The sequence below is a fragment of the Ochotona princeps genome, chromosome 22 (assembly GCF_030435755.1).
Source record: "Ochotona princeps isolate mOchPri1 chromosome 22, mOchPri1.hap1, whole genome shotgun sequence".
Classification (NCBI taxonomy): domain Eukaryota; kingdom Metazoa; phylum Chordata; class Mammalia; order Lagomorpha; family Ochotonidae; genus Ochotona; species Ochotona princeps.
Genome location: NC_080853.1, coordinates 18225299 through 18286609, shown reverse-complemented (window position 1 = coordinate 18286609; position 61311 = coordinate 18225299). Strand labels below are relative to the sequence as shown.

The window sequence follows — 61311 nt, the reverse complement described above, 5'->3', positions numbered from 1 at the left end:
TCGTCATTGCATAGTTGCCCACGAGGAAGCACAGAAAACAGAACTGGGTGCCTGAGTCACATAGGTTGTTAGCCAGGGCTGGGACTCGGGCATCCTGAATCATTCATCCCGAGAAGCCTGCCTTGGCCAATCTGAAGTATCTCCTGCCCAATCACTCTCCAGTTTCCTAACCTGTTTTGTTTGTTCACCACTCTTGACATTTTTAAATGTTTTTTTTAAATTTAGCTGTTATTTATTGTAAAGTTACATAGAGAGAAGGAGAGACAAAGACCTTTCGTCTGGTTCACACCCCAAGTGGCTGCAAATCAGAGTTTAGTCAATCCACAGCCACTAGCTTCTTCCAGGTCTCCCACTCAGGTGCAAGGTCCCAAGGCTTTGGGCCGTCCTGGATGGAAAGTGGGGCTGCCGGGATTAGAATCAGTGCCCGTATGGGATTCCAGCATGTGCAAGGTGAGGACTGTAGCCTAGGTTACTAGGTTACTGCACCAGCCACCCCCACCCTTGACATTTTATTAGAGACATTTCTTTATTGCTTTTTTGCTTCCCTTACAAACAAAAGGTCCTCAAACAGGTCTGTAACTATAGTGCCTGCTGCCTAGGGATTGTCAGGCAATATTTGTTGACCACAGGAACAGCAGAAGCATTTGGAGAGAGGAGCAAGACCTACTTGACCTGACTCCCCTTCTACTCCAGCAAGGCCAAGGGTAAGTCTTCCCCTGTAAGAATCCATCATGGAGGCTGAGAAATGGCTGGCCCAGGGTCTTGGGCAGCAGCGCCTGATCTGAGATAGAGATCAGAGACTATCTGGGACAAGTGATGGGGCGGTGGCCTGGAGGTCTCAGTTGGCAGAGCAGGTGTCCTTGTGACCCAGCAGAGCAGGTTGGACTAGTTTTGTTTGCTCCAGGAAGGCAGCAGCTGCTGCAGGTACTCCCAACCACCAAAGCTGCTAGTGACACCCACCTTTTACCCTCCCACACTCACCCCCACCCCCTTCCCCGTGATTTGTGAGGCCTGAAGGGTGGCCATCCTGGAGCCTAGCAGGGTGACTGTGACCTGCTGTTTGCCCAGGGTGCCTGGTACAGAATTCTGAGCATGGAGGCCGAGGCACAACCCCGTGACGTGGGGCCCCAAATACAGTCATGAAAAACAAGCCGAGGACCAGGGAGGAAACGGGTTTTATTTGATGTCTCATGATGACAAAGAACTGCCACCTCAGTTCTTTGATTTATCCACTCAGTCATAGTTGACAATACTTTGAGCAGAGCTGTGATCTCCAGAGGTCTCTTGTGGAGGAGACAGAAGATAAACTACCCACACGGTGCAAAAGTGAGTTATGCAGAACAGGTTAGAAGTTTAGAGTAATAGGGAGTGCAGGGAACCTGGGTGTGTCTGAGAAACTGCAGAGAGGTCTGGAGGGCTGAAGGGAGACACTGCAAGGGACCAGTGAAGGGAGAGGCAGGAGGCCCAGGACACAGCCTGCAGGGACGTGAAGGACCCTCAAAGGGCTTAGTTCTTCTCTGGGGGGATACAGAGAGCCACAGGAGGGTTGTGAGCAGTGCAGTCACTGCTTCTGATGGAGAGTTGTTTTCACCGTTTATTTACGTTCATTTGAAAGAGTGACAGGAAGTGACTACTTGTTGGCCCAGTCCTCAAATGCTTGCAGCAGTTGGGGCTGAGTCAGACTAAAGCCCCAAGTGGGTGACTTAGACTCCAGTAGTTGAGCCGTCACCTCTGGCTCCCGGGGTATATATTAACTAGAAGCTGGGTTAGAAGTGGAATAGCTGGGACTCCAATTGGCACTACACTGTGGGAATCACAAATACCAGCTTAAACCGCTGCACTACAACACTGGCCCCAGGAACAGGCATCTGTTAAAGGCTGCCTCCAGTTGCCAGGCAGAAAATGAACTACAGGGCAGGGAGTTAAGGATGGTTGACAGAAAGGCCAGAGGCTAGGTTCCTATAGCTGCCACAACAAATTGTCATAAACTTAATGGCTTAAAACCACCCATATGTTATCACGTCACAATACTGAAGGTCACTGAGTGTGATTCTCTCATTTGACCCAAATCCAGCGCTCAGCAAGAACACATGCCTTCTGGAGGCTCACGGAAGAATCCCTTTACCGGCCTTTTCCGGTTTCCAGGAGCCATTTGCACACCTTGGCTCACAGTGTCTTTGTCCCTCTTCCAAGCTGAGAGGATAGTGTCTTGTCATCTCCCTGATGCAGACCCCCGCTTCCTTCTTGTGATCACACTGGCCCAACCAGGTAATCCCAGATAATCTTCCCATTTCCAAATCCTCTCCTCAACAGTCCTGTGAAATGCCTTTTACACGAAAGATGATATTCCGCGGATTAGGATTTGGGTTTCCCTGGGGGGCTGTCCTTCTGCCTACCATAGCCATCCAAGCCAAGCATGATGGTGACAGACCAGGGGGACAGCAGTGGGGATGGTTAAAAATGGTGGGATTTTGGATCTTGAACTATATCCAACAAGAGATTCCAAGGGAATGGATGTGTTTCTTCCTTTAGGAGGGAGCCTTCTGGTCTACCTCTGTCTTGCCCCTGGGCCTGAGTTAGTGGTTTTGGAGTGAGGTCCAGGAAGTTGTAAACCATTTCCTGGAGCCTGTCCACACAGGACTCTGTGCCTGCTGCATGTCTGCATGTGCTCAGAGAGTGGATAGGGTAGACCTGTTACTGCCCCCTCCCTTTAATTCAAACGCAGGGCTCCCTCCAAACCACATCACCCTGCTACTCCTCACTTATCTGTCTCAGGTTTTTGTTCCACCCCCATTGCTAACTTTGCCCACTGTAATCACTTTGTTATATGTTTGTTTGTCAGTGTCCATTCCTTCATTTGTAGGCAAAATAGCATAGTGGCTAGACTGGTTGTGTTTAAAGAATCCCAGTTCTGGGCCCAGCGCAATGGCCTAATGACTAAAGTCCTCGCCTTGAAAGCACCGGGATCCCATATGGGCGCTGGTTCTTGTCCTCACGGCCCCACTTCCCATCCAGCTCTCCGCTTGTGGCCTGGGAAAGCAGTCAAGGATGGCCTAAAGTCCTGGCACCCTGCACCCATCTGGGAGACCTGGAGGAAGTTCTTGGCTCCTGATCAGCACAGCACTGGCTGTTGCAGTCAGTTGGGAAGTGAATCATCGGATGGAAGATCTTCCTTTATGTATATCTGACTTTGTAATAAAAATAAAATAAATCTTAAAAAAAAAAATCCCAGTTCTGTGCCCCCTGCAAGCTGTATGACTGGGCAAACTGTTTTCTCCCTGTTTCTCCAACATCTGCTTCTCCAATACCACATATAAAAAATGGTTAATGATAATAATAAAAAACATGGTGACAGGTCCTGGTGTGGTAGCCTAGTAGCTAAAGTCTTCGCTTTGCATAATCTGGGATCCTATATGGGTGCTGATTTGTACCCTGGCTGCCCCACTTCCCATTCAGCTCCCCTGCTTGTGGCCTAGAAATGCAGGAAAGGGTGTCCCAAAGCCTTGGAACTCTGCTCCCACATGGGAAACCCAGAAGAAGCTCCTGGCACCTGGTTTTGGGGAGTGAACCAGAGGATGGAAGGTCTTTCTCTCTATATCTCCTTCTCCCTGTAAATCTGCCTTTCCAATAAAAATAAATACTTTTTTGAAAAAAAAAATGGGGCATATCAGAATGCCCACCTTCTGTGGTAGTTGTGTGGGCTAATGCACATATTGAGGTCATGGGTCCACAGCCCCATGAATCTAGCATAAGATCAAGTGCAGGGCCCTGTTCAACCCACAACCCCCACCCCTAATCTCTACTCTCAGGTCCTACATAAGGCAATCCGTATAGAATAATCAGCTCAACAACCTGGCTTAGCAGCAAGTGCCCAGTAAATGTTTCCTATTTTGTTTTGTGCAATTTTACCTTCCTTACTATTTATTATTGGGTTCATGTGAAAAGATCCACTTTGTTTATAAAGCACAAAGCTAGCTAAGTGTTATAAAGGCTAAATATGTTTGCTGTGTGTGGCACATTCCAACCCTTGAGACCTTGATTGAGCATATTTGGCACACGTTGAAGAGAATTCCAGTGGTTCAGGCAAAAGGGTACAGACAAGGCTTCCCACAAAACAAAGTTTTAGGAAAAAAAGTAATGCTACATGGAAAACTTCCACTTACATTCACTGATAAATTAATGCTTCTATTCTCTCTCTCTAAGATTTACTTGAAAGGCAGAGCTACTGAGAGAGAAGGATGAAGAGACGGGGATTGATCTTCCATCCACTGTTCACTTCCCCAAGGACTGCAGCAATCCAAGAGGGGGAGACCAAAGCCAGAAGCCGGCAGTTTCTTCCATGTTTCCATGGGAATGTCAGGGGCCCTTGGGTCATCTTTCACTGCTTCCTCAGGCGCTTTAGCAGGGAGCTGGATAGGAAGTGGAGTAGCTGGGATTTGAACGGGTGCACATATGGGATGCTGGCATTGCAGGCGACGGTTTTATGTGCTACACACAGCGCCAGCCCCCGTGACCACTCTTCTGACTCCTACCATGGAGGATGAATTTTCGCTTGCTTTTGCATTTTGTACTTGGGGAATCACCTAGGGTTTTTTTTGCCCCTGGTTTCCTCCATGAAGTGTGACAGCTGTGACTCATCCAGTATATTGCGTGTACTGATGACTCATTCTTTTCCACGCAGGCTGAAGTTTGCAATACCAATGGCTCAAGTTTGCAAAGGCTTTCTCAGAATCCCAAGATAAGAAAGCCAGGGAAAGCCCAGGGATCTCCATTGTTGATCCACTCTGCCCTGTGCATTTCTATCAAGCCTGTTGAGTCCTGGGTTATGATGGCAGGCATCCTGCCCAGGTGAGATGCAGGTGTCACCATGTCTACCCCACACAGACATCACGAACTACGCTTGGCCACATATCCCATCTCCCGCAGATTTCTTTATAAGGAATCCTCATGCAGCCTCAACATTCTTCGCAGCCCCATAGTCCGGGTAGCCAACATTGATGAAAGCTGTAGGCTGTCACATTCCCACGATGCTTTGGGGGGTGCTTCTGGAGGGGCGGTAGTGATTTTCACAGTTTTCCCTGTCACAGGAAGAGATGGGCAACAGTTAGGTCCACATTACCTGCCTAGTCATGTATTCTTTGGGCAGTGGTGCAAGTATGTGGCTACTTGGTATTGCCTGACTTAGACAAGAGATTGCTTGGAAGTAGAGAGGCTGCTGTATCTGGGATGGCTCAAAGGAAGGACCCTTGTTTTTTTTTGTTTTTTTTGTTTTTGTTTTTTTTTGCTTTGATACAAACACTGTCAACGCTCTAGCATGTCTCTCACATTTGAAATTTTCCTTCCGATTTGGAAAGTTCAGTGAGATGAACTCAACCAGCCCCTGGAAATGGCTACCTGTGCACACACAGGTTGGGGCTTTAGTGGATTAAAACAAAACAACAAAAACAACATCCAGGTATGACTTTCATATATGTCAAATAATAGAAATCCAAGTGAGCTCTTGTTGGTATCCTATGTAGGTGCCAGTTCAAGTCAAAGCTGCTCTACTTCTCCCATCCAAGTACTAACCAGGCCCGACCCTGTTTAGCTTCCGAGATCAGACGAGATCGGGTACGTTCAGGGTGGTGTGGCTGTAGACTGCTGCTCTGCTTCTAATCCAGCTCCCTACTAGTGTGCCTGGGAAAGCAGCAGAAGATGGTCCAAGGTCTTGGGCCCCTGTATCCAGGCAGAAGACCCAGTTGGAGTGCCAGCTTGTCCATTTTGGGATTGAACCAGTGGATGGAAAAGCTCTCTCCCTGTCTTTGTAACTCTGCCTTTAAAATAAATAAATAATTTACATTTATCTGTTTTCATTGGAAAGATGTTGCATCCAACCTGAGTCTCTCAAGAAGTGCAGCCCAGACAGCTGTGCAAAACGAAGTTTATTGAGGAGGCAGGTAAACAGACCAAACGGCTGGTGTGAGCTCTCTTTTCCTTCAGAGAGTGACCCCGACGTGACGGCTGCATGGGTTTTTATAGAAAGACTGATTTATGCAGCTGTGGGAACCAGGTGATCTGGGCAGCCATGGGAGGCAGCCATGAGAACAATGGGTGAGGCAAATCTTACCATATTAATTCACGAAACTGAGGGTTACTGGCAGGACGTGTTACACCTTGTGCTTTGGCCCAAAAAGCAGGAAGCTGGCAAAACATTTTGTACAGAAGCATAAAGAGAAGGTTAGTAAACTTATGCAGTCCTGAACCAAAGTGACTCCATTTTGTGACCGGATTTCACAAAAGCAGATATACACAGAGAAGGAGAGACATAGAGAAAGATCTTCTACCCTCTGGTTCATTCCCAGACAGCTGCAATGGCTGGAGCTGAGCTGATCTGAAGCCAAGGACCAGCAGCTTCTTCTGGGTCTGTCATGTGGGTACAGGGGTCCAAGGACTTGGCTATCCTCTTCTGCTTTCACAGGCCATAAGCAGGGAGCTGAACGGGAAGTGGAACAGCTGGGACACGAAACGAGGTCCATGTGGGATGCCAGTACCACAGGTGGAAACTTAGACTACTAGGCTACCATGCTGCCCTCTCTACCAGGTGGCCGGTATTAATAAATGAAGCAATTCTTGATATAAAGATAAGTGAGAAGAATGAAATGTGCCCCACATCAGCTGGGCCTGTTGGCTGCTGGGGGAAAAAGAAAATAACTCCTTGACACTTAAGAGTCCATGGTGTCCCCTGGTATAATTATTGTTGCCTTAATGATGGTGCATGATAGCCAGGAATAAGACAATTTTGAGTTCGTGCACTTTCCATGTCCTATCTTATCTAAGTTTCTGGATGGCTCCCTTATCACCATCAGTTGCCAGAAGGGAGGGCAGAGTAACGGAAATAACTTAAGAAACTGGTCCAGGCAGGTTTCAAGCCTTTGAATCCAGTGCCACTGGTGGTAGTCCCTGGTACAGTTCAGAGAAGCTGCTGAGTGAATAAAGGGTAGAAAGACATCCCAAGAGGAAGGCACAGCATTTGCACAAAGGAACAGCCAGGGCCCGGTGCGGTAGCTTAGTGACTAATGTCCTTGCCTTGCACACTCTGGGATCCCATATGGGCGTACGTTCGTATCCTGGTGGCCCTGCTTCCCATCCAGCTCCCTGCTTGAGGCCTGGGAAAGCAGTAGAGGACGGCCCAAAGCTTTGGGACCCTGCAACTGCGTGGGAGACCCGGAAGAGGCTCCTGGCTCCTGGCTTGGGATTTGCTCAGCTCCTTCCGTTGTGGCCACTTGGGGAGTGAATCAGCAGATGAAAGATTTTCCTTTCTGTCTCTCCCTCTCTCTGTATATCTGACTTTGCAATAAAAATGTTTTAAAGGGCTCGGCAGTGTGGCCTAGTGGCTAAGGTCCTCGCCTTGATCCCATATGGCCGCTGGTTCTAATCCCGGCAGCTCCACTTCCTCTCTATCTCTCCTCCTCTCAGTATATCTGACTTTGTAATAAAAATAAAATAAATCTTTAAAAAAAAATGTTTTAAAAACAAGTTATGCTACTCTGTTGCTCAATTTTTCTGAGTCTTGGTTTACTCACCTCTAAAATAGGGGTAGTATTATTTGTAGCAGGCTCCTTGCGTCAATTCAGTGGAATCATATATGGGAAGCCCTGTTCAGAATGTCTGGGTCACATGAAGAGCACAATGCTAATCGTTATTAATTTTTGATGGCTCTTTGCAGTTCTTCCAGCTTTCCAGAACACGTTCCAAGGAGACTACATTTCCCAGCCTGCCCTCTTTGCCCTTTGAACTCAGCAATATCAAAAAGACGCGCCGCCAAGCGCCTCCAGCCGGAAGACTATAGCCTCCCGGCATGCAGCGCGCCCCTTTCCATTAGACTTGAGGCGCGACCGGCGCTTTGCCCGCTGGGAGTTGTAGTCAGCGGCGCGTTGCCCTGACGCCGGCCTGGCCGGGCGTGGGGGCCTGTGGGAGGTGGTGCGGCCAGGCCCAGCTGCAGGGCGGAGGCGGAGGAGAGGCCTGCGGCGGCAGGAGCGGCCGGGCCGGGAGCGGGCGCCGGATCCGAGCCGAGCCGGAGCGGGCGGCCAAGGCCGGCGCGGCGAGCAACAACCATGTCGGTGTTTGGGAAGCTGTTCGGGGCTGGCGGGGGAAAGGCCGGCAAGGGCGGCCCGACCCCCCAGGAGGCCATCCAGCGGCTGCGGGACACTGAGGAGATGCTAAGTAAGAAGCAGGAGTTCCTGGAGAAGAAAATCGAACAGGAGCTGACGGCCGCCAAGAAGCACGGCACCAAAAACAAGCGCGGTGAGGCAACCCTGTCCCTTCAGACTCCACAGGCTCCCCGCCCCCCTCCACCCCCACCGAGGACCGGACTTCACTTTAGTCCGACTCGCTTCGGGGGTCTGCGGAGACCCTGGAGACCCTGGAACCCTCCCTCCCCGGGGGTGGGACCCTCTTCAGGGTCTCCCGGAGCCCTGGACTCTGAAAACCACCGAGTGCCCCCCACACTCCGCCAAGGCCCTTGCAGGACCCCCCCCGCCCGGATCGCACGGCCGTCGTCCCCTCCGCCCTGTTTTCTTCTCTCTTCCGCCTTTTCGTCCTGCCTTGGGCCTCACCCACTCGCCAGCGCCGGCTTAGCTCTCACTTCTGCCTGCCGACCTAACCTGTGTGTGGTCCCACCCCTGTCTTTCCCCGGCCCCTTGGCGGAGTCCTGTGAGCTACTCTGACCTCTTCTTCATCTCCCCGAATTCTCCTTGAAAAGCTTCCTGGATGGGAGAGAAAAGGGGACTTGCCAGAGGAGGGGGGCCCCGGCTCCTGCGCTATGTGAACTTGAGCAAGTTGCTTCTGTCTAGGGGCCTGATTCTCCCCACTTCCTCCCCCGTCCACCAGCTCCCCAATCACCCAGAATTTGCCTTCTGGGATTTGCTTTGGGTTGCTTCACGTCCTGGCCTTGTCAGTTTCCCGTGGGCACAAGCCTTCACCTGGTGACTCACCGCTTCACCAACCGACATGGGACTCCCTGCCCACCTCGCTGGGCCAGATTCCTCCCCCACCACCACTCCTAGGGTTCAGGGTCAGGCACCCTGACCTCACTTGCTGCGGTGTAGTTTTCTGGGCAAGGGAGAGGAATGTGAAAATGCCCTGGTAACTGTAAGACAGGGCTTTAGGAATGCTTGTTTTTTTTTTTTTTTTTGTTGCATGCAGCTGGTCGATCACAGGGTCAGCTGTGTCCCCTGAGAGTGGGGCGGATACAACAGGGACACAGGAGTTACCCAAAATAAGGAATGGACTCAGAAGTCCGTTAATGACTAGCTGTGTGACCTTGAGCTAGTGAATGGGCCTTTCTGGAAGGAACAGCATTTATAGGTTCCAGCCTGTAGAGTAGGGGTTTCGTGAATGCTCTTTCTAACAGAAGAATAAAGCAGTTTGGCCTGAGGATGCCCCTCAGGGAATTCTCTGGGTGCTTGCTTCGAGGAGTGTGTTTGCAGGAATGAACCAAACAGCACTTCCACCTTCACAGGGTAGAAGTCACAAGCAAACCATGACAAGTGGTAATAAGTTCTAAAGAAGAGGAGGGCGTTGGGCTAGCCAGCGATGGGGTGTGAGGAGTGCCAGTGGGAGAGGCAGCTTGGGAAAGCTCAAGTTGGAACTTCCTTCTTGAAATAGAATGTGTGCTCTGGAAAAATGTGGGAAAGGTGCCTTGCAGGCCCAGCAGAGGAAAGTCTCCAGAGGCTGGCTGGCTTTAAGAAATAGGAAGAGGACTTTTGTGCATAGCATGTACAAAGAAGTAAAGGTGGTGCGGATGGACCTTGACTGTATGCTAACTGCTGAGTTTTAAACACGTCATCTGGCTGCTCTTTGGAGAGTGGGAGGGAGGGAGGGAGGGAGGGGTGGAGAGCCCTGGGAGGAGTGTCCTTGTCTGGTGGTTGCCTGTGCCCTGGAGACCCAGAGGACTGCTGTGTTTTGCCATCTCGGGCTGTTTTTCTGTGCCTGGAGTGTCTTGTTTTCAGCAACAGTAATTAGGGCTGTTTGGACCAGTCTGTGTTTTGGCACGTCCCCCCTTCCCCTTAAACAGTGGAGGAGGGTGGCAGCTTACCTCCTCTTCCACCGGGAGGGCAGCTCTGTGGGCCCCTGGGCTGGACCCCGCTGAACCCCTACAGTTTCAGGGGTGCTTGGATTGGCTCTGAAGAGGCTCTCAAGAGGCTGCCTGCAGATTCAGAGGAGCACCAGCCTGTGTTTTTTTTTTTTTTTTTTAGGATTTCATTATTATTCAAAAGGTGGAATTACAGAGACAGGAGAGACAGATTTCCTATCTGCTGGCTCATTTCACAAATGGCTGTAAAGCTGGGTCAGTCTGAAGCCAGGGGTTTCCTCTGGATCCCCCCCGGGAGTGCAGGGGACTGAGCACTTGGGCCATCCTCCACTGCTTTTCCAGACACGTTAGCAGGCAGCAGGACTGGAAGTGGAGCAGCCAGGATTTGAATCAGCACCATATGGGGTGCTGGCAGTATAGGCAGAGGCTTAGCTTTCTACACCACGTTGCTGGGCTAACCTGTGTTCTTGAGTTTGCCTGAGCAGGCAGGAGCACCTGGAACTTAATCTTCCTTTAAAATTTTTTTTTTGAATGTATTTAAAAGGCAGAGAGAGAACAAGGGAGTCAGAGATTGAGACCAACAGAGCTGTCGTCTAGGTCGCAATGTTCTCAACAGCTGGAATTGAGCAAGGCCAAATCTAGGAGTCTGGAACTCAATCCAGGTGGCTCCCACATGGGTGCAGGGACCCAAGTACTTGAGCCATTGCCTGCTGCCCCTCCCAGGGTGCACGTTAACAGCAAGCTGGACCTGGAAGTGGAGCCAGGCGTGGCTGTCGGGCTCTCCAGTGTGACACAGGTGTCCCAAGCAGAGGCTCAGAGCCTGCCTCCCTCCTTTCTTTTGTGGTGCTTCGGTGTGAGGTGACTGTCGCTGTATACCATTGTCTTGTTCTGCCTGTTGATTTACCACTGTGCCAAGACCCTGAAAATCAGACATCAAAGTACACTGTGCCTCCTCTAGGAATTTTAGGTTTTAGATATGGAAGTGTGTGCTGGGGAGAGGGGGACAGTGGAGAAAGAATCCTGCAGTCAGTGCTGAAACCTGATGCTGTGCAGGGGCCTGAGGCACGGATGTGTAGTGGGGGGAGGTGTCTGTGGAGCCTAAGGGTAAGGGAGGCTGTAAGAGAATGGGAAATGGGTTAGCAAGGTCTTTGGTGTGTTGGGAGCAGTGAGATACCTCCTGGTTAGTATCTGTGGGTAGGACAGGAGAGAGAGAACCCTGGAGGGTGGCCTTACAACCTTTGGACTTTGACTTGGAGATGGTCAGGAGCCAATGACTGTCTTAAAGCAGAATCATGGGGCTGGTACTGTGGTGTGGTGTGCCACGCTGTAATGGCCAGCATAGCAGCCCACTCATATGGGTACTGGTCTGAGTCCCAGCACTCCACTTCTGATCCAGCTTCCTGTTAATCGCCTGGGAAAGCAATGGAGGTCAGCCTGAGTACTTGGCTTCTGCACGCATGGGGGAGACACAGAAAAAGCTCTTGGCTTTGGTCTGATCCTGCCTTGCTGTGGGACCGTTTGGGGAGTGAACCAGCAGGTGGAAGAAGAGTCAGTCTCTCTCTTCCTCTCTTCTCTGTATAACTTGGCCTTTCATATCAATCAATAACTCTTAAAGAACACGAACAACAACAACAAAGTCATATCTGCTTGGGTTTTTGAAAGAGTGTTTCAACAAAAATGGACGAGTACAGTTTTTTCATTTATTTGAAAACAAAGAGACGGGAGAGAGTGCTGTTTTCCTTTTTGTTTTTTTAAGATTTGTATATTTTTATTGGAAAGTCAGATATACAGAGAAGAGGAGAGACAGAGGAAGATCTTCTGTCTGATGGTTCACTCCCCAAGCAGCAGAAATGGCCTGAGCTGAGCCTATCCAAAGCCAGGAGCCCAGAGCCTGCTCCGGGTCTCCCACGCAGGTGCAGAGTACCTAGGCTTTGGGCTGTCCTGGACTGCTTTCCCAGACCACAAGCAGGGAACTGGGTGGGAAACAGGGCCACTGGGATACGTACCAGCGCCCATATGGGATCTCAGCGCATGCAAGGCGAGGACTTTAGCCACTAGACCACCATGCCAGGACCAAGTGCCATCTTTTGCTACTTCAGTTCTCAAGTGCCTGGAACAACCAGGACTGGTTCAGTTTTCAATCTGGGAACCTGGGATTCCCTCTGGGTCTTCTACATGGGTTGCAGTGACCCAAGTACTTGAGTCATCACTTGCTGCCTTCTAGGGTGCACATTGGCAGGAAGCTGGCTTGGAAGCCAAATCAGGACTCAGTCAGGCATTATGATGTTGGGATGTGTGTATCCTAAGTGATGCCTTAACCAGTGTGCTACATGCATGTGCAAAGGCCATAAGGGATAAGGCTGGGTTTAAACTGTGGCTACATTACTCACTGGCTGTGTGCATGGATCACGTTACCTTGTCTTTTGATTCCTTCTGTACAAATCAGATGGTCTCTCTCTTTTTTTTTTTAATTCATTGATTACATTGTATTATGTGATACAGTTTCGTTGGAACTGGGAATCAGCCCACCCCTCCCCCCCGCCCTCCCCCCATGTGGAATGTTCCACCTTGTTGCATATCCACTGATCAAGTACAGTTGAGAGTCCCTCTTTGCAAGCATAAACTAAACATAGAGTCTAACATCTTATAGTCCAATCTAGTTCCTCAGCTTCCTGGGGAGACCCTGTCTGGTCCGAGGGCCGAACCATCAGATTATCAACCCGATCAATTAAAGGCTCCAACATACCCTCAGCAACAATTAACTTCGTTGTGTAACTAATAGTTATAGTATTGAGTAACCAGTATGTTAAAAACAATTGCAATTTCTTAACCATCTTCTGTGATCACCTCATTGTTAATTCAGTTTTAGTTTATACACAACATATAACATAATATACATAAAATAACATGTTTTATATAACATCATATCCTCTTAAATTAACGCAAACATGTGGTATCTGACCTTTTGGGATTGGCTCATTTCCCTTAGCATTATGGTTTCCAGTTTGGCCCATTTGGCCACAAAGAACTGCATTTTGTTTTTTTTAATAGCTGAGTAATATTCCATGGAGTAGATGAACCATAGCTTTCTTATCCAGTCTTCTGCTGATGGGCATTTCGGTTGCTTCCATGTTTTTGCAATTACTGATTGTGCTGCTATGAGCATAGGGGTGCGTGTTGGCTTCTCATAAAACAGGTGTTTTGGGTATATTCCTACGAGTGCTATTGCTGGATCATACGGTATGTCAATTTTGAGTTGTTTGAATGTTCTCCATACTGATTTCCATAGAGGCTGTACCAGCCTGCAGCCCCACCAGCAGTGGAGTAGGGTTCCCTTTTCCCCACAACCTCGCCAACAAGTGTTGTTGGTGCTTTTATTCATGTGGGCCAGTCTTACTGGCGTTAGGTGGTACCTCATTGATGTTTTAATTTGGATTTCCCTTATTGCCAGGGAACTTGGATGCTCTCTCTTTATAGGATTAAAGTATGTTATGCATGAAAGCTCTTAGCACAGTATTGACCATATGGTAAGTGATCAATAAATGTTTGCCATTATGATTACAGGTTGGCACTAAGGGCCTGGAATAGGAATGCAGAGGACTGGAGGAGAAATAATGCTTGTCAGAGAGTTTCAGAGGACAATCAGAAGACACACAATGACTGCAGTTGTGGGAGTGGCAGCATGAAGGGGAGAGTTGAGGATGTTTGTAGCTTGGGAAACTGAGTGGCTGGTGATGCCAGTAACTTTGAGAAACAAAGAGAAGGGGTAATACGTCGTCATTGTGCACTCTTTTGAAGTTGGCACAACTCCTTTGTCGTGTCAGTCTCAGCATGCACTGTGAGCTCCATGAGGCTAGATAGTGGTTGTGTTCACTGCTGGGTCCCCAGCACCTACTGTGGTACGTGGTACATGTTTAATGCTCAGCAAGTATTTGTTGAATGACTGCAAATCATTCTGTGGGTATACTCTCACTCCTGTCTTACAGAGAAGACAACAGGGATCGAGAGGGGCTGTAACTCAGAGACCGGGTAGAAGTGGACATCTGTGTTCTGATTACTCCTGTTATGGTCGCAGGTGTCATCCTGGCCTTTGTCATCACTTAGCTCACTAAATGCCTACCTGTGCCAGTTATGGTGCTGCCGGCAGAGGGGAAGGAAGACCAGGCTTTGCTATCTTTACAGCACAGGGCATGGCAAAGATGATTAATTGCTCTTTGAAACTAACCTTGGAACCTCGAAGAGATTGTTGTGGTGTGTAGGTGAGTCCCAGACAATGGTTTCGGTTAGAGGGCTTGAGTACAAATTTCATTGCATATATACTTGTTAATGTATTTTCTTTCCCTTTATTTGTGCATTCATTCTATCTTTTTTTTTAAAAGATTTATTTATTTTTATTACAAAGTCAGATATACGAAGAGGAGGAGAGATAGAGAGGAAGATCTTCCATCTGCTGATTCACTCTCCAAGTGAGCGCAACGGCTGGTGCTGTGCCGATCTGAAGCCAGGAGCCAGGAACCTCTTCCAGGTCTCCCACACGGGTGCAGGGTCCCAAGGCTTTGGGCTGTCCTGGACTGCTTTCCCAGGCCACAAGCAGGGAGCTGGATGGGAAGTGGAGCTGCCGGAATTAGAACCGGCGCCCATATGGGATCCAAGCGCGTTCAAGGTGAGGACTTTAGCTGTTAGGCCATGCTGCCAGGCCCATTCCATCTATTTTTATTGGGAAAACAGATTTAAAGAGAGGAGAGATAGATCTTCCATTTGCTGGTTCACTCCCCAAGCTAGCCAATCCAAAGTCAGGAACTTCTTCCGGCTCTCCCACATGGGTGCAGGGTCCCACGGCTTTGGGCTGTCCGCTACTGCTTTTGTAAGCCACAAGCAGGGAGCTGGATGCAAAGCAGAGCAGCCAGGACATGAACTGGCACCCATGCAGAACGGCAGGACTTGCAAGTAGGAGGAGTAGCCAATATAAACATCATGCTGGTCATGCGTGTATTTTTTTTTTTTTTCAAGTTTTTGGTGGCCCACCTTTATTTCTCATACCAAAGACTAAAACAATAGACTTTTTTTTTTTTTCCAGTTTTGTGTGTATTCCTTCTTAAGCATGCAATAGACTCTTCCATGTCCTAGGTTCTGTGATTGGTGCCGAGAAGATAGAGAGGTATCAGTTGTGGTCTGTTTCACCTAAGGAACTTAAATATCAACCGCAGGGCCCAGCAGGATGGTCTAGTGGCTAAATCTTCACCTTGCATGCCTGACATTCTGTATGGATGCTGGTTCAAGTCCCAGCTACTCCACTTCCCATTTAGCTTCCAGCTTGTGAGCTGGGACAGCAGTAGAGGACGGCCCAAAGCCTTGGGACCCTGCATCTGCGTGGGAGACCTGGAGGGGGCTCCTGGCTGCTGACTTTGGATTGGATCAGCTTAGCTGCAACTATTGTGGCCGCTTGGGGAGTGAACCAGCAGACGGAGGAGTTTTCTTTCTTTCCTTCTCTCTGTAGATTTGCCTTTCCAACAAAAATAATAAATATTTTTTAAAAATCAACCATAATGAAATAATACTGCTTTCACATGGCTGTGGTGAAGATTAGCTAAGATTTGTAGCAAAGAATGTGACTCATTGTGGATCCTGTTTCTTTTCTAACAAAGTTATTGTTGATCAGACTTTGGTTTAATTATCAAGCTAGATGAGAACCAGGATTTCATGCTATGTGAACTGTCAAGAATCATCCTAACTTAGGTTTTTTTGGTTCCTTTCCAGACACTACTTTTTTCCCTAAGAAAACCAAATATCAAAGATTTTAAACATAAACATATATTTATTTATATAAAAGTTAGGATGATAGAGGGAAAGAGGGAGAATCAAGAAAAGAATGAGAGATTTTCCACTCATTGATTCACTTTCCAAATGGTAACAACAACCACGGCTGGACTGAAGGCAGAAACCCAGCAGCACTCCATTCAGATCGTCCAATGGGTGGTCTGTCCTCTGCTGCCTCCCAGGCTCATTGGCAGGAAGCTGGGTCTGTAGTGGAGGTGGGACTCTAGTCCAGGCATTCCAGCGTAAGATGCTAATTTCCAGTGCCCACCCTGATTCTTTTCAAGACATGATAACTAAGGAAATATCTACTGTAGGTGGTTTAGGTATCCCTTTTTTCTCTTTTAATAAAGATGAAAACACTTTGTTGACAGAATCATATTTTAGCTTAACAAGAGAATTCTATTACCTAGGGAAATGGAGTCTGGGTGCCTTAAATACTCTACATTGGTGCCTTTCTGAGGATTTATGGATGTGAATCAGTTCATTTACAGGTTAATTCAGGTTCAGCTGAGAATGTCTGTTGGATGCAGAGAAGCCAGGAGCTCACAGGAAATATGTCTTCATTAAGTGCTGCTCATTTGCTGAGCCAGGGTGGTGCTTTCGTGTTTAATAAAGTCACTTTAAAATGTTAGTACATGGGAAGACATCTTAATAAGTTAAATTTATAGTGAACGCGGCCTCTTCTTCCCCTGGAATCAAGACACCGGGTTGAAAAAGCACAACATTTGAATGGCGCCTGTTCCCAGGGTGGAAAACCTGAGCCCACTCAGGAACTGAGTGGTGGGATTTCCCTTGGTGATGCTCCAGTGTGTTCACAGAAATGGCTGGCCAGACGGGGTTCAGTTTACTTCTTAAGACAGATGGAGTGTCACAGAGGCTCAGTGTGTTGGCTGTCCAAACAGGCTGGCGCCTTTGACTCAAATGACAAAATCTTTTCTTTGCCCCATTTGGCAGAAGGAGTAATTATTTTTTTTTTAAAGTGCTTGCCAGAGTATATTGGTAATGTGGTTTGAAACTCAAGATAGGTTCTATTTGGCAGTTTAAACATGAATTCTTTTGAGCTCCTTGTTTTCTTGAGGAAAACCTGGGGTTGTTCAGAATTGGATTCAAGTGTGGGAGCAAGGTGCTGGAGAACAGCCTGCAGAGATGCTGGCTGCTGAGGTCTGAGGCACAAAGCCAGCGTCTGGGTTATTTCCAGCGGTCCAAAGCCCTGGCATGGAGCCAGCCTGCTGCAAGGGAGAGCTTTAGGTAACCTTGGTCCTCTTACCCAGAATTGTTTTATGCTGTGCTGCTTTTTTATTTTTTTAAAAATTTATTTATTTTTGGGCCCGGCAGCATGGCCTAGCGGCTAAAGTCCTCGCCTTGAAGGCACCGGGATCCCATATGGGCACCGGTTCTAATCCCAGCAGCTCCACTTCCCATCCAGCTCCCTGCTTGTGGCCTGGGAAAGCAGTCCAGGACAGCCCAATGCATTGGGACCCTGCACCCGCGTGGGAGACCCGGAAGAGGTTCCTGGTTCCCGGCTTTGGATCGGCGCGTACCAGCCCGTTGCAGCTCACTTGGGGAGTGAAACATCGGACGGAAGATCTTCCTCTCTATCTCTCCTCCTCTCTGTATATCTGACTTTGTAATGAAATAAATAAAATAAATAAAACAGCCAGTACTTTGCCAATCCGAAGCCGGGAACCAGGAACCTCTTTCAGGTCTCCCACACGGGTGCAGGGTCCCAAGGCTTTGGGCTGTCCTGGACTGCTTTCCCAGGCCACAAGCAGGGAGCTGGATGGGAAGTGAGGCTGCCGGGATTAGAACCGGTGCCCATATGGGATCCCGGGGCGTTCAAGGCGAGTACTTAAACCACTAGGCCATGGCGCCGGGCCCTGTGCTGCTGTCTTTAAAAGACTGTGAAAGGATATTCAAAGCCCAGCAACTTCAGATTGGTCATTTTGAAAATGGATGATTATATTTAGAAGGAAAATTTGAGTGTAGAAGCAAGAAACAGCAGGCCTAACTGAATATAGTTGTGGCTTGTTATTAAGGCATTTGGCTCTAGTCAGCAGACTTGTCTTGCTTCTAGGAGGAAGGCAGCATGGCAGTGCGGGCAAGACTGTCAGTTTCCAGCTTTACCACTAAGTGGCAGTTCCTTACTTCTCAACTTCTGTTAAGAAGGGATGACTGCTCTTTGTACGGTTCTTGGGAGATGGGCTAGAGTGCCTAGTGCACAGATGTGAATGCTTCTTGTACAGTCAGGGTGTGAGGATGGCTAAGATACCACCTTCTCCCCAGGGGGGATCACAGAGCAGCCAGGAAGACACACACAGGACACAGTGAAGGAAGAGACGCACTCCTCTCTGAGGCTGACCAGTTCATCTCATGCAGTGCCCACATTTCCTGCACAGCGGGGAATGTGAAGTGATTACTCCGGCTGAACCCCTCTGCTGATAGGGTTTGTTAGATGTTCACCTTCCCACACATCAGTCTAGCCTGTCTTTGGGCAGCTCTGGCTGTGAAATCGCCTTGCTTACTTGGTATGAGGTCTGTCTGCTGGAGTGCAGCTTCATAGGGAAGCAGCCTGGGTTGGTGGGAACAGTCTTTGATTTGCATTCAGGAGGCCAGGGGCAAATCCCAGCCAGCTGGGAAACAGCTGCCTCTTGGGACCGTGAAGCGCAGGTATGATGCCCCCTCTGCATGACAGATGGAGACAGCTGGTGCTTGGATTGCAAACCTGCATGCTCTGGTCTGAGCTGGGCAGTTCCCTAGATGGTTTCTTGCCTGCAGTGTCTGTTCCTTTCTTGTTACCCTCTGCTGATTGTGCTCCCATTCGTTCATGTTGCTCCTAGGGTGTAGAGGGACAAACCTGAATTCTCTGAATATCCCAGCCAAGACTAGAGCAGCACAGCCCAGAACTCTGAGCCAAGCTGTGTGTTGATAGTTAATTTGGTTCCATGTGCTTTTTAGTCCTGATAATTCCCAGTTATCAAGGAACAGTTTTTTTTTTCTTTAAGCAGTCATACTTTCCTGTGGCCACCTCTTAGTAGAGGGCTGAGCATTATGTTCGTTTGGCCCTTCTTAAGGAGTCTTAGCTGAACCATTGAATGACTTAAGTTCTTAACAAGAGCATCTGGCTGACTTGATTCTCCCATTGCTGGTAATTCTAGCTTGCCCTCCTTCCTACTTAGAGGGCAGAGCTGGCTAGCAAGCTAATCAGAGCAGGCATGGAGGAAAACTGTATATCTCTGTGCTTGTGGCTGGTGGCATGTACAGTGTAACAGGTGTTGGGTGTGGGGTCTGAACACCTGAGCTCACCTTCCACCTCTGCCACCTGCTGCTTTTGTCATCCTGGGCAAACCACCTCCTCCTTGGGTCAGCTTCGTCTCCCACATAAGTGAATCATACTATTACAGCCTCACCACTCTAAGTACAGTCACATCTGGGAAATTGTCTCAAGTGCACACTCTTAGACCAGTGCCAGCATCCCATATGTGTGCCAGTTCTAGCCCTGGCTGCTCTACATTTGATCTGGTTCCCTGCTAATGACCTGGAAAACCAGCAGAGGATGACCATAGTGCCTGGGCTACCCCACGTGGGAGACCAGATGATGTTCTTGACCCAGACGAAGCTCTTGGCTCAGCCCTGGGTCTTTTGACTATTTAGGGAATGAATGAACCAGTGGATGGAAGATCTTTCTTACTCTCTGTCTCTCTATCTCTATATAACTTTCAAATAAGCAAACAAATTTAAAAATAATAATAATAATAATAATAAGGAAGAAAGAAAGACACACTTTCAGGACTCATCCTGACCCTGCCTTGTTCTGAGCTCCCCACGTGATTTCTGTGCCTGTTAAAATTTGAGAGATTTTGGGCCCGCATAATAGCTTAATGGCTAAATCCTCGCCTTCCAGTGCTGGGATCCCATGTGGATGTCAGTCATGTTCCAGCTGTTCCACTTCCCATCCAGCTCCCTGCTTGCGGCCTGGGAAAGCAGTAGAGGATGGCCCAAAGCCTTGGGGCCCTTCAGCCGTGTGGGAAACCCAGAACAAGCTTCTGGTTCCTGGCTTTGGATCGGCTCAGTTCAGCTGGGGAGTGAACCAGTGAACAAAGGGCTTTCTCTCTAGAAATCTGCCTTTCCAATAAAAAATAAATAAATCTTAAAAAAAAGTTGGTTTTTTTTTTTTTTTAAACTGGCCTAGTGGCAGAAGTCCTCACCTTGCACACACTGAGATCCCATATGGGCGCTGGTTCTTGTCCTTGCGGCCCCACTTCCCATCCAGCTTCCTGCTTGTGGCCTGGGAAAGCAGTCAAGGACGGCCCAAAGCCTTGGGACCCTTCATCTGCGTGGGAGACCCAGAAGAGGCTCCTGGCTTCGAATTGGTTCAGCTCCAGCCGTTGCGGCCGCTTAGGAAATGAATCATGGTACAGAAGATCTTCCTCTCTGTCTCTCCTCCTCACTATAAATCTGACTTTGTAATAAAAAAAATAAAGTATATCTTTAAAAAAAAAGAATTTTGTGCATAGGCTGTGTGCTGTCCTAGGTTGCTTAACATATCTGGAGTTAGAATACCTGGGTGTTTGAGGAAACTGAGGCACAAAGCAATTAAGTTTTTTCTCTAAAGACAGAATCAAAGCTAAAACTTTTTTTTAAGAGAGAGGGAAAAACATGGAGAGAAGTCTTCCATCTACTGATTCACTCTCCAGCTGGCTGCAGTAGCCAGGGCTTAGCCAGGCTGGAGTTCTTCCAGTATAAGGGGGCAGGGCACAAGCAGCTGGGCCATCCTATGCTGCTTTTCCCAGATGTATCAGCAAGCAGGTGGATCTGAAGTGGAGCAGCTGGGACACATATACCCACATATGGGATGCTGTCATTGTAGGTGACACTTTTCCTTCTGTACTTCCACACCAGTTCCTAGAACCTGCTGTAGATGCCATGTCTGGTGTTTTCCTGTTCTCCTGACTCCTTCATGCATGATCAATTTCATATTCCCCTGTCAGCTTCAGCAGGGCTGTGTGTCAGCGGAGGAATAGGTCAGGGTAACGAGGACAGCTGGGGTGGGGTCCTTAGAGTGCCTCCCATTGTGGACAGAGGGACTAAGGCTAGAGAGAGAAGAGGAGGCCGCGGTGCACTTCTGGGATGGGTAAGAGCCTGTCTCCCTTCTCTGCTGTCTGGCTGCTTTGTGCTCTTCCCAGCCTGGCTTCTATGCTCTTCCACAGGCAGCCTGTTTCTCTGAGACGTCTAGAGCAGTGTGGCTCAGTCTTGCTGCCTTGCCATCTCAGATGGTCTTTGTGCACTGAAGGTTGTTTCAACAGCATCTTCCGGGCTCTACCCCCTCAGCGGATGTCCATAGCACACAGGTCCAGGAATGACAGTCAGAATGTCATTATTGCTCAATGTCCCTGAAGGGTTAAAAGTCCTCAGTCAGGAACCACTGCTCTGATCTTTTTTTCTTTTTAAGATTTATTTTATTATTATTATTTTTTTAATTAGAAAGGCAGATACACAGAGAAAGAGATACACTATACAGAGAGAAAGATCCTCCAGCCACTGATTTAGTTCCCAAAGGGTTGCAGTGGCTGGAGCTGAGTTGATCTGAAGCCAGGAGCTTCTTCCAGGCTTCCTACATGGGTGCAAAAGCCCAAGGACTAGGGCCATTCCCTACTGCCTTCCCAGGCCACAGGCAGGGAGCTGGATGGGAAGTGGAGCAGCTGGGACACAAACCGGCACCCCTATGAAATCCTGGTGGGTGCAAGGCGAAGATTCAGCTACTAGGCCATTGCACTGGACACCACTGCTCTGATCTTGCCAAGCTGTGGCAGGCAGTCTGGAGCTTCAGAATGGTGAGACGCTGAGAGGATGGCGGAGAGCAGGGAGGATCTGTTAGGGTATGTTGAGTCCCACCCTTTTTGTTGTTATGCTGAGGATGTCAGAGTTTAGAGCCTCAGCTCAAGGATGTGCCTGGTTTGCTTTCTGGGAGTCTGCCCAGGGCTGGTACCCAGGCTTGCACCCTTCGTTAACTCAGGTGTCCTCAGTGCAGGTTGGAGGCCCCTCCCTGATTCCAGAACACATTGAATGCTCATGTAGTTGTCCTTTTCTGACCTGTTAATTGAGCAGTTACAGATGAAATTTCCTTTAACCAATATATACTGAATACTCCCTGTTGTACATCTGTCCCAGGACTGGGTCTTATATAAGTGGTGGTAAGTGGTCAAGTGGTTGATGTTTTTGTGTGTGGTGGCACGTCCACTGTCGGTGCAGGGCACTGCCACAGTAAGCATGAGTCCCGTGGACTCATAGCCTGCGTACTTCAGGAATCACTAGGAAATTTGAGAAAACAACAGGCCCAAAACTCTAGGCTTATGAAACTATGAACTGTCTCCACACTTGAAATGGAAATGTCCACACTCCGGGAAAATAAAAAACCCAAAGGCTTCCCAGAGTCCTTCATGCAGCTCTCTCAGCAGCTACACAACTGGGGCATTTGTGATCAAAATAAGAGGCATTTGACTGGAAAGGAGCTCCAAGTTTCTAGTAGTAGTTGGCAAGTGGTGCATGAGTCTAAGGAAAACTTAAAATGATGGCCTTGAACAAGAGTCTCTGTTTGCAGAGCCTCTTACTGAAGCACTCGGCTGTTCTAACAAGAAGTATTCTTATTTTGAGGTAAGAGGCAGAGTGGACAGGTCACACAGATGTCCCTGAGTCACAGCCAGCTCCTCCCTGGCCCCGCAGCAGAACCTCCTGCTTGGTATCTTCAGAATTATTTCATCTTCGCTTCGTGCTCAGCTGTGATTGGAGACAGAGCTAGTTACTTTTCTTGGGTGGCTGTGAGCTCTGAGACCATACATTACAAGTTCATCTCATACTAGGTTTTTTTTTATCCTATTCCCCCAAATCTGAGACCTCCTTGCCATGTTCCTCGCTGAGCTCCCAGCTTCCCCCTCCCTGGCTGCTCCCCCTGTTGCCATGGATGATCTAGCAGAGCCTTGGACTTTGATACTCTTCACCCAGACTCTCGATTTGACTGTAACTGGGCACCTTTGGGTAAATGCCTCCACCAGCTGGGCCTTTTTTTCTCACCACCATATTGAGGAGGATCGAGCAAATGAGTGTTAAGATTCCTTCCTGCTCTAACACTCTGAGTGAACAAGTACCATATTATGGTAACCCTCAGAGAGCCAAGTGTTGCTCTGCTGCGTAAAAAAGAGTAGCTCAGCATTCGTTTTGTTTGTTAACAGCTTGGGTACATCCCTGCTTATTGTACAAGTGGAGGGCAGCCGTGAGCTGTTTTGTCAAAGTTGCTGGACATTTTCCTATTTTGATTCCCTGGTTCAGAGGCCAGAGCTGAATAATGGATTTTAGCTGATCTCCTGAGCCTCATTTGGGTCAGTAGCCTGCTTCCGCCATTGCTGTGGCTTTTTGGCAGGAGAAGCTTTTCTGCGGGGCTGAGCACAGCCCAGCAAGGATCAGTAGGATCAGAGCAGGGACCAGTTAAACACATTGGGGTGCATCCTTATGGTGGGACTTGACTTCCTTATGACCCATCTTTGGGGGGGACACAATATGAATGGGATTATCTTCTCTGTAAGGAGAGTGAAAAGAGGAACCAGCTGCTGAGAGCTGGCCTGACTCAGTCATTTTACTATGCCTTTCAGGATGGTGGTTTGGCAGCCAGTGATATTGGGAAAGAACTGTGGCCTTTCCACCACGGTCTCATGTTCAGTCTGTCCTCACTCCGCCGGAAGCAGCTGAGCCTGCCTGGTTCCAAATAGGAGGCTTTCATTCCTCATCTCTCAGTCCCCATTCAGACAGCTCTCCCTTTTGTATTTTTTTTTCAAGATTTTTTTTTTGTATTTTTTTATTTTATTGGAAAGTCAAATATACAGATAGGATGAGAAAAAGATCTTCTGCCCTCTGATTTACTCCCCATGAGGCTGCAACGACAGTGTTTGCTGAGCCAATCCAAAGCTAGGAGCCAGGAACTTCTTCCAGGTCTCCCACATGGGTGCAGGGTCCCAAGGCTTTGGACCGTCCTCGACTGCTTTCCCAGGCCACAAGCAGGGAGCTAGATGGGAAGTGGAGCTGCCGGGATTAGAACCGGCGCCCATATGGGATCCCAGGGTGTTCAAGACGAGGACTTTAGCTGCCAGGCTACTGCGCCAGGCTCCTTCATGCATTTTGTACAGATCGTATGATAAGCACCCAGATCAAGGTGTGGAATGTTTCCAGCTCCCCAGCTGCCCAGGACTGGAGAGAGCAGCAAAATCTGCTGTGTCTCCTTTAAGAACACCCAGGGTTATCAGTCCTGTTACTCATTCCCTCACTTTCCCAAGCTCCTCCTCATGCAGGGTGTTGCCAGTTCAGGAAACAGGGATGTTTGGCCTCTGTCTTGGACTCACAGCCCGTCAAGGATTCTGACTGGAGTCCAGGGGAGAAGGTGTAAAGAGCTCAGAGGAGACCTGGAGGCACTGGCCGCCTCTCGCCAGGGAAAGATGTGTGTACATGTGTATTTATGTACACACTGAGGTGTTGTCAGTCCCTTCAGTGTGTGTAGACAAGGGGAAGAAGCCGAGGTTATGAGCAACAAGGGCAGCTTTGGCCTAGTGGTAGAGATGCAGGTTGAGTCATCAGTGTTCCCAGAGTACCTGGGTCTGATTCCCAGCTCCTCCGCTCCTGATCCAGGTTCCTGCTCCACAGACCCTGGGAGCAGAGGTGAGGACTCAGGTGACTGGGTTCCTGCCACCCTTTTGGGAGATTTCAGCTGAGGTCCTGGCTCCCTGCTGGGGGTTGTTGAAGTTGTGTAGGGGTGAACCACAGGTGGGAACTGTTTGTCTCTCAGCTAATAATAATTATTAAGAAGCGGGTTTATTGTATATTTATCTGAAAAGCAGAGTTACAGAGAGAGAAGGTGGTGCAGAGAGAGCTTGATCTTGCACGTGCTGGTTCGCTCCCTAAATGTCCACAATGGCCAGACCTGGGCCGATCTGAAGCAAGGAGCCAGGAGTTTCTTCTGGTCTTACACGTGATTGCAAGAATCCAAGGCCTTGAGCTATCCTCCACTATTTTCTCAGACTGTTAACAAGGAGCTGGATGGAAGTGGAACAGCTGGAAACCGACCCGATGCCCATATTGGCTGCCAGTGCCACAAATGAGGCTTTGCCTACTCCACCACGGTGCTGGCCTTCAGTAATGTGTTTTTGAAGATTAGGAACTTTAGCTTAGTTCTGTGTGTTCTCAGACCACGTGGAAACGTTTAGAGACTTGCAGGCACAGCTGAAAGTCTACATCTACACTGTCTGCTCAGCCTTGCCTTCTTCCAGGGGAGACAGGGGTGAACTCGGGCTGCAGGAGGAAAGCGAATCACGAGTGCCCCCCAGGCTCTAAGGCCTGGCTTCCTCCGTCAAGGAGCTCGAGATCGCCAGACTATACAAATCTGGGCGTTCATGTGTGGCTCAAATTTTTCTGCCTCCTTTGGCTGGATAATTTTTTTTTAAAGATTTATTTATTTTTATTACAAAGTCAGATATACAGAGAGGAGGAGAGACAGAGAGGAAGATCTTCCGTCTGGTGATTCACTCCCCAAGTGAGCGCAACGGATCCGAAGCCGGGAGCCAGGAAGCTTCTCCCAGGTCTTCCACATGGGTGCAGGGTCCCAAGGCATTGGGCCGTCCTCGACCGCCACAAGCAGGGAGCTGGATGGGAAGTGGAGCTGTCGGGATTAGAACCGGCGTCCATATGGGATCCCAGGGTGTTCAAGGCGAGGACTTTAGCCGCTAGGCCACGCTGCCAGGCCTGGCTGGATAATTTAAAACACAGAAATTTCTACCTTGTAAGTGAAAATAGACCCATGAAAGACTTTTCTGATTCTTTTCGGGTATGAGAAGCTGTTTGTTTTAAAAGTTAAGGCTCTGTGGTTGGTGGCAGACACACGGTGATTCCTCCCTTTAAAGCGTCTGCTGCAGGAGCTGAGCAGCGTGGGGGGGTAGGCTCAACATGAAGAGATAACTCAGGACGTCTGAGTGTTGCAGAGCCACATCTCGGCTCATGTGCAGGCAGTAGATAGAGAGGCGGAAGGGCGATGGCTCAGCTAGCTGGGCCTGGTTCAGGTGCTTATGAGCTACTGTGTTTTGGAGATACAGGGGCTTCTGGGGTCCTCTGGGCTGTGCCGTCACCCCCATTTCACAGGTGAGGAAACAGGGCGGGCTGGCAGCAGAACCAGGTCTCACGTGGGCAGAGCATGTGGGTGCTCTAGAGTGGTGTCCAGTAGGGTGAGCCGGGCAGGTTGGCCAGACCGGGTGATGGCAGGAAGGAGGGGGAACAGGGTGGTAGCAACATTCCCCGCCTCTCCTTCGTCACTGTGTTTGGAGTGGAGAGGAGTAAAGTTCTGAGAAAGGTTGGGGAGGTGACAGTGGGGAAGCAGAGAAGACTTTGAGGCCATCAGTCATCTGAGGGGAGGACGAGCCCCCGAGCAGGAGGCTAAGCATCCAGCATCTTGAGTTTTGTGGCAGGTAACACAGCTCATGTCTTCTGTGCGCTCGTTTAGAGAGAACGGTAGCATTGCTGCACAGATCCCCTGGACCGGATTTCCAGGTGTGGGGGAGGGACCTCTGATTGCACTGCAAGCATTCTGAATCGATTTGGGGAAGTCTGCCTCAGGCTCCCTCAGCCCCCTCCACCTGAGGTGTCAATCTGTGAAGCAATAGCTGGGGCTGACCCAGTAGATCAAATGTGGACTGAATCTGCTTGTTGATCAGTGTGGAAGAAAGTGCAAAAGGACCTTTTAAATATTTGACAGTGTGAAAAATTGTGTATTCCTGATATCACTGTGGCACCCTTGCTTAAGGCAGGAATTTCAAACAACTTGTTGAAATAAATCTATTTGGGCCTGGTGCGATAGCCTAGTAGGTAAAGTCCTCTCCTTGCATGCGCTGGCATCCTATATGGGTGCCAGTTCCTGTCCCTGTTCTAATCCTGGCTCCTCCATTTCCTTTCCAGGTCCCGGTTTGTGGCCTGGGAAAGCAGTAGAGCATGGCCCAGAACCTTGGGACCCAGCACCCACATCAGAGACCTGGAAGAAACTCCTGGCTCCTGGCTCCTGATCAGCTCAGCTGAGTCTTGCCAGTGACTCAATCCCAGCCCATGTCAGGATGCCTCACCTTTCAGGAAGGGGATGTATTGACTCACATGACTGGCAGGGTGGAGCTGGCCTGGGGTTTGACTTGTTTGTCCCGGACTTCCCCAGCGGTGGCTGCAGGGAATTGTGGCTCATGACTGCTTTCTGAGGGAAGGGCTCTACCCCCATTTCTTTCCCAGCTCTATCAGAACAGCCCAGGAAGGATCTTTTTTTTTTTTTTAAAGATTTATTCATTTTATTACAAAGTCAGATATACAGAGAGGAGTAGAGACAGAGAGGAAGATCTTCCGTCCGATGATTTACTCCCCAAGTGAGCCGCAACGGGCCAATGCGCGCCGATCCGAAGCCAGGAACCAGGAACCTCTTCCAGGTCTCCCACATGGGTGCAGGGTCCCAATGCATTGGGCCATCCTCAACTGCTTTCCCAGGCCACAAGCAGGGAGCTGGATGGGAAGTGGAGCTGCTGGGATTAGAACCGGCGCCCATATGTGATCCCGGGGCTTTCAAGGCGAGGACTTTAGCCGCTAGGCCATGCCGCCAGGCCCAGAAAGGATCTTGATTGGCTTCTGGGGTCATGTGCTCCCAACACCAGACCAAACACTGTAATGGGAGGCGTTCTGTAGCTTGGCTCCGGTCACATGCCTCCCCCATCATGTGGCTGGAATAGCTGGATTTTTTGTAAAGGCTGAGGGCTTGAGGGGCTGTTAGAACACAGTGCTTTTGCTCATAGTCTTTCCCATCCCCAGCAGAGCATGTGCACTCGGCAGGAGCCTATGTCCTGGTCCTTGACCAACCTCTCCACCAGACCTTCCTTCAGTTGCCTCAGTTTACTGAATGCCTACTCTGCCCCTGCACCTCTCTGGTGCTCCTGTCTCTATAAACAAGGTTGGGTTTACTCTGCAAGAGTATGGCTGGCCAGCCATTGTCCCTGTGCACCTGCTGTATATGAGGGATCCCAGGATAAGATGAGCAGGACTCTGCTCACACTCTGGTTCAACTGCAGAAGCGTGAAGAGATGATGCAGAAAGGTCGCAGGACCCCCAGGGTCTGTGTCCATGTTCTGTGGACCAAGGTAGGGCTGGGCCTTTCTAGGAGAGAGCCAGCTTCTGTGTCTCCTTCGGCTCTTCATCCCTGAGTGCCCTTTGAGTGGAGCTCATTCCTTGCTGCGACCCCTTCATCATGTCTCTGTTGTGAAAGAAGCAGCTGGTTTAGTTTCCCTCTTGCTTTGCCCTTCTGACCAGCACACCTGCTGGGAACGCTCTTCTGCTGACGTTTCATTCTCTCCCGCTTGGCCCCCAGGCCTCTACTGGTTTTTAGTTGCCAGGGTGCACTCATGCCTGCTCAGGAAAACATGGTTGGCATGCATTCAAGTAGCAGAAGAAAAACCAGTGGCCTGGGAACGGAAACTAAGGGCAGGCCATTTCCCTCCTGTCCCAGCCAAGAACCTGGTCACTCCAGTAAGTGTGGCTGAGGAACCAGACTGAGCCAGTGCCAGGCATAATTAGGTTGCCTTCAGTAAACGTTTGCTGCTTTAAATATGCACCTCTCCGTGGCCGGGGATGAGGTAGAAATTGGCTGTGAGTGTTTTTGTCGATGCTTTTTTTAGATGATCCTGTAAATGTACGCAATTTGAAAGGTGCGTTCCTTGCCTGCCACTCTGCCCTGACTCCTGTGTGACTGCGTGTGGAGAAGGGCCTTTAGAGGTAACTAAGGCTAAGTGGCCCTTATCTGACAGGCCTGGGAGTCTTATAAGAAAGGAGGATCTGGGTCAGGGCTTTGGCATGCAGTTGTGGGGGGGATGGGAAATATGGTTCCATCCACAACACTTCTTTTTTAAAGATTTATTTATTTTTATTGGAAAGGCTGATTTACAGAGAGAAAGATCTTCTGTCCGTTTGTTCATTCCCCAAGTGGCCACAACAGCCAAAGATGAGCTTATCCAGAGCCAGAAGCCAGAGCTTTTTCTGGGTCTCCCACGTGAGTGCAGGGTCCCAAGGCTTTGAGCCATCCTTTGCTGCTTCCCTAGGCCACAAGCAGGGAGCTAGAAGGGAAGTAGAACAACCGGGACAGTAACCAGCACCCATATAGGATCCCAGCATGTGCAAAGCGATGGTTTAGCCACTAAGCCATCACAACGGGCCCTCTATCTTTTTGTTTTCTGCACAACAGTGTGCTGCATGCCTGGGGTCCAGGGTGCTGTGTCCTGGCCCAGTGTCCCTTACTCCCTCTGTGGAGGCACATGGAGTTTTCCACATATCTTTTTTTTCAAATAAGTCTATTTTTTTTAAAGATTCATTTTGTGTGTGTGTGTTTTGCCTTATGGTGTTTTTTTATGAATTTTATTTTTTATAATGATTACATGGTTGATCAGGGTGGGAAGGATGGAGGTTTAGGGAAAATTGGGTGAACTCATTGCTTCCAAATTTGCTATTTCTTCTTGTTTTTTTCTGAGGGAAGGAGAGCGACAAAGGGGGAAACCACTCACGACTTTCCACACCTCTCAGTACCCAGAGATGAGGAACCGCCACCTCATATCAACCCAGAGTCTCAATGTGTACATACTCCTAGGGTTCTGTCCAAGTGGTTTGGATAGTTCTGGAATGTTGCCAATTTCGCCAATCCACGAATGAGTCACTCTCCCAATGTCCATTGGCTCCATTCACCAAGATTTTCTGCTGTCATCGTTTGTTTGGGGTAGTTGTCCAGTTAGTTCTGTTCTTCTGCTACAGCACCAAATGGACTGCCTTATTCTCCTTTTACAACAGGGTCTGTGTCCACTGCTCTGCCTTTTTTGTTAAGTAGGAGATGTTCTTGCTGGCGACTTCGAGGACCCAGGCCAGTTGTTTAAAAAAAAGAAAGAAAGAAAGAAAAGACGACTGTGCCGGCACACTGGTATAGTTAACACAGGTTTGGCATTAACCAGGCCCAGGATGCCCATCAGCGATTGGCTGCTTTTCTCCTAGCAGTGTAACACTTGCCAATGTACAAGACAACTTAGGCAGCTGCTTACAACTGGGAGTTTTCAAATATTTTTTCCATTTCATCCAAGTGGTCAGATTTGTTGGTATACATTTATTCATAATATTCCTTCTTTGTCCTTTTAATATCTGTAAGCTGCTTAGTGCTATCATGGCTCTCATTCCTGATGTTGGTGATCTTTTATGTTTTTGAGATCCATCTAACTGGAGGTTAAATTTCATTGACCCTCAGATCAGGAGCCAGATGTTTATTGTCATGATCTGTTGCCTTTGTTTTCTATTTTATTCATTTTTTTCTCTTTTATATAAGCTTTCTTCTCTAGTGTGTGCTTTTATGCTTTTTCCTGTAATGTGTAAGTGGCATCCCACAAATGTTGATATATTTTCATTCAGTTCCAAATAATCTCTAATTTCTCATTGCCTTTCTTCTTTGACCCCACTGGTTATTCAAAAAGTATTCAAAAGGAGGGGAAAGTGTCTGTTCTTTGCTGTCAAACAACATTAGCACCAGGGGATAGGGGATGGTCGTTTGATGAAATCTAGAGAATCTGACTTAGGGAAGTGTTCCAGGTGTTCTAGTCAAGTGTTACTTGACTAGTTTTGATAATTCTGAGAAGTTGTTGGTTTTCTTGCTCCACGGTTGAGAAAATCCTTCCCAGGTCTATTGATGAACAAGTCCACCTTAGTGCATCCACAACCCAGGAATATGCTGCAAAACTTGACCAGAAGCGTTGTCCAACCTGTTCTGCTTTCCATCTTCTGACCAGGGACTCCATGTCCTCTGTTAGCCTAGGTGAACTGGTTGTCATGCTCCTGCTGTGGGCATCTGGGCATGCTCTCCACTGCTCAGCAAGCAACTGAGGAGGCCCAGGCCCAATACATACCCAGGCCCAAGGTTGGACTACAGATATTATGTGGTTGGGGTTTGAGTTCAGTGGTGGAGTTGGGCAGTTCCCCAAGAAAGTTTGCCTAGGGTGGCCTCAGACTTGGTTTCTATGTATGCCAGCGAGTGCAAGGTCAAGTGTAGTTTGTCACTTGCACCATGCACATGCCTCTGGATGCCTGGTCAGCGTATTCTTTACTGATCCCTGTGGAAGGACCCCACATGCAGTATCCTCAGTCTCCCCGTAGCTCTCTCTCCCTTTTCAATAGGTGTTAGCTTAAGTTACTCTGTGAGAAAAAAAGAACCCATGTGGAAGGGTTGAGTTCCAGCACTGGGGATGAAGAACAGGGAACGGATAGAGAAAATGCTCAGGAAGATGTGTCAGTGGGGGCAGGGACTAGGCTCAGGTGTCTCCCAACACTGGCTGGAGAGAACAAGTTCAAAGGGAAGGTGGGGGGCCCTTTGTGATGGCCTAGTGGCTAATCCTCACGTTGCAAGTGCTAGGATCCCATACGGGTGCCAGTTTGTATCCCGGCTGCTCCACTTCCCATCGTGCTCCCTGCTTGTGGCCTGGGAAAGCAGTTGAGGATGGCCCAAAGACTTGGGACCCTGCACTACATGGGAGACCTGGAGGAAGCTCCTGGTTCCTGTCTTCGGATCAGCTCCGCTCTGGCTATTGTGGTCACTTGGGGAGTGAACCAGCGGGCGGGAGATCTTTCTGTTTCTTCTTCTGTCTGTATATCTGACTGTCCAATAAAAATAAATCTTAAAAAAAAAAAAAAAGGTGAACACTGTTGTGATGTTTTACAGGAGGGAGAAGGCCAGGCTTCTGGCACACCTTACAACCACAGTGGCCTCTGCTGCTCCAGGGACATACGAGGCTGCCATTGGATCTGAGTGTTGACTTCTGTGTCCAGCTGGGCAGCTAAGTTTAGAGGCCAGTCAGTCGCTAATCTTAGTTTATGAAGTTTTTAACATGAAAAGCCAGGCTACTGATTTCACCGGACAGGAAAACTCCATTATGTGAAATGCTCAGGAAGTGAAGGATGTGGGTGTGAATGACATTTTGAGGATCTCAGATGGGTCAAGCAGAGAAAACCCTTCTGTGTTCATTTCAGCCCTTTAACTGGGGGATCTCAGAAACACATAGGTTCATAGGGTGAGTACTCAAAAAGTCTCAACGTGGGAAATGGAATTATAAGTTTTAGTGCAAACAAAATTTTTTTTTTAATTTACACAGTCTTTTTTTTTAAAGTCTTTTAAAAACCAGTTTTCATAATGCACATTCCCATGAGGTTTTTGAAAATCCTTTGTGTTCAAGTCCTGTTAGAGCTGGAGAGAACTCCCCGCTCCCTATGCCTTTGGGGCTGGATCTGAGGCCTTGGGGAGCCAGTGACCTTGCTCAGTAGGCATGGTGAAAACAGGTGCTGAGGAGTCTGGAGTTAACAATACCAGTGACTGTTGAGCATTTGCACAGGTCAGGCCTGTGCCAGCTGCATCCCATACGTTCTCCCTCATTTGAATCCTCGCAGTCACCCTGTGGGGCAGCTACTGCTGTCTGGAGAGTTAGTGAGCTTAAGTCACTTGTGTAGGGTTGCCTGATGGCGGAGCTGAAGTTTGGAGCTGGACAGCTGTATTCTCTCCACAACCTTTGTGACCTGATGTCACCCAGCCCTTCCCAGGTACTGTGTCCTGCTGTGCAGAGTGCACTCTGCATGCTCTTCGGGGACTGTGGACCAGTTGATACTCCTTGAGATTGTTAACTGTGAGACTTCTTTTTGTCTAAGATTTATTTATTTGAAAGGCAGAGAAGGAGGAACTTTGATTCACTGTTTCACTCCCCAAATGGCTGAACATACACACCTGGGCCAGGCAGAAGCCAAGAGTCTGGAACTCCATCCAGGTCTCACATGGTGGCAGGGGTCCAAGCAGTTGGGCCATCCTCTGCCACTTTCCCAGGGCACACCAATGGAGAAGTGTCAGAGGTTGAGCAGCTGGAACTCGAACTGGTGCTTGTGGTTACACCTGTGCACCACAACACCAGCCTGTTGTGTTGATGTCTTTCTTTCATCTTTGTCCCTATTAAACAGGTGAGGGACTTCTTGGTTTCTCTCCAGAGTTTTCCTTTGTGTTTCTTGTACTCCTGGCATATTCCCTGTGTGTTTGCTGATGAAATCAGCAGGGTTTCAGACTCCGATTTCTTGGTCATACACACCAGTTCTAAATGGGGTTTATTCGCTCTAGGGGAGTTAATACATTAGGGGGTCAGGGAGAGGCAGCGTGGGGAAGGAGACTGTTCTGAAAAATGTGTCCGCATCTCTGGCTGTCACTCTCCTGCTGCGTGGGCATCCACAAGGCAGTGCTGGGGGCAGCATTCCTGTGCAGGTGGGCCTGGGCGCTGAGCACACGACCCCCGTGTGGCCGCCAAGGAGCACTGCGGTCGGTCCTGCCAGCCCACACTGTCCCTGCCACAGCTGTGGGGGTAGAGGGACGAGCGCCTACCCTCCTCTGGAAGAATTCACAAACCAAGCAGAGTCGCCACCCCTTTCCCATTGTTTTTTTTTTTTTTTCCTTCTGACTTGGAACTTAAAGCAGCAAAGCAGGTAACTTTCCTTTTCTATGTCAGCATGAGCCTTCAGATGGTGTTTGCCAAGGGTAGTTAAATGAAAGAGCATTTGGCAGACTTTTTCCTTAAGACAGGAGCTACTGTTGGTTTATTTATAGCAATTTTATTCAGAGGTTACAGAGTTGAGGTGCTGGTGGGAGCCAGGGGCTGGAGACCGGGATTCTAGTCCTGAGTGTTCCCCTGCTTGTCAGGGTCCCAGCGGGTTGTACCACCCGTAATGAGCATCACCCTCCTTAGGTGGGGCAGCCGGGGGGGGGGAAGCCTTCAGTGTATCCAGGTGTCCCTTTGAGTCCCTTGAGCTCTTGATGCCCGATTGTGACTCTTGCTTGCTCTGTAGAGTGAGGACAGTTATGGAAAGTTGTTCCTGTAGGTGGGTGGGTTATCTTTGCTCTTCTGACTCTGAGCCTATCCTTTCTCATGGACACAGAACAGGTGGCACACATGTGTGCACACGCCTAAGAGTTGGGAGGCCACATACAGATCCCCTGGCTGAGGGTGACTCAACAGCTGAGGCTTATTTACACCAGAATGAGCAAGGAAGGGCCATGTGATTTTGACATGAGCAGAGCAGGGCTGCGTGGGCTTCCCTTGACTGCCTGTCAGTGGCCTGCTGTGTGTGGTCATGGGAATGCCATGGTGTGCCTGTCTGGAATAGTCCTCTAGCATGTGTGAGGTTTGCTGTCGTGCTGAGAGAGAAAAGGTTACCAGTCCTAGGTCTCCCCACAGCGACTTCCGCTAGAGGTGCACTGTCTGGAAGGATGGTGGGCTCTGTCGTTGGTTCATTCAGTGGGGGTGTGTTTCTGGGCCCTCCCTCCTAGTGTGCCAGAATCTCACTGCTGGTAAGGAGTACCCTTAGGACTCCTTGACCTCTGTCGGGATGGCCCAGGCTCTGTCTCCCCACCCCGAACCCTGTCTGGGCCGGCAGAGTTGCCCTCCTTAGCAGCTCTTCAAATAGCAGTTGGACTTGCTGTGCCTGGGGGGGGGGGGGGGCGGGGCGGAGCGCCCTGCCTAACTGTCTTGAATTGTTGCATTCTCTGAAGATGGCTCTGTGTGATCACGAACAGAGCTGGGCAGAAAGGGCTTGCAGCCCCAGGTGAACACCCCTCTGCTTTTTCAGAATGTATCTTGTGTATCTCCCCTCCAAAAAAAACTGTTGGGAGAATCTAATGAAGCAACTGTCTGGAGACCAATGTTTATTTCAATGTGATTGGAGTTGTTTTTGCCTCAGCTTTCTGGGCCAATAAAGCTGGTTATTAGATTCTGTAATTGCTGCTGTAATTACTCTCTTGGAACCAGCAAAGGCATAATTAAATATGGAGATTTCAAGAACTATTTTTTTTCCATATCTGAAAACAACCTCTTAAACTTCTGTTGGCTCGGGTTAGATTTTAATTATTAAAAGCATTCTGTTTGTGAATGAAACCGGTGGTGTTCATCATCAGCAGAGTTTTTTAGGTTCCTCTTGGAGTATTTGGTTCAGATGAGCAGCTCCTTGTTAACCTGGTACTTTGTTGCTGTCTTAAAAATTTATTTATTTTGGGCCCAGTGTGGTAGCCTAGCAGCGAAAGTTGTCTCGTCGCATGCACTGGGATCCCATATGGGCACTGGTTTGTGTTCTGGTGGCCCTGCTTCCCATCCAGCTCCCTGCTTGTGGTCTGGGAAAGCAGTCAAGTATGGCCTAAAGCCTTGGGACCCTGCACCCACGTGGGAGACCTGGAAGAATCTTCTGGCTCCTGGCTTCGGATCGGCTTATCTCTGGCTGTTGAGGCCACTTGGGGAGTGAATCATCAGATGGAGGATCTTCCTCTTTGTGTCTCCTCCTGTCTGTATATCTCACTTTGCAATAAAAATAAATGAATCTTTTAAAAAAATTATTCCTCCTAGGGGCAGAGTTACAGAGAGAGGGAGAGCTGTTTGTTGGTTCACTTCTTGTGTAGCCGCACATCTGCTGAGGCTGGCCAGGCTGAAGCAAGGAGTCTGACTCCATCTGGGTCTCCCTCAGGGGTGGAAGGTGTTTAAGCACTTGGGTCATTTCCTGCTTGCCAGCTGCTTTAGCAGGGAGCTCAGTGAGAAATGGAATGCTCATATACGATGCTGGCGTGACAAGCTTAACTTGTTTAAATATTTGTTTAATTTACTTGAAAGTCATAGTTACAGAGAGAGACTGAAAGATCTTCCATCCACTGATTTACTCCCCAGAAGGCCACAGTGACTGAAACTGAACTGATCCAAAGCCAAGAGCCAGAAGTTTCTTTTAGTTCTTCACATGGATACTGTATCCCAAGTCCTTGGGCCATTCTCTACTGTTTTCTTTGGCCAGAGGCAGAGCTGGGGCGGAAGTGGAACAGTTGGGACATGAACTAGTGCCCTTATGGTATACTGGCATTGCAAGGCAGAGGATTAGCCTGATGCACCACTACACTGGCCATTCCTTGCTTTTTAGCCAACTCATCACGAATGCAAAGTTAAGGCAGGACATAAGACTCAGTGTGTGTTGATGCAAACATTGGGCTTGGTCCCTTGGATTTTGGTTATACATCAAAGCAAATTTCTGAAGTCAGAAACAAAGTTGGGCTGGAGCAAGTCCTATTTTATACACAGTGTTCTGGAAGAGACGTTTTGCTTGTCACAACATCCTTGTTCCTTTAAGTTTTAGTATGCTTGGACTGCCTCATCATGGTGCCACACATTTTTAAGAATAATCAATTTAAATGGAAGTTACAAAGAGGGAGAGAGAGCAATCTCCCATTCACTTATTCACTCCCCAGTTGGCCACTATAGCTAACAAAGGACCAGGCTGAAGCCAGGAGCTTCTTCCAGGTCTCCCAAGTGGGTGGCAAAGGCCCAAGCACTTGGGTCATCTAATGTTGCTTCCTCAGGCACATGAGCAGGGAGCTGTGTTGAAAGTGGAGCAGCTGGGGTTTGAACTGATGCCCATATGGAATGTTGACCTTGCAGACAGCACGACACTGGCCCTGGTGCCACACATTTTTAAGATTCAGGATGGCTCAAGTGCTAGGCATGTTTGGTTTACTCAAGCTCCTCTAGCCTTGCGGCTGACTGCTTGTCTATTTTCAGGGTCACTTTGCTGAGAAGCCGTGTTGATATGCTAAGGGGATAATTAATCAGTGTCTGCTGGACACTAGACTATAGTGTCCACTGCCTGGAAGGAAGGGGCTGTGAATCTACAGCAGGATGGGTGTTGGGGTCGGGTGCCTGCTCAGGGCTGCTTCCCAGGCTCAGGGCGCTTTGCAGAGTGAGGCTAGAGGGAGGAGAGCACGCACTTGCGCGAGGAGGACACAGGGAGAGGATCCGGCCTAGTGGTTGTTGTAGCCTGTGTCTCAACAAGAGGTTACCGTTGTCCTGAGCCAGGGTCACAGGAGATGAAATGTGGGTGCACTCCATGTGACGAAGTAGGGGTGGAACATAGAAGAACGTATCTTGTGTGAAATTGGAGATTCAGTGTAATATTAAGCACTTGCAGCCACTGTGCTGGATACTGGTCTAGAAAAATGAGTTATATACACACTGGCTCGCTCACAGAGGAGTCCCCTGCTGATCTTTAGGGGTGTGTGTGTATATATCTATATCTGTATCTATCTATATATATATATCTTCCTGTCTGTATATCTGACTTTGCAATAAAAATAAAATAAATCCTTTTTTAAAAAGAATAGCCAATTAGGGAAATCATCACTTCAGTTTTAAGTCGGGACACAGCTAACTGTATAGTCATTTTCTAAACATTTTTCCAGACCCTTGCTACTTTCAGGACACTGCAGAGCAGGTTTGGTTGATTCTGCCTGTGGTTCAGAGTCAGTTCCATCGTTCTGAGCCTGCAGTGGTTGCACAGACGAGTGGCAGAGCACCTCCCTGCCCAGTCACGGCAAGAAAGGTGGAAAACAGCACAGCACCACCAAAGAAGTGAGTGCCTGGGGAAACCAGTCAGCAGTACCAGGCACTTAGCAGGTTTTCCCAGGATGTCAAAGGGTCGTTCAGATCTGGTGCTGGGCTCCCAGGACCTTGGGCGGGGCCATGCAGGACCTTGCAGGCTGTCCTAGGGAGCCTTGGGACGGCTCTGTCCTATGGACAGAGGGAGTGCTGGAGGGATTTTAAACAAGGACCATGGGTTTATTTGCATTCTTCTACTGCCTGGATACTCCCACTCTTCCAAATAACCCCTCCTGAGTGGGGTCTTCCAGTCTTCATCAGGTGGGGGGCACATCAGAATGGCAGGGCATGGACTTTAGGGTTCCGCCCTTGGTCTAAATCCCTCTCTGCCAGTTGCCACCCGGGTCCTGGGCTGAATTCCATGGCCTGGTGAAACCTCAGTCTCCAAGTCTAGTGGAAGGTGTGATCATTCTTCCATGAAGGGCTGCTGCTCCAAGACACCGGGATAGCATACACGGTTCGGGGGATCCAGGGTCTGAGTGCAGGATGGATTTCTTGAAGACGTAGGCTATTTGGCTGGTCATGTTAGAATCAAAGGAGGAGGTAATAGATGAACTGACTTTTCAGATTCGATTAGGGCACATTTTATTGTTAGAGTGTGTGTGTGTACACAGGTTCTCTCTAGCCGGCTTTGTTGTTTAGCAAGGCCAGTTTTTCCTGGTTGTTTTGTTTTATTGACAATGGAGTTGGGTGGAATGCTCCTTATCTGCTGATGCTTCCATAATTCCTGTAGTGGCCAGGCGGCTGAAGCCAGGCCTACGAATTCAACCCAGGTCCTGCGTGTCGGTGCCAGGCACCCAGCTTCACTGTCTGCATTGGCAGGAAGCTAGAGTCAGTTGCAGAACTGGGAAGGGGACCCAGGCACTCCTGTGCAGGACTTTGGCACCACAGCCAGTGAACAGCCAGCCAGATGGCTGCCCCTTCCTGTTTTATGTCTCATTTGGAGGACATGTGGGCTGGTTTTTGATTCAGGCCCAGCTGGTTTTCCTTGTTACGTAATTCTCAAGAGAGAGCCCCAGGCTCACAGAGAGAGTAGAAGTATGGGACCTCTTCATGTGACGTGCAGAAAAACCACAACCCTGTGGGGGAAGTGATCTGTGACCTACAGCCTGCAGGAAATGACTGATGTGGAACTCTGGGATGTGAGGGAGTGTTCATGCTTGTAGCATGTGAGGCCTGTGCTGTGCAGACATGCAACAGGGGCCAGGTAGCTTCCCTGGTCCTGCCCAGTCCAGCTCAGCCATTTCTTCTGATTGAATGTAGATTGAGTCCTTCCTTTTTGGTTTGTTTTAAAATGCTTGTTTGTTTGAAAGACAGAGTGCCGTCCAAATGCCCTCAGTAGCCAGGACTGGGCTAGGCCAAATTGAGGAGCCCAGAACCTCATCTAGGTCTCCCGCATGGGTGGCAGAGCTCGGGCACGTGAGCCATCACCTGCTGGCTCCCACAATGCACATTGGCAGGAAGCTGTGTTGGAAGCAGGACACAGACCAGGCACTCTGCTACAGCATGTGCGTGTTCCAGCGTGTGCGTGGGCCACAGCGCAAGCCCAACCTCCTGGCTTTGAGAACCATTTCAGTGGTAAGGTGGGAATTGACTTAGGAAACTGGGGTTTTGACCCCAGCTTTGCCAGAGGTTCACCTTAGTCGAATGACTCGTCTTGCCTGGACCTTAGAACTATTGTACCCAAGTGAGCCAATATAGAGGCATGCATTGATTAAGATTTGGAAGTCCTTAATGCGGATGTGCAGAGGGGGCTCATGGCCCAGAGATCTCTAAACCTGCACTATAGCACAGCAGAGTCATACAGGCAAAAACCACAGACGTGGAGGGGATGAGGGGAACTGAGCTAATGTGGAACTACCTTAGGGATAAAACCATTAATAACTTTGAAGCCTTTGTTAGTGTCTCAGGCGAAATTCATTTTTCTCCTGGTGTTGCTTTAACGGTCTAGCCAGGGGTTCAAACATTCTGCCAAGCAGGATGCTGTTTTCTCCACCAGGTTAGTGTCACGGTTAGAGGGGGCACCCCACCTAAGATGGAGCCCAGCTCATCATGGAGTCCCTCACGTCAAGCCTGTTATTTCAAAACAAGGTGATCTCCTTGTCACCTGAGTGACAAAAAGGTCCCCAGGTGCGGCTCTCTGTCTCTCTCTTCCGGCCTCCCCCTACCTCTTCACCTCCCCACCACCCCGTCCTGTTCCTACCCTGCTGGAATAAACCTCCTAAAATAACAACAACAACAACAAAAAAGATGATCTCCTTAACCTGCTGGGCCGCTAAGACAGGTGTCCCTCTCTGGATTTGCCCGTGGTAGGGAGTTCTGTCTTTAGCTGTGTTTTCTGAGCTGTGCAGTGCTCTTTCAGCGTGGGACTTTTCACTTTTCTTGAATATGGGAACATCATTAGGTTGTTACTGTGTGTTGTGTTTTTACTGTCTGAAAGCCTTGTCACCATTTACTGAATTGTTGGCTTTGTAAGAGGGAACTGTTTTAAGTTTTTCTTATTTGAAAAGCAGAGTGATAGAGATTTCCCATTCACTGGTTCACTCCCCACATGTCCATCACTGTCAGGCAGTTGAAGAATGGGAGCCAGGAATTCCATCCAGGTCTCCCACTTGGACGGCAGGGATCCAATACTTGAGCCATCGTTTGCTGCCTCCCACAGTGCGTGAGAGAGTTTTAATCCAAATTGATCTAGTGTTTGGTATGGCAGTTCGTTACTGTTTTGTGATTTAGTTATCATGAAATGGACTGAAGAGTTGCTTTGTAATAGGTAGAGCTCCCTTGCCCTGAGAGTGTCTACTATGTTTAGGGGCTGGGCGTTTGCCCACGTTACCCACTTGCCCCTTGCAGGAGCTGTCAGGGCAGCTAAGTGACTCACTGGGGTCTGACCTGGGCTTGGGACCTAAGGCAGCTTTTGCTCAGTAGGTTCTGTCTTGGGGCACTCGTCCACACTTTGGTTACCTTTTGCCCTCGTGCCTATTTCCTGGCTGCATTTTGAGGCATGTGAGCTTGGGGTATTTTCTTAGAAAACTGAATGTGCTGCTTACATAGAAGAGATTGTTAAAGCCGAGTCACACCCCCTGTGCGGGTAGGGAGGACTTCGGTGAGATGTGGCCCTGAGGGACCAGGTCATCTGAGAGCCTGTGTTCTCGTCCTGCAGCCGCCCTCCAGGCGCTGAAGCGCAAGAAGAGGTATGAGAAGCAGCTGGCGCAGATCGATGGCACGCTGTCCACCATCGAGTTCCAGCGGGAGGCCCTGGAGAACGCCAACACCAACACTGAGGTGCTCAAGAACATGGGCTACGCCGCCAAGGCCATGAAGGCTGCCCACGACAACATGTGCGTGTTCATGCTGCTGGGAGGGTCCCCCCGCTCGGCAGGGCAGTGCTGGCCAGGGGCTGCCTGGTGCACAGGCCATGGCTGTGGACACACTCCTTGGCCTCCTTGTTCAGATACCCGAGTTTGTTTCAGTGTGTTTTTGGAACTCTTTCCAAAGTGGATGATTAAGCCTCTGCCTTCCGGGAAGTAATCCTGGGCCTTGTGGCGAGCCTGCTTTTAAGCTGGAAAGGGCCTCAGGCATCCACTCACTCAGGCCTTCTGCATTTTCTGGTGGAAAACCTGGGTTGCAGAAAAGGTAGCTGACTTCCTGGGTTGTGAGGGAACCTGCGGGTGAAGCTCAGTGTTTGTGACTTTCACCAAATGCTGTCAGGCGCCCTGAAGTATTTCTGTTAGCCTAGGGCTTTCGGTCTCTGTTCTGATACCTGCTTTAACGGTACTGTCTGCTTCTTCCTTTGTGGCTACTGACTCTCATAGGCATCAAGCTTGCTGTAGTTGGACTAGAGGCCAGAGGAGGCTCTCTTGCGGAGGAAATTCTGCGTTTGTTATAGTGCTTACTACTTGCGATGTTGGGAGCCCTTTGGTTCCTTTTGGATACTCAGCTCTGAAACAGGAGATGACAAAATGCAACCTGTGGGCTTGCTGCGTGTTTGTGTAAATAGAGGTTTTTTGAAGCACACTAATGCTCATACTGTCTGTGGCTGCTTTTGTGTTGTGCAGCAGGTTGAGCATTTGCAACAGGGACTGTGGTCTACAAGTTCTTAAGTGTTTACTTTGCCCAGTGGAGAAAGCTTGCTGCTTCCTACTCTAGCAGCGTGATGTGGCAGGAAAAGGTATTGGCTGAGCGGGGTGTTGTAGGGTCTGTGCTGCCCTACAGAGGGCGCTGTCTGCCAGTACTGGGTGTGCTTTAAATGAAGTACATGTGTCTGTCGGTCTGACCGACAGATTTATTTTACTTATTTAAAAAGCAGAGTGACAGGAAGAGGCAGAGAGAGAGAGATGTTCCATCCACTGCTTCCTTCCCGAAATGACTCCAACAAGCTGGTGGCTGGGCCAGGTCGAAGCCAGGAGCCTGGGACTGCTACATGGGTGGCAGGGACACAAGCATTTGGGCCACCTTCTGCTTTCCCAGGTGTGTTAGCAGGGCACCAGATCAGAAATGGAACATCCAGAACTTGAGCCAGCACTTGCTCCTGTTGGATGCTGGTGTTACAGGTGGCAGCTTAACATACTGCACCACAGTGCTGGCCCAGTCCGAGTATATAAGAATTCTGTGTTTGCCCTCCCTTGGGCTCTTAGTGGAGGAGCAGGTGAGAAAGGCCTGAGTGTTTTGTTCACCATAGGTAATTCTGCTTCCCCCTGTAGACAGTTGCTCTTGGACTTCAAGAAGAGTGGTTGTTCCTGGAGTTAAAAATCCTGTGGTCTCATCTGCCACAGGAACTGATTTGCATGTGGGCCGTGCTGTGCTAACTACTGAGCTAACACTTCCTTCCCCTTGGTTCTCTGACCCTTTATTTGAAAGAAATGAGGAAGGCAAGAGTGACAAGTAATTCTCACAGGGATTAATGACAGGGGCGGGGTGGGGAGGCCTGTCTTGAAAACCCTCTCTGCCCAGACCCATCCACCCATATAACAGTGTGTCTGTTTCATTTACAGGGACATCGATAAAGTCGATGAGTTGATGCAGGACATTGCTGACCAGCAGGAACTTGCAGAGGAGATTTCCACAGCTATCTCTAAACCTGTAGGCTTTGGAGAAGAGTTTGACGAGGTCAGTGGCTTGGTACACATCACGTAAACCTGACAGCTGACACCCTCCTGCCCCTTCATGTGTTCAGGAAAACTTTCAGGCGTGAGTTGTGGCTTGGATGTCAGCAGGGTGTGCTGTCACCTGTGGATGGAAGGGAGCAGCCCTCCATCAGGACCCTTCAGCAGGCCCCAGATCACGGCTTGGTCCCAGCAAATGGTCAGCCTGCACCTTGCCATGGTGGGTCCATAGTCTGAGCAGCAGAAGCGATGAGCCCTGGAGGGGCTTATAGGATTTGCCCTCAAGTAGCCCTGTCATGGGATCAGGGTGAAGCCAGGGAGGTGGCATTTATTTCCGACCTGCCGTGGCTGCCATTTCTGCTGTAGCGGTTTGGGATCATACGTTTTTTGGGCTTTTAAATATAGTAGTGGCCCTGGTTTTTCTTTTCTTTTTGTTTAAGATTTATATAACTATTTGAATGACAGAGTTAAGAGACAGAAGCAAGAGACAGGTCTACCAGCTGCTCATTCATTCCCCAAATGGCCACAGTGATGGGCTGGGCCAGGCTGAAGCCAAGAACCTGGAACTCCACCTGGGTTTCCCAGTGCAATTGGCACTTAAGCCATTTCTGCTGCTTTCCCAGGGGCAGTAACAAGGAGCTAGGTGGCAGGAAGATTAGCTAGGACTCAAACTGATACCCATGAGATGCTAGCATTGCAGGCAGCAGCTTAACGCACTGTATGTACCACCATGCCAGCTCCCCTTCCTCCCCCGTCTTAGATTTGTCCACCTAAAGGTCGAGTCCTCTTGGCTGAGCCTGTTCCTGCTGCCTCCCATTGGACAGCCGAGGAAACAGCCTGAGGCTGTCACCCAGCACCAGTTTCCATGTTTTCAGACTAGAGATTGAGGGAGTCATCAAGGTAGTTTCAGTCCAGCAAATATTCCTGAATGTTCACTCACTGTCTCCAGCTGTGGGGATGAGAAGATCCCCCTCCTTCCCAAGGTGCCTGTTGTCTAGTGTGAGGCCCTGGATGTGGATAGCAGTGACCCCTCAACAGGCTCTTCCATCCACCAGACGCAGCTTGTCGGGGACATTTGAGTCTCTGAGTGGAACCTGGAGTTCCTTGCCCTCTGGCCTCCTGAGAGGCCACCGAGCCTCAGGTCAGAGACTGCCACGGGAAGTGCTCACTGCTGCATTTCTTTACCAGGATGAACTCATGGCTGAATTAGAAGAACTAGAACAGGAGGAGCTAGACAAGAATTTGCTGGAAATCAGTGGACCCGAAACAGTCCCTCTACCAAATGTTCCTTCTATAGCCCTACCATCAAAACCCAGTAAGTACCACTTACCTGGAGTCTGGGCACAGTCGCACCATGTGAGGTGGGTGACCTGATGGCTGGTTCACTTCCATTTGGGTCCAGAGTTTGCCAAGAGTCGAGAGCCAGGCAGGATGTATGATGGCCAAGAGGTGACATCATCAGTTCTTTCCTGATTTCACTCTGAAACAGGGTTTCTTTCTTTAAAAATAAATAAATAAATAAATAATCTTTGTGAGAATTATGGAGAGGAGATCTCCTATCTGCTGGTTCATGCCCCAAATGGCCCATGCAGCTGGAGCTGGGCCAGACCAAAACCAGGAGCCGGGAGTCTTATTCAGGTTTCTTACATGGTTGCAAGGACCCAAACACTTAGGCCATGTTCCACAGCTTTCCCAGGCACATTAGCAGGGAACTGGATTAGAAGTGGAGTAGACAGGGCTTGAACTGGTATTCATATGGGATCCTGGTGTTACAGGTGGCAGTTTAACCCACTGTACCACAACGTTTACCCCAGTAACAGGGTTTCTTAATCTTTGTCCTTGGACGTGACCAGATAATTCTTTAGCGGACTGGCTGTTCCTCATATTGCAGTGTTTACCAGCACCCTGGCATCCCCCCATTAGATGCCAGAAGCAACCAGTCTCCCCTGAGTTATGACAGCCAAAATTGTCTCCAGATATTTGTATGTGTCCCTGGCAGGGGTCACAGGCAGTTGAGGGCCTCTATTCGAGCCTGGGCTTTTTCCCTCTGAGTTACCAAACAAGGGGGAGCTCTGGGTGCCACAGTACCTCCCAAGGTGTGAATGTTCCAGTCCAAGACACACCATGCCTGGTGTTGCCCATGTGGTACCTGGACCCTGCATGGGAAGGACGCAGCTCTGGCTTTTTAGAGACCTCTGCATGCCTTTCACTTCCTTTTCCTGCTCCTTCTATCCTCCCTCCCACAACCTGTCACCCAGGATAGAAGGACCCTAGAAACAGCAGTGTGACGTGTCCCGGAGAGCGTGGTCACCTCCCCTGCCCGTGGGTAAAGAGGCATTGCCCCTTGTGGAGGCAGCATCCAGTGCTCAGACCGGGCACCTGCCCACCATGCGGAGAGGTGGCAGGTTGCTGAGTGGAGCTGGGGCTGGCAAGGTTTAGCTCTCCTCTGGTTCCCCACTTGGGGTGCACTAAACCAAGGCCTTGAGAACACCCTGTTTGGCCCTGCTCTGCTGGATGGAGGGAAAGCACTGGGGTCCTGTGTCTGGGCTTTCAGACCCCGAGAGGCAGACATGGCATGGCCCAGCCCAGGTGTCCAGCCAAGACGTGTTGCAAGCACCACATGCAGCTCTCTAAATGGTTTTTCTGTCATGATACAGCCAAGAAGAAGGAAGAGGAGGACGACGACATGAAGGAATTGGAAAACTGGGCCGGATCCATGTAACTGGGCCAGCGCAGCTGGGCCCAGACAGACTGATGGCCTGCACAGCGGGCAGGCGTGTGCGTGTGGGGGCAGGCACGGCGTGGTGCAGGCAAGCTCCACCATTCTTGAATCTTACTCCAAAGCAGTAGGGCTGCATCGCTGCTCACTCTCACATCGCATGGCCTGCACCCCATGGGACGGGCAAGGGAGGGGGGCGGGCGGGTGGGAGGTGCCTGCTGTTTATAATGTTCAATTTCTGTAAAATAAACTGTATTTGCAAATCCAACATTGAGCTTCTGGACTACGCTAACTCCACTGCTGACTCCTGCACAGAAAGGGTCGTGGGTTTGCAGTTGAAATGAGCTGTAAATGTAGCCTCTGTCCTCCGAAGTCAGGTGAGACATCGCACCTCTCTTTGTAGGTACTGGCAGAAGAGTCGTTTTTTAAAAGCCGCAGGCTTGTCTTTGTCCTTCACTGTGCTGACACATCTGACTCAAGAGCTGTATCTCGTCTGTCCCCTGTGTACTGGGAACTGCGTACTGTCCCTACCCCTGTGTTTACCGCTCTGGCCCACTCCTTGCTCCCTCACCCCTGGTCTTTCAAAGTTTGTGACACTTGGTTTGAAATGGATGGTGTCGTCTGTCTCGAGAGCAAGTGAGATTGTTTGCATTCAATTCCAGCTCTGCAGTTTTCTAACCTAGCTCTATGTTCCGCGTTGCTGTTTGTGATAACTGATAGATAACTCATTGGAAACATGTGCATACATTTATATTCAGATGAAATTATGGTTTGCACTGTCTATTAAATATCTTAATTAATTTTCATACTTGGCCATTGTGTTCAGTCAATCATTTGCTTGGGCACTGCCCTCCACCCCCAGGCCGGCTTGGGGTCCAATGGAGTCTGGAAACATGGAAATCCAGAGCAGGATGTGCACCTGTGGTCGGAATCCTCACAGCTTCCAGGGCCCCTCGCCCTGCTGGGCACAGTTCAGGGTGAATGGTTCTCAGGCAGCTCCAGGCAGGTCCTTCCCTCCTCTACCAGTTCCCTGGACAGTGCCAGCAGGAGTTGTGTCTGTTAGAAATCAGGAGGCCCATGGGGAGGAAGTACAGGGGTTGACAGAAGGTGGGACACTTGGAAGACTCCCCTGGGGACTCGGGCTCAAGCCCTTTCACTCTGTTTTGCTGTAGTTCGTGCTCGCTGGGGAGTCCCATGAACACCGTGGATGCTCTCCTTCAGAGCCGTCCTCTACCAGCCCATCCTGAGTTCTGCATGCAGAGGCTCATGTGCCTTGCCCATCGCCAGATCTTAAGAGTATGAGGGACCTGAGTTTGCCAGTAGACATTACCATGCTTCCTGGGTGCCCCCGGGGCAGGTGGCCTACCTGGGTTCCCTTTACCAGGCTGTGCATGCCCTGTAGTAACCCTCCTCTTCCCTTGGCTGCCACACCAAGAACTGGGACCTAATGACACTGAGAGCTGGGGTCTGCATTGGTGGAAAGTGTGGGGAGCGGGGTGCTGAAACCACTTTGGGATTGATAGGGGCCGTTGCAAGATGGCGGCTGGCCCAGGGCAAGGAGGCGGAGCCGATCTCGCCAACAGGTAAACAGGAAGTCACAGGGATAGGCCCTTGCTGTGATTACTGGCCTATCACGTAGCGCCAAGTGGACCCATGGGGAGAAGTGATTGGTAGAGAACTATATAAAAGTAGCCAGTAAAAGCGCAGAGGAGGAAGGACGGACAGATGGACGACCACGAGAAAGACTCGGGGGCGATGAGGAGAAAGACTGGGGAAAGAACGACGGACGAAACGGTAAGAACGGCACAGCAGAGCGGGGAAGAAGGGTTTAGATCTTCAGGTGGAAAGGTTAAGGCATACAGGGAGGAAAAGCGGCAAAGAGGGATACAGACAGAAGCAGTGAAAGCAGTACAGACAGATGGGGACAAGAAGAGAGAAATGGAGCAGAAAGTATGGGAAGAAATACGGGAGGAAGGGTGCCGGAGAGAAGAAGCGGGGAGGAAAGCTTAGACCAATGGGGACAGGAGCAGCTGAGAGGCGGTTTTAAACGCAGCCGCTTTTGGCAGTGAAGGGGTCTGGTTGCGGTTCCGGCTTTTCCCGGACCTTCAAGAGTATGCCTCGTCATTTTAGTGTCGCCGCTGCTGGGCGGCAGCGACAGAAAAGTGGGAGTTAGGAGCAGGTATTTCAACCCAGAACATGGGATGCAAGCTGCTAGGGTAAATGCCCACCCCTGCCTGCTTCTAGATAGGCACCTTGTGCCAGACAGGGCTTTGTTGAAGACGAAGTGAGGTCATGATACCCAGGAGGAAGCAGGGAAGGCGGTCGTTCAAAACTTAAGAAGTGTTGACTGAGCACAGATACTGCTCAGGGCACTGTCTCCAAGGTAGTGGTTACGTTCCAGTCCCAAGGGAGAAACCCTGGATTGGGGGGCGGGGTGCAGGCTCCTCTGTACCCTGGAGTAGTACACAGGCACGTGCAGCTGTGGGGAACTCCGGCCAGGAGGAGAGGGATTTGAGCTTGAACTTGAAGCCGACCTTCTACATGCAGTGGCAAGGGGACTTTTTTTTTTATGTGTATCTACATGAGAGGCAGAGAACTAATGAGAAAGAATCTTGCATCTGCTGGTTCATTCCCCAAATGCCCACCAAAGCCAGGAGCTTCCACAGGGGTTTCAGCACTCCCTCCCTTGGAACATTATCTACTGCCTCAGATGCATCAACGGGAAGCTGAATGGGAAGCAAAGCACTGGCAATGGGTCCCAGGCACTCTGGGATGGGATGTGAGTCGTAAGTAGCTGTCTCACCTTCTGTACCACAATGCGTGTCCCCTAAATTTTTCGGTTATTTTCATATATTTGAAAGACACAGTTGGGCATGGCTGAAGCTGGAAGCCAGGAACTCTGCTTTGGTCTTGTGCGTAGAAGGGATCCAAGAATTTGGGCCATCACCTGCTGCCTTCCAGAGCAGGCAACTGAAATTGGAAATGAGGGTAGTGGGGGGAGCACTTGAACCCAGGTCCTCTGAGGAGGCGCCTTAACCCCTGGGCCAAATGGCCACCCTGTGGATGGAAAATCCAGACCAAAGGAACCTTGTTGAGGGTGGGGTACAAAGGCAGGGGGACTAGGGACTGCCTAAGAGCAGTGACAGGGAGAGATCAGGTAGGGCTAGACATTAAGAGGCAAGGAGGGAAGAAGGGACAGGAGAAAGGGAGACAAAAATGGCACTTTTCAGGACGAATGGAAGCCAGCTGCCCCCTGGAGAAGCAACGTGCCCTGGGGTAAACCTGCTGCTTCCAGGCAAGGCTGGGCAGAGAGGGAAGTTGTGAGGAGTGGCAGGCAGGTTCCAGACCCTGCCCCTGCGCTGCCCTAGTGGACGGAGCTAGTGCCTCTGTTACCCATCAGGAAGTACAGATCCTAACAGCAATGTCTTACTCTCCTAGGGCTGCAAACTACCTCCAGTGGGGTGAGAAACATGACACTTCCCTTCCCCATTCCAGAAGTCTGTAGCCCCAAGTGCAGGTGTCAGCTCAGCAGAAGCCCCTTGTTGGAGGGTCCATGGATTGCACTTTAAGACAATCTTTTTTTTTTTTTTTTTAAGATTTATTTATTTTTATTACAAAGTCAGATATACAGAGAGGAGGAGAGACAGAGGAAGATCTTACGTCCAATGATTCACTCCCCAAGTGACCGCAACGGCCGGTGCTGCACCAATCCGAAGCCGGGAACCAGGAACCTCTTCCCGGTCTCCCATGCGGGTGCAGGTCCCAAAGGTTTGGGCCATCCTTGACTGCTTTCCCAGGCCACAAGCAGGGAGCTGGATGGGAAGTGGAGCTGCCGGGATTAGAACCGGCGCCCACATGGGATCCCGGGGCCTTCAAGGCGAGGACCTTAACCATTACGCTATTGTGCCGGGCCGGGAGGAAGATTCCGTTGATTCACTCCCCAAGAGGCCAATCCGGAGTCAGGAACCATATGGGTGCTGGTTCTAATCCCGGCTGCCCCACTTTCCATCCAGCTCCCTGCTTGTGGCCTGGGAAAGCAGTCGAGGACGGCCCAGAGCCTTGGGACTCTGCACCACGTGGTAGACCTGGAACAATCAGAGTGTTAGCCTGTTGAGCCATAGCACCAACCTCTTATTTTAATTTTTAACTTATTTAAAAGGGCTGCCTTGGGCTCGGCAGCGTGGCCTAGTGGCTAAGGTCCTCGCCTTGATCCCATATGGCCACTGGTTCTAATCCCGGCAGCTCCACTTCCTCTCTATCTCTCCTCCTCTCAGTATATCTGACTTTGTAATAAAAATAAAATAAATCTTTAAAGAAAAAAAAAAGGGGGGCTGCCTTACTCTCCAAATGCCTGTAACAGCTAGGCCTGGTGAGGGCGTAAACCAGTGACTGGAGGTCACCTGAAGACCCCTTCTGCCATATGGTGCATGAGTGGCTGATGCTGATTGATGAGCAGGGCTGTGGGCAGGAACATTCCTCCCAAGAGACTATTTTGGGGCCCAAACACACACACACACACACACACAAAGTGTTGGGTACACATGTGTTAATGCATTTTGTTTCCCATCTAGTCCATGAGATGAGCTCTCCTGTCATTCCAGTTCTATGGATGAGAAAACTGAGCCTCTGTGATTATGGTTACAGAAGTAAAGGATTAACGTGAGTCAGAGCAAGGGTTGGGGTGGGACGCGAGGGCCTGTTAAATACAGGAACAAGGGAGAAGCTGCCCCGCAGTGCGCCACACAGCCTGCAGGTGGTGCCATCTCCCAGGCTGTGTGGTCTGTGCGAGGCCGGGAGAGCTGGGAGAGCTGGGCTCTGTAGGAAGGTGGGCGGCAGGTGCAGGAGTCCGGGTGTCTGTTCTTGTCAGAGGAGGGCTGGCCAGTGAGGACAGGAGAGTGCGCCCAGCCCACCCACAGGTGTAGAAACGGAGAGCCATGGCCCTGGCAACTGTCCCTTACCGAGGCCCCGGGTTAAGAGGGGCCCGGTGCGTGTGGAGGGGCAATCACGCAGCTGTCCTGCTCTTCCTCCCCCTTCTCCTCCTCCGAGACCAGGTGGTCCTGGTCAGAGAAGGTCCCAGACCGGGACTTCAGGCGTTGCCCTGGCGCTGGATCCCAGGGACACAGAACCTCAAACCACTGCCCCTCAGTTCTGTAGTTCCAAGGCTCAGGCTTATTTCCATCATTAACCCAGGTTTCTGTCCTGTGAAGCCCCTGTACTCCGTGTTAGACTTCGCCTCCTTGGGGGCACAGACTCACCCCAAGCTCTCCCTGCACCCTGCACCTTGCGAGGGCCCCAGCTGAAGCCAGGAGTGGGAGCTTCATCTGAGTCTCCCTCAGATGGGAGCCCAAGTACTTGAACCTTCTTTCGGTGCCTTTGCAGGGAGCTACATCAGAAGCAGAACAGCTGGGATTCGGACCCACGGCCCGATACGGAATGTCAGTATCACAAGTGGTGCTTTAATCCTCTGTGCCACAGTGCTGGTCCTCAACTTTTACAACATTTTACTTATTTATTAGATGACGCGGGTGGACAATGGGAGAGGAAGAGAGACTTTATTTCTACTGGTTTCCTCAAATGCCTACAATAGCTGGAGTTAAGCCGGACCAAAGCTAGGAGTCCAGAACTCCATCTTGGTCTCCCACATGGGTGGCCAATATCTAGATACTTGAGCCGTCACTGCTGCCTCTCGGGGTCATCTCCCAGGCTGCATGTTAGCAGGGAACTGTGTGGGCAGCAGAGCCAAAAGGTTCAACTGGCAGTCCAGTATGAGATGCAAGAGTCAGTCTCAGGTGGCAGCTCAACCATTGCACCACCACGCCAGCCATCGTACCATCTTGCCAGCCATCGTACCATCATGCCAGTCATCGTACCACCACGCCAGCCATCATACCACCACGCCAGCCATCGTACCATCTTGCCAGCCATCGTACCACCACGCCAGCCATCGTACCATCATGCCAGCCATCATACCACCACGCCAGCCATTTTACCACCATGTTGGCCACCGCAAATGTGAGTCCAGGGCCAGCTGCAAACAGTCAAGACATTCCCCCTGCCATGAACCAGGGCTGGATTGCTTTGCTGGGGCTGTCCCAACAGATACCACAGGATTAGGGGAGCGGTGGGCACAGTGGTTGAGCCACAAGTTAAGGCTGTCTACATTGCCTCTCCGACAGATCCGGGTTACAGTCCCAGCTTTGGCTGCTCACTCCAGCTGTCTCCTGACGCACACTCTCGGAGGGAACAGGAGATGGTGCTTGGATCCCTGCCACCCACATGGGAGATCTGGGTGGAGCACCTAGTTCTTGTCTTGTGGCTAGCCCAGGCTTAGCTGTGAACCAATAGACAGTAGCTCTCCTTTTGTCTCTGCCTCTCAATAGCAGTTTTTTTTTTTTTTATTCTGTTTTTATTACAAAGTCAGATATACTGAGAGGAGGAGAGACAGAGAGAAAGTGGAGCTGCCGGGATTAGAACCAGCGGCCATATGGGATCAAGGCGAGGACCTTAGCCACTAGGCTACGCTGCCGAGCCCCAAAAGCAGGTTTAAAAGAAAAAATAGAAATTAATTTTCTCATGGTTTAGGAGGCCAAAAGTCCCAGAAGAAGGTATCCACAGGGCCACAGCTGCAGACTCAGGCTGTTGGCTGTGGGAAAAAGACTCTTCCAGAAGCTTCCACAGTCCTTATTCTTCCTGGACTTGCAGTTTACCCTAGTCTGCTGTACGGGAGAGGCTAGTGAGTGCCAGGGGAGTCTCCTAAGAGCCCCAGGCAGTGCCACCTGCAGGGAGCTCAGGCCCAGGGAGGAGTGGACCGCAGGGAAGCCTGCCCTGGCAGAGCCAAGACCCTGTCTCTTTGGGCCACACCCTTGGGAACAGATCAAGCCAGAACCCTGGCCCCTGTGACAGTGGCAGTGGCCCTGGGTCTCAGCGTCCTACCCTGGCAATGTTTTCCCCATCAACGGGCCAATGAAGAAGGCGCATGTTTCCAAACAGGAGTGTTTACTGGCACCAACTGTTGTTCCTATGAGCGAGAAGAGTGGGGGTGCAGAGCCATCTGGAGGGGAGCTGGGAGTCATATGTGTGTAGTTACAAGTTTCTGGCTCAGAACTGGCAAGGATCGGGAGGGGTGAGCTGACATGCCAGGAAGGCGCAGACTTGGTGGCACCGAGCACGTGTGTGTCCCTGTGTATGTGTGTGTGTTGGTGTGACTCCTCACACATGCACCACCCTTGCCTGTGCTCTCTGCACGTGCCCTCAGCCTCTGCAGTGTATTGCTAGAGTTACATGTGCACATGTGGGCATGTGTGTGCATGCATGAATGGCCTTGTGCACCCTGGCCTGTCACAAACTCTGTGTTTTGTTCAGTTCAGCTTCCTGATGGCCTTGGATGTCTCCTTGAAGTCTATCCCTCGCCTGTGTCCCTTGTCACCTCCCCTTCTCCGATCTCTCTTCCCCTGTGTGTCCCTCATGTCTCTAGACCGGAGGTCACCTCCAGGTTCCTGTGAGAGAGAAGGCCTGGCCGGGGCTAGACTTTTTTTTTTTTTAAGATTTAAGGAGTTATTTATTTTTATTGGAAAGGCAGATATACAGAGAGGAGGAGAGATAGAGAGGAAGATCTTCTGTCCGATGGTTCACTCCCCCAAGTAGCCACAACGGCTAAAGCTGAGCCAACCCGAAGCCAGGAGCCAGGAGCTTCTTCTAGGTCTCCCATGCAGGTGCAGGGTACCAAGGGTTTGGGCCATCCTCGATTGAATTCCCAGGCCACAAGCAGGGAACTGGAAGGGAAGTGGAACACCCGGGATATGAACCAGTGCCTGTATAGGATCCTGGAGCATGCAAGGCGAGGACTTCAACCACTAGGCTACCACACCAGGCCCAGCAGGCATTTTTTTTTTTTAATGTGTTTTTAGGGCTTAGCACAATGGCTCAGTGGCTAAATTCTTGCCTTGCAAATGCCAGGACCCATATGGGTGCCAGTTCCTGGCCCAGCCACTCTCTACTTCCCATCCAGCCCCCTGCCTGTGGCTTAGGAAAGTAGCAGAGGATTACCCAAAGCCTTGGGTCCCTGCACCCATGTGGGAGACTTGCAAGAAGTCTTGGCTTCGGACTGGCTCAATTCCAGCTGTTGTAGTTACTTGGAGAGTGAACTAGCAGACACAAGATATTTCTCTCTGTCTCTCCTTTTCTCTGTAAATCTCTTTCCAATAAAAATAAATCTTAAGAAGATTTTTAAAAAATACTTATTTTTATTAGAGAAGCAGATTTACAGAGAGAATGGGAGACAGGAAGATCTTCCATTTGCTCTTTTACTCCCCAAATGACTTCAATGGCTGGAGCTGATCTGATTCAAAGCCAGGAGTTTCTTTGGGGTCTCCCACACAAGTAGAGGGTCCCAAGGCTTTGGGCCATCCTCTACTGTTTTCTCAGGTGCAACCAGGGAGCTGGATGGGAAGTGGAGCAGCTGGGACATAAACTGGCACCCGTATGGGATGCTGGCACTTGCAGATGGAAGATTAGCCAACCAAGCCACCACACTGGCCCCCCCGAAGCAGGAGTTTTAATGACTTCATGGACACACATGGGTCGTGGGGAGCTCTGCTTTGCACAGCCAGCGTCTTACAGTATGATGGCCTAGACAGTGATGATCACATTGCCATTTAGAGGAGATGGTTTGTCTGCGGCTCAGGGTGGTGGTGGTTGGGGGAGCGGGGCTGGGTGGGGAGCGAGCAACCACGTGATTGGAAGTCGAAGTGTTTAAAGTGACTATCACAAGTCCCAGGAGCCACAATTCAATCAGTCTCTCCAAACGTGAAATTCAACAGAGAGTGTTAAAAAGGCGGCAGAAGATGAAAATGAAAAAAGAAAAAAACATTCGGGCTGGAATTGAATTTTGGAGTCATTCGATGGAATTTTTAAGATGAGCAGTAACATCTCTTCCCCCACCCCTCGCCCCATCTTCTCCAGCTCAGCTGAAAGAATCTACATTTTTTCATTTTTCCTCTTCTCTCTCTTCTTCTCCTTCCTCCCTCTGTCCTTTCACAGATGTGCCCTGAGCGACTGCTGCGTGCCTGGCACCTGTTGGACTCTGCGGGCTTCCTGGCACTCCCCTTCCATCAGGTTGCTGCTTTCCTCTCTATCTCTGGGGCCTTCCAGTTCCAGCAGCCCAAGCTCATTTTCCCTTTTTAAACACTATTATTTACTTGAAAGGTAGAGTTGGATCTTGCATTTGGGTTCATTCCCCAAATGGCCACAATGGCCAGGCTTGGGCCAGGCTGAAGCCGGGAGTTTCATCTGGGTCTCCCACAAGGATGCAAGGACACAAACTCTTGGGCCAACCTCCATTACTGTTCCCAGGTACATTAGCAGGATGCTGGATTGGAAGTGGAGTAACCAGGACTTGAACTGGCACCCATATGGGATGCTGGCATTGCAGGTAGCAGCCACAGCACTGCCCTGCCATTCACCTCCCCCACCCCCCAAGCTTCTCTTCCTGCCTCCCCTGAAGGTCACCCCCTGAGGAGCAGTGAGGAGTGGGACCCTCTTCACTCAGCCACAACCAACAAATGTGTTTGGGACTAACCCCACAGCGACTACTTCCACAAAGTGGGATGGAAGGTGGGGCATTGGGTGGGGATGGTGACGATTTCAGAGCAGTTTAAACAGATGGGGAGAAGGGCACGGCACAGTTCACCACCATGCCAAGCTCTGCCGTTTCTTTACAAGGTTTCTGAATCCAAACTTTAAAACTTTACATAGATTTCCTTTTAAACGGAGAGGAACATTTTCAGGAACACTGGCAGGAATTTCTCCGTGGGGAACCGGCCTGAAGTGAAGCCATACTTCCCTTGGGGTTCCTGTCTTATCCTTGCTATAGTGTGGCGAAGCTGCATGGCCTCGCCCCTGCACCTTGTGTCCAGTGTCCCATCTGCCACTCAAGGGGGCTCAACATGGACTCCAGCTGCTCCATGCCTCCCACCCTCAATTCCTCCTGCAGTTCTCCCATCCCAGTCATCCAGTTGCAGGAGCCAAGGGCCTCAGCACACCCTGGCCTTCCTCTTAATCCCAGTCATTGCCCCCTCCACACACCCACTGCCCCCACCCTTGCCAGGGTCCTCGCCCATCTCCTAGTGTTTGGCTGGTCACCTCCCCCTATTCCCCACCTACAGCTGGCTGCCTCCACCGCCTCCCTCTTTGCCCTTCCTCCACACCTGCTGGTCTCCCCAGCCTCAGGGCTCATGTGTCCTGTTCTCTGTTCCCCAAGCCGTTGTTCATGCCGTGCTTCTCCCTTGCCTGCCATTCCTACCTCACTTCATCCCCAACATCCATACCGACCTCATCTCTAGACCCTTTGTGTGCCACTGTCCAGCTTTGCCAGTTAGCACCTGCTATGTACTGGGGACATGGCTCTGAGTCAGAGGGAGGCCCTGACTTGGGGGAGAGGGGGATGGGGAACTACCTGAAAAAAAAAGAGTCAGACATGGAAGATTCCTGTTATGATGACAATGAGTTGAAAGGTCCTTGCTGGATAACATTCCAAACTTTGATACTGCTGGAGAGACCAAGGATGGCTTCCTGGGGAGGTGAGGTTTGAGCCAGGCCTCGAAGGAGGAGATATCGAAGGGACACACAGCCAGCAGAGAACACAGCATCAGCAAAGACCCCTCCAGTGGGGGTGGCCCTTTTCCAGGACTCTCCTCCCAGCGGCTCCTCTGCCATGCACTGAGGCTGGGTGCGAGTTCAGTGCTGCGGAGGGCGCTCCAGCAGGGAGCTTTGCAAGGAGATTTATTTATCTGGTTGTAAAATGAAAGGCAGACCTGGTTTTGGCAGAAAGAGATGACAAGGGATCATAAAGACCCCTCAACCCCAGGGACTCTGAGCCATCACTCCCCTTCAAGTGGTCCTCCCACAAAAGCCCGCTGCTCACTCTCCCTATGCCGGGTGCTGGGGACAGACACCAAGTGAGACAGACACTGGGCAGGCAGTGATGGCCCAGGAATGCTGTGCTGGTGTAGAGGATTCCAATGTGTGTGTCTGCCTTGGGGGCTCAGGATCTTACCCCCTCCCACCATGGGTTGGTGTTGTGCCACTGTGAGTTAAGCTACCACCTGCAATGCTGGCATCTCATGTGGACACCAGTTCAGTCCTAGTTGGTCCATTTCTGATCCACCCGCCTTGCCAGTGCACCTGGGAAAGCAATGGGAGATGGCTCAAGTCCTTGGGCCCCTGCACCCACACAAGAGACCCAGGCTTTGGCCTTGCCCAGCCCTGGCCTCTAACCATTTAGGGAAGAAACCAGTGGATGGGATTCTTGCTCTCTCTGTCTGCCCCTCTCTGTAATTCTGCCTTTCAAATAAATCAAATCTTTTTTAAGAATGCTGCCCCCCCCCGGGCTGCACCCAAGTCCCCTACAAGTCACTCCTAGTCCCCGCACACCCTGCTTGACCCCAAAGCTGGTGGTTCCCACCCAGGCAGGTGGCCTAGGTGTTTCTGCTTTGAGCAAGTCATGTGGCTAAGCCATCCTGGGAAGTGGCATGCCCTTCATCCCGCCCCTCCACTGCGGCCACTGTGGTAAAGTCCCCATTAATTCCCTGGGATAAAATGTAGTGGTTGTTAATTTTTGACTCCTGGGAAGTAGCCAACAGAATGCCTTTTTATGTCAAACTATTTTCAGCCACTAAGTAAGTAATAAAAAGTTTTCTCTCTTTGAGTTTAGTTTTAATTGAGTGAGAGATTCAGGTGCTCTCCTGTCAGAACTGTGGTCGGCAGCTGGGACCTCAGGGCAGCAAAAGGACAAGAGCCCTAACACCTCCAGTACCAAACCCACAACCAGACCTGGCCTCATTGAACCAATGGCAGACTAAGGTCCAGGTCGTACAGACCCCCAAATCTCCACTCCTTTCCAGAAAGGCTGTTTGTCATGGGCAGCAGTATCAGGGCCCAGGAAGGACCCGACTCTCCAGTGGCTCAGGCCTGGATGGCTATGAGGCCAGCACTTTCCTGGGTGGGTTTCCGGCTGGCAGCCCTTGGGTGCTGCTGGGCTCGGGCTGCAGGAATGCCTTTCATGACTCCAGGCCAACGGTGTGGCTGATGCCAGAGCTGGCACTGATGAGTCCGTTAGGAACCAGTGGGGCTGCCAGGCCTCTCACAGCATCCCTCCACGGTGCTCAGCCAGGAAGGCAGCGTGTTTCCCCTCGTTGAGGTGGGAATGAATGGGAACTGGCTCTGCTCACAGCAGGCCAGGCAGGCAACTCCTTCCTGAGACAATCTCCGTGGAGCAGATGAATCTCTGCATGTCCCCACTCTCCACCATCACACCCCCAGAGGGAGCAACTGAATGGGAGCTGGAGGGATCATCCACTCTGGGGGTCTTCAAAGTTTAGTTTCAGAACTTCTTTCAGAGTTTGCTTTCTAAGAAAAATGTTAGGTAGAAGCTGAGTATGAATGAGGAACCACAAGGACCAGAACCTGATTGAGGCAGCAGAGGGAGACGCAGCTCAAGGACCACGCCAGCCCATCGTCCCAATCTGGGCCACCTGCCCGAGACAGCCCCAAAACTGACAGAAGTAGCTGTCAGTTTTACCCGGCACGGTAGCCTAGTGGATGAAGTCCTTGCCTTGCATGTGCTGGGATCCTATATAGGTGCTGGTCTGTATTCTGGTTGCTTCACTTCCCTTCTAGCTTCCTACCATGGCTTGGGAAAGCAGTTGAGGATGGCCCAAAGCCTTGGGACCCTGCACCCACGTGGGAGACCCAGAAGAGCCTCCTGGCTCCTGGCTTCAGATCGGTGCAGCTTTAGCCATTGCGGCTATTTGGGGAGTGAACCAGCAGATGGAAGATCTTTCTTTCTCTCCTTCTCTCTGTAAATCTACCTTTCCAGTAAAAATAATAAATTAATCTTGAAAAAAAAAAAAAAGAAGTATCTGCTAGTGGGACCTTGTGGTATTAAAGCCACGTGGGTTCCAGGTCGGTTGCTCAGCGGTTTGTGCCACCAGCTGTTGGCGCCACTGTGGGTCATTGCTCAAGGTGTATTGTGGTTGCAGATCTTGGTTGGAAGAGTGAGTTTTATAGACCAAGTGGAGTGGAGTGTGTGTATCTGTGTTTGAGTGTGTCACAGGGGTCAGGGACAGGAAGGTGATCCTGTTAGATGGGCTGCGGTCATAGTCCAAAGGGCAGAAAAACCAGAAACTCGCAGATGAAGCAGTGTCCAGGGAGTCTTTGTCTCCAGATTGCCAAAGTTCCCTGGTTGTGAGATTCCGTGTCTCCCAGAGGGGGATCCCGTTTTGTTTATTTATCATGTTGGCATCTCTCACTATAAAGGCGGGGGGCATGGGTTTATCTGTTCAGCTGGGGTCTTGGAGCATTGACCAGGGCTCTCTGAGTCATGGACGACAGTATTCTCAGAGATGATGCTCCTTATTGTTCCTGTGGTTTAGAGGCTATTGGTCCTTCATGACTTAGAGGACAGTTTCTGCCGGCTCTGTGTGTATCACTGCTACAGCACGGAAAAGCCCAGTCATCGCAGGTCAGGGACTGTCCACATTCCCTCCTGCACACTCTCAGGATGGTCTTTTATTGGAATTCTGCTACCACTCATGTGGAAGGCCAAGATGGAGCTCCCAGATCCTGGCTTCAGCCTGGACCAATGTATGCAGATGTTGTACATGTGGCTGCCTGGGTGGGTCTTCCTCCCATCTGTCTGCAGTCCTTACAGGATGAGGAAACGTGGACAGAGGTACCCCAGGGAAGAAAGCAGATGCAGAAAAGCTCACGTGCGTGTCCTGCAAGTAGGTGGGAAGGAACGTGGTGTTGAGCAGGTGAGGGGAACCAACCCTTCCAGCACCATGAGCTTGTATTTCCAGCCTCTAAAACAGAAAACACATCCCAGTTAGTTAAGCTGCTCAGTCCACGATGTGTTGTTAGGGCAACGCTGGCCAACTCAGACACGAGGCCACTGTTGCACCCACCTATAGAGTCCTTCCTTCGCTCTTTCTCCCTCCCTTCCTCCTTTTTTTCCTTCCTTTCTCACTACAGCACATGTGTACACACACACAGAGCTGCTCTTTCTCTCTCATTTTGTTGGATTTTTTTCTTCCATGCCCCAGGGCAGGGAACTGACCACCAGAAACAGCCCAGGGTGATCAGGGGCAGCTGTTCCCAGGCCTGATACCAGGAGGGGATGGCTCATTGCCAGCGTTTCTCTGCTGTAGATCCTTCCTTCAGCTCAACCTCTCACAGGGGACAGCAGCCTCCCCTCCCACTCTCCTGGAGGCCCTTCCCCAGCCAGCAGTCAGCTCCATGAAGCTGCCAGGGACTAGAGGGACGCGGACACTTGTGATGTTCCCTGTGTGCCACCTACAGGGTGTGGGCTGCCCTCCTCCCTGCCAAGTTGCCCTTTCACATCTGTGTGGCTTCAGTGTTCAGTCCTGGGGCACCACTTGGCCCCTGCGGCAGCAGAGGCAGGAGGAGTTTCCCCTCCCCACTCTCTTCGTGAGGAGGCGGAACAAGTGGGAAAGCAGCTGGTAGCTGGCAGCACCTGCCATGCAAAATATTTCCCCGTGCCGCAGAGGACGGACTGCTCACAGAAGTGTGACCGTCAAATAGCTTGGGTGTCAGTCATGGCTCCAGCCCCGGGTTTCCCTGCAGAGTCCTCCCCACCCTTGTCCTGCTGGGACCCAGGACCTGGGCCTGGACCTCAAGCTGGACACAGAGCAGTGGCCCTGCCCAGGAGAGGCAGGGGGCGGTCTATAGGGGATCAGTGAGTCTGTAGCTGGGAGCAGGGAAGCTTGAGTGGAATCCTGCTTTCTGGTTCCCTGGAGCTCTTGCTCAGACCAGCGTTTGTCAGCCATGGCAAGAAGGCAGCCTCACACGATCCATGTCCCTGCAGTCAGTCGGCTACTATTGGGAGCAGTAAGGATAGTCAGCCCATGGCAGAGGTGCGGGGGGCGGGGTCAGAACTGGCTCACCCAAGGGTGGGAGGGCTTGGAGGTCTGCCCTGCCTCTCTTCTGGAAGGAGCAGGGGGGGCGGGGAAGAGAGGGGCCCTGCCGCACAGTGAGGACTCCTTGGCTTCGCTTCTGCCACTCTCCCTCTGTTTGTACCCTGGATCCATACTCTGGTACTGCCTACTCCATGTGGCTTTCCCAGATCTGATGCTGTCCCTGTAAACCAGCCCTGTGCACTGCTGCTTGCAAGTCTGGTCCCATCACGCACACCCCTTCTCCATCTTGAGAGTCTTCCGTGACTTCATGGGATGGCCCTCAGGGGTGACTTCCCTGATTCTTCAAACTCAACCAAGCCAGCATGTGGGCATTTGGTCCAAAGCATGCTAAACCGCTGCCTGCAATACTAACCTCCCTTAATGCACCAAATCCCAGCACTTCTGTTTTCCATCCAGCTCCCTGCTAATGTGCCTGGGAAGGCAGTGGGTGGTAGCCCAAGTGTTTGGACCCCTAACGCTCATGTGGGAGACCAGGATGGAAATCCTAGTTCCTGGCTGTAGCTTGGGTTAATCCCTGTCATGTGACCATTTGGGGAGTAAAGCAATGGATGGAAGATCTCTCTTTTCCTCTCATTTTCTCTCTTATTATCAAATAAATAAAATAAAAATAAATCTTTAAAAAATACAGTAATTTGGGCCCAGCATGGTAGCCTAGTAGCTAAAGTCCTTGCCTTGCACGCAGCTGGATCCCATACAGGTGACTGTTTTAATCCCGGCAGCCTCGTTTCTCATCCAGTTCCCTGCTTTTGGTCTGGGAAAGCAGTCGAGGATGGCCCAAAGCCTTGGGACCCTGAAACCTGTGTGGGAGACAAGAGGCTTCTAGTTCCTGGCTTGGGATCAGTTCAGCTCTGGCCACTGTGGCTGCTTGGGGAGTTAATCAGCAGACAGAAGATCTTTCTCTCTGTCTCTCTTCCTCTCTATGTATCTGCCTTTCTAATAAAAATAAATGAATCTTTTAAAAAGATACAATATATTGGGCCCAGCACGGTAGCCTAGCAGCTATGGTCCTTGCCTTGAATGCACCAGGATCCCATATGAGCGCCAGTTG

The 61311-nt window shown here is 50.3% G+C and overlaps 1 protein-coding gene across 1 annotated transcript; it reads left to right on the top strand.

Annotated features, from left to right (window-relative positions):
* Positions 1-7932: 7932 nt before the first annotated feature.
* On the top strand, positions 7933-46076 carry CHMP4B (charged multivesicular body protein 4B). The gene is made up of 5 exons (XM_004585734.3): positions 7933-8283; positions 40610-40787; positions 42441-42555; positions 43740-43866; positions 45209-46076. The coding sequence occupies exons 1-5, from the start codon at positions 8094-8096 to the stop codon at positions 45271-45273; spliced, it is 675 nt and encodes a 224-aa protein (XP_004585791.1). The 5' UTR covers positions 7933-8093; the 3' UTR covers positions 45274-46076.
* Positions 46077-61311: the final 15235 nt, after the last annotated feature.

Excerpts from the sequence above, each read along its gene's own strand:
- CHMP4B (XM_004585734.3), top strand. The coding sequence starts at position 8,094 with ATGTCGGTGTTTGGGAAGCTGTTCGGGGCTGGCGGGGGAAAGGCCGGC. Across the intron at positions 40,788-42,440 it reads AAGGCTGCCCACGACAACAT|GGACATCGATAAAGTCGATG; the intron begins GTGCGTGTTCAT and ends TTTCATTTACAG. Across the intron at positions 42,556-43,739 it reads TTGGAGAAGAGTTTGACGAG|GATGAACTCATGGCTGAATT; the intron begins GTCAGTGGCTTG and ends TTTCTTTACCAG.